General features: G+C 37.9%; 1 protein-coding gene across 1 annotated transcript in view; it reads left to right on the plus strand.

Moving 5' to 3' along the window:
* The window catches only part of LOC149160347 (2,3-bisphosphoglycerate-dependent phosphoglycerate mutase 1-like), a 7,498-nt gene extending 6,138 nt beyond the window's left edge, over nucleotides 1-1,360 (plus strand). The window contains exons 3-7 of the mRNA XM_089434593.1: nucleotides 19-140; nucleotides 267-423; nucleotides 794-895; nucleotides 1,031-1,150; nucleotides 1,319-1,360. Coding sequence (XP_089290719.1) covers nucleotides 19-140; nucleotides 267-423; nucleotides 794-895; nucleotides 1,031-1,150; nucleotides 1,319-1,360 — 543 coding nt within the window. The remainder of the gene's footprint in view (nucleotides 1-18; nucleotides 141-266; nucleotides 424-793; nucleotides 896-1,030; nucleotides 1,151-1,318) is intronic.
* Nucleotides 1,361-72,089: the final 70,729 nt, after the last annotated feature.

Genomic DNA, 72,089 nt, shown 5'->3' on the forward strand with positions numbered 1-72,089 from the left:
TCAATGTAATTGGTTTAGGTACTAGGGATAATACATAATGAGAGTGAGCACGCAAAGGCATGTAGTACAATATACAATGAATATACTAAGAAGAAACAATCTATTCTAGTAATAACAACTTGGCAACTCAATGAGCGCATGTAAAATACCTTTGGACTTTGGCCTTGGACTTTTTTCCCTTGTTTTTCTCTTATCATAGACTGTTGATTAGGTCTATTTCTAAATTATTAGAACTGTTTCGAGCTTAGATTTTCAATGAAATGTAGGTATCGTGAATTGCAAGGCATCTATAAACAAGAGACAACTGATAGATTTGGGAAGGAAAAGTTCCATCAATGGCGTCGTAATTATGATATCCCTTCTCCAAATGGTGAGAACCTTGAGATGTGTGTAGAACGAGTTGTTTCCTACTTCAAAGAACATGTATAGAAAATTGCTTGCACTTTCATTGTAGTTGTTTTATTTTCTTTTACTGGTATTTTACGGAGTGGTAATGGTAGCTAGATATGACTGTCAGTGTCTCTTGAATTTCTTTGCTTTATATTTTTGAATTGGTGGTCATAAGGAAAATTCAATTTTAATATTTGTGAAATCGTTATTGGCCATTTATCTCCTTTGGACTCACATCACTTCCACGCCACACTAAATATAACTGTATGGATGGATGTAGTTTTCTTAGAGGATTGGGGCCTCCATTATCTACAGAATGAAAACCACCATAATTCTTGTTTTGTTTGTTTGAATTCTTTTGAGCAAAGGAGACATTGTAACATCTAGGTATATGCCTTCACAGATTGTGCCTCAACTTCATTGTGGGAAAAACATGTTGATTGCTGCTCATGGAAATTCTCTGCGGTCTATAATAATGTATCTGGACAAGTTATCTTCTCAGGAGGTCTATTGATCATTTAACATGCCTCTAGATTATGGTCTCTTCATTACAGATTCTTTTAGGATTGTGATATTCTTCTTTTGATCTGTCCGACTTGTTCTAGCGATCAGAGTTGACTTGAAGCTTTCATTAACATAGGTTATAAGTCTAGAGCTATCCACCAGGATCCCCATGCTTTATATCTTCAAGGAAGGCAAATTTCTTAGAAGAGGAAGTCCTATTGGACCTTCAAAAGCTGGAGTTTATGTTGTTACGAAGGTATATTTTATCTTTCATTATATCATCTGATCTGCAGTGTTAGTTGTCCCGCAGAAATGTCATTGATTTATGCTAATGTTAACTTAATAAGAATATATTGAAACTGATGTTAATATATCTTTGTTACTGTGGATAGAAATTGAGTCATCATGAACTGGTGTGATGCAGAATTTGGCTCTTTACAGGAAAAAGTTGGATGACTTGTTTTAGGTCTCTACTGTAAGCCTGAGACTGAGCCAGAGCAAAACGTTGTGTGATATTCCTTGCAATCAGTTTGATCTACGTGGTGAAACAAATTACGAGAAAATGGTTACCTCGGGACTATCTCGATGGCTTGTCTGCCACTTAGCCCTGTCATTTGCACCAAAGATTCGTTGGATTCGAGCTCTGTAACGAGGATGGCGCAGGCGTGTTTCAGGTGGTTCTGGCAGTAGAAACTGCCGCTGAGGTGAGACTAAGTCTGAGGCCAATGCCAATCAACGTGAATGCATAAATTGATTTATGGTTTTTATTTTTTCAGGGTAATATTATATGTTCTGCGCTCAGCACATAATTCACACTGGTTACTATACCTTACTTTCATTTTTCTCTCTGTAGAATCTGGTGTAGCTGCAAGGTTTTTTTTTGTAAACGCTCCACATCGAAATTGGGACGTATGTACCCTCTATCCGTCGATAATGGACCCAGGTACATGGAATGTTACTCTAGTCAATTCCTTTTTTACACTCCCGCTGGTTCTCATGTAATTTTAGGATTTTCATTCACACACATATTACAAACTTCGGCAGGTTATAGAAAAAAAGATATGACAGTTGTTGTTTCTTTTGAGGAATTTGCTGGTGAGGGTTTTAACATTGGTCTTCCCGGGAACAAGGTCAACCACCTGACATTCCGCAACCTACCTCTTCTCAAACCCTAGAGTTTTATGAGGCTTCTCGAAAGAATTGTTGTTGAGCCCTTTTTATGTTCGCATGCAGTTGGAGCACGACGTACCGTTAAATGGCAAGATGGTCAAGTGAAGAACCTAGACCTATATCCTACTTGGCATGCCCATGTGCCAAAGTTCCATTTATGGTTTTTCTCTGTAGTTTCTTAGTTATAAATACAAATGCAATTTTTCTATCTCTCGACTTGGGAGGAACATCTATCTAGTAAATTCATCTCTATAATTATAATTATAATTTTATTTAAATAATAGATTGTTATACAAAAGGCAGGTATGATGACCTTCCATTATTACATTTCCAGCACTACGACTGTTCTTTCCATACCTAGGAATATATATAATATTACACGAGTAGTAAATGCCTTCCATGGTTGTTTTAGATCCTCTCTCCTATTGCGAAATTCAAGAGCTAGCTGAAAGCAAGCAACCAACTCATTAGTCATTATATTGTTCATGAATTGATATTATTTTATTTATCTTATCTGATGTCATCTACTATCTATATTTTTCAAAATCTATCAAATATTTGCTATTGGCACTTGAAAGACCATCTTTGAAAATTAAGAAGCAATGTATGTTGGAAAGTTTATACAATCTCTCAATTTAGCATAGAGTAAGTGTTATCTCTTTATCTTCTACTTTAGAAAGGCATTTTGTTTACTAATTTTTACTTTCAATGCTTTTTTATGTCATAATGATTATCTAATTCATGCCTTATGGTATTTCCTTTTCAACATCTGGTGCAATTGCTAGCATTTATGTTAAAAAAATAGGAAAATCATAATAAGAAAGTAAAAGCTACGCTGCAGAAACATGAGTTAGAATTAAATTTTTCCCATTTATAAATAAGAATTAAATTTAAAAGCCAAGTCTACAGTTTATTGAACCTATCTTTGGAACATACTTTTTTAAAATTTATTTAATAAAATTTAATAAAAAATTAAGCAATAATTTGAAATATTTTTTATATGTTTATACGTTTTTTGGTTTTTATTTAAATTTTTTTATTATATATTTATAGTGCAAAAGTTTGGAAGAAAAAAAATGTGAATTTAACTCAACAAAAGTATAATGATAATGATGATATATCTACATCCTTTGGAATTAGAAATACGAAAATATTCTAAGCGGTTGTTTTTATGGCCTCCATATAGCATTTATTATGAGTTTTTAAATGCACACCAACTAGCATTTGCACCAGATGTTGCAAAGGAAATGCCCTAAGGCATAAATTGAAGAAAGCAAATAGAGCAAAAAAATATTTTGATAAAGAATAAGAATATATTGAACACTCAAATCAATGCCCCATTAACTGGAACCACTTAGTAGACATTCCATACAAAATGGGCATATGATCCAAGAACATTGGTGCATAAGAGAGCCAATTAGTCAGGTAACATAAGTATAAATGGTTTCATAAATTAAAATCCACAAGTCTAACAAATCTTGCTTAGCCATTTAAGATATAGAAGCTATCTTCTTTAGCCATTTAAAATAGAGAAGCTTCGAAACCTTTGTATATGAGCTATTGTCAAAGGACTGCCCTTGTCCTCAGAAGCATTACCACTAGTACCAAGGAGATCAGGACCTTCAAGCTGCCGAACCCCATGTATTTCATTGCATCATATTAATGATTTCATTTGGTTATGTAAAAGCCCCATGTATTTCATTGCTTGATCATTATGTAAAAGGTTACACCTTCTCTGGAAATTTAGAGTTAAAAATTTAAAGGCTATCATCATATTTTGGTCTTCAAAGCTGATTGGCATGCCATGAATCTGTGGGGTTTTTTTGGGAGTTATCCAGGCGACCTTGCCCAATTTTTTGTTTGAAATCCCGTTAGTTTTTGTTGTTGGGGTTTATATTTTTTTTTTTGTTGGTGCGCCCTTTGGGGTTTCTTGGCCAGCCTGTGTATTCTGCTCACTTGTTGGCCTCTTAGCCATTTTTTTGATTCGTTGTGAGACATTAAATGTTCAGCCTAACTAATTTTTTTAACATAGCACGTTCCCATGAATAAATTTACGAGGTGGTTGTTTTTTTTTCTCAAGAAAAATAAATTAATTTAAAAAAAGAATAGTGCATTCATTTGAGATATATATATATATATATATATATATATATATTGATTTAGATATTATTATAATGTTTTGTAATTATAATAATCATAATTTAATTTTAAAATTATGATTAAGTTAGAAATCAAATTACTAACTTTTATATATATATATATATATAATAATGATGTTTTGTAGTTATAATAATTATAATTTAATTTTAAAATTATGGTTATGATATGTATAGACTTTTTGGTTTGTGAAATAAATAGATTCCTTTGTGTAAGATTTGGTTATAAAAGTTTATAAAAATATAAGAATATAAGTGTTTTTCATTTTAGATTGAAATATATAAGCTCTTAAAAGATACATATTCTTAAACTACTAGTGTTTTTTTGATAAATAATTAATTATTAATTTAATTTATAAAATTTAAATTAATTAATCATATAAATTTGATGGGTATTTGATGCCCGTCAAAGTATTTGATAATGTTCAAATCTTATCGAGAAAAACTGAGAATGCAAATTAATTGTTAAAAACATCCAAACTAGATTTAGTTTTCACAACCAATATAATCCCTGAGTCCTGGTATATTCGGCTGCCGACCGCCATTACGAGGTGCCAGAGACTTTTCAGATCCCATGATGGTAAGAGCAAGTCTAAAGAATATGTCATTCTGCTTCATCGGTGGCAGGGCCTGTTGTGTTGTCTTTCCCAATACTTTCCCATATAGTGCGATGGCAAGGCTTTCCATCATGGCACTGGTGCTACCTGAATTTGACAGAATGGAGAGGAGAAGAAGCAAGTGGCTCCTCCTTTAAAAATATTTGAACAGTGGATTTTAGTGAAAGCTATTTTTTCAATGGAACGAAATGTAGGTAGAATGTGCAGATGCCTTTTTGGTTCCTTGTTTGTTATGGGTTCACTTCTCTCTGCTGCTTAAATGAAGATAAACTTTACGATGGAAGATAAGTCAAATTTAGATATAAATTGGCTTTGAACCAAGCTTTTGTATGATGTGGATGGAACATTTATATTCTGGGAAAGGGAAATTTGTCATCATTTGTGTGTGCATCTTTTGAACAGGGACATTCTGTAGTCTCTATATCCTCAGGGGCCTCGGTAACCAAAACAGGTTGATTATGCTGGGGAGGATAAGAAGAAGATGCATCAATTGCCGAATCTGATGCGCTGGATTCTGAGTGGTCATATCTCTCAGAGGCATCTGCAGTTTCCATGTCTCCTGCTGTTTTGTATCTTCGGAGCAAATGCAATGGAGAAGATCCATGGATTGGAGTTGTTTTTCAGCTTTGAAATCCCGAAAACACAGTTGATCTGCGTGTAAAACCAGGGGAAGAATGCTTTGACTTTCTATCTCGTTTTGTTTTTTTTCTTAGCATTTTGTTGCCATCTGTTCAAAGCATTGGCCGTCTGTTCTTCAAATATTGCCTTCTTCATGTGAGATCCCATCTGCATAAAAATATCCCATCATATTTTAAGAGCATATTCCTTTATACATGATATTTAACCAGAACAGAGTGTTTTTTGAATGATCCAAAAGCTCACTAAAACATTTGTACATATTGGAAAAACAAAATTTGCCCCAAAAATGGATGTTCTCTATCTATCAACAAACAGGGTAAAATGAATGTTCTCTATCTATCAACAAACAGGGTTATATCAAGAAATAAAATTAAAATGATTTAAAGAAAAATCATCATTTCTATTTCTCTGCTTTTCTAGTACTTACTTCTTGGAATCATATAGACACATAATAGTAGATTGTGTAGAATGGAATAATTCTCCATAAACTTGAAGTTGTTGAAAGATGCAGTGTGTAGGTGGCTAAAACAGAAAAGGGAAGAGTTTATTGGACCCTTAGATTGTATTAAAAGGCATATTTCAAATATGGTCTTCAGAGGAGAGTGACTTTTGATTAGCCCAGAAAAAAAATTTGTCATAGAGCAAGAGATTCATGGGAAGCTAAAGGGTAGAGCTACATGGGTTGCATAAGGAGATAGTAAATCAAAATTTTTCCATAAGTATGCGAGCCATAAATGGACAATAAATGTGAAGTTTGTATGGAATTATGTGATTCCATCCTTTAATTTATATAGTTGGTGGATTGGTTCTTCTATGGAAGAGTGTTCGTGAGATTCAATTCATCTTTAAGGTTTCTTCCAGCATTTGCTTTTCCAGCAATTTGCTTTTCCAGCAATTTGCTTAGGCCTGAATGGAGCTCTCTTTCAAAATTCAGTTGTCTTTTCTAGTTTAATTACTCATCACATAAGGTTTTCTTACCTTGAACAAGTGAACCCTGTGAGAGGAAAAAAGAGAAGGTATGTGAGGGAGCTGGCAATTTCTAACGGAGCTGTGTGAGGTTTGTGGGCTTTTTTTAGGGAGTGAGTGAAAGGGAGGGTGCGGAGCAGGAGCTTTTTTATTCTTATCTTAGGATGTGATAATCTAGTGCAAACTTGGAATAGGTCAAAGAAGCAACTTCTTTGCAGAATTAATAGTAATGTGAATTAGAAACACTTGACGACATTCAAGTTTCTAGGTGATAGTAGATTGATTAAATGGAAAAATTGAACTCAAAATTCTCCATTTAGAATCATGGCAGAGGAACATTTGTTGTAGCTATAGGGAAAACAATGTTTTACCAAATATGCTCTCAAAACAAGCTTTGTTGCCAAATTATGGAGTCTGCTCATATGCAGAATTTCATAATCATTTTTTAGTTTCTGAATTTTCTCTTAATATGTTTTATTCTATGAATCCATTAAGAAGATAGAAAGTTTTATGAAGATAGAAAGTTTTATGTAAGGGTTAACAAATGTGCTGCTTAATATCCCTGACATTATATATTTTTTTTTATTTCTGTTCGAATAGCACAAGTATATTTTTTCTCCCAAAAAAAAGTCTGCAGCCAGCAGAACTTCTGTTTACGTCAATTACTCGGTTCTCACCCCATTTTCTCTACCGGGGTATAGATAAAGTGATATCTCTCTCCGCACATTCACACAAAACTAATTCTTTGACTTTGCAAGTAAGAATACTAAATACCCAAATCAAGGCACAGATACAAGGACAGAACGGGCGTAGAAATGTGAAAGGAGCTATATATAAATGGGAATAGAGCCATCTTTCTATATCCTAAAGAAGGAGGTCCTATCCCAGCTCGGTCAGGGGGTGACGGCATCAGTTCAATGATCAGGGTGGAAATCTGGGCAGAGTTATAGGCTCTTGGAATTGCCTGGAGGTACAGAGGAAGAAAGAGACACAAAAAGAATCCTATAATTTGGGTGCAGAGAAAAGAGAGAACCACACAATTGGGCTGTAGAGAAAGAAGTGAAGGAAATGGCAGTCATTGTGTGCATTTGTGTGTTGTTTTTATAAAATGAATGTTCTCTATCTATCAACAAACAGGGTAAAATAAATGTTCTTTATCTATCAACAAACAGGGTTATATCAAGAAATAAAATTAAAATGATTTAAAGAGAAATCATCATTTCTATTTCTCTGCTTTTCTAGAAGGCTCCAGACTGCAACAAAATTTAATTTAACAAACAAAAGGAAGCATATTTTAGAATGGTCATACTTTTCATTCAAAAATCCTCTGAGGCTTTACCTGAAGCTCTGAATAGAGAGATAACTGCTGTACAAAAGAAAAATTAAACTCCACTGTTTTCTATCTCCTGATAAATTTGTCTACTGAGTTTAACTATTTTTTAATGAGGCGATTTTTTAACCGTTTCACCGAAATTTGATGATATGATTTTTGGTGAGATCACAATGTTTCATTGTATTTTTGAGTACAAAAATGGATTCAATGTCCTGAAAAATCCCTTAAACATTTGGATTGTGCAAATTCAACAACTTAAAGCTAAAATTTCCCCTATTTCTAATCAGAAACTATGGTTTTAACAATTTCTACTCATATTTTGGGCAAAATCAACCAAAAAAAATCAGAAGTGGTGTCATTAAACAACTGTGTTAATGCATTATCAGGTGACACCTTATCTCTAATTTTATCAGTACAAGTAAGATATTTAATATCACAATGTAGGGTTTGATTAATCTATTTCTGTACAAAATAAACCAGATGAATATACTAAGTGAATACTTGGACGATGTAACTCTCCTTTTTTGTAATTATATAAGCCAACATTTTCTCAAGTTCAATCGATCCTGTCAAACACCTAAACTTATTGTATTTTCAATGAACATGGAGTAGACTGACCTGTGTCACAAGGGCATAAAGTGAAAGTGTGATGTAACTACATAGAAACTGCACAGCAACCCTAGACACAAACACAAGCAAACCAAGGTAATCCTTATCAGATGATAATGGTATTGTCACCTAATTTACCTAAAATTTATATACGGAAGAGTGACACATTTAAATATTCAAATTACAGAATGTGTCACCCTCAAGGTGGACAATGAAGGTTGGGTTTAATAAGGAAATTAAAGACTCAGTACAAACTGAGAGATAAGGTTCCATTTTTGCTGATGTCATTTGACATTGAAAGTTTTGGGCTGAAAAGAATTCTGAGTAGACTTAGAAAGCTTCAAAACCGCGTGAGTCTTCCAAAAAGACTTTTCCATAAATTCAGGGTTGCAAAACCTTTTTCATGCTGGTTCTTACATTCATTCTGATCTTGCATACTGTTTTTAAACATATCAATATTTATTGTATGCATACATTGCTTTTAGTCCATGAAAAAATAATTGCAGTCCTACTCTGCTTTCATTTGCAAAGCCATCATTCTAGGACTTGATGTAATGGCCATTTGATGATGTGGTAGAAAGTTAGAAGAGCAGTGTTGACACTATAGGTAGTGGTTATATGCGCTGGTTATAATGGACAAATCTCACAATAATGGTCTTGTATTTCTATAACTTTGTTCTTGACATATTTTAAGAACCTGCAGTTTCATGGCAATCTCCAAATTATTCTCTAGAATAGAGGTGAACTAAAGTCCATCTTTCTATATTCTAAAGAAGAAGGTCCTATCCCATCTCGGTCAGGGGGTGACGGCATCAGTTCAATGGCCAGGGTGGAAATCTGGGCAGAGTTATAGGCTCTTGGAATTGCCTGGAGGTGGCCCTGTTGATTTAGCCTGGTTTTCACATGGACCAGGTACGACTTGAGAGTCCAAATTATACCCAGCAAAGTACTGCTATTAAAAAGTTTTCAAATTATACAAAATAGAATAAGGATTCAAAAATCTCCTTAATTGCTAGCAATAATAATCAAACTAATATGATGATTGTCAGACCTGACTTTCATGACAATATGTAGCAGTGGTCAAACAGTAAAACTTATGTTACATGTAAGATCTCAATAGCAGGCCATATACAAGTACTTGAAGACTAAAATTACCGAACTGGTCAGGAGCACCAACATCTAGAGCAAAGTAGGTGACAAGAGATTGTCCAAAATGATTGGCAGAATGGGCAATAACCACCAAAGAACGAACACTTCAAGCATGGGTAGATAACCAGGGCATTGGTCCATTGATGAGATCAAGTGAGTGTTACACAGAATCCACCGGGGCTGCATTTTTGCCTGGATCTGCCCCACCAAACTGTATCAGTTTCAAAGGAGTAAAACCCAATGCAAGGCCCAGGCCATTTTGGTAGAATAGCAACCTCTTGGACTGGGCAGCCCCTTTTGGGGCATGTTTCTCAAATCACTTGTAGAAAACACATTCCAAGATGATGGTGAAAAATCAAGATCACTCAAAAACTCAGGGAATGGTACCTGATGGGATCAATATTTATTGTATGCATACATTGCTTTTAGTCCATGAAAAAATAATTGCAGTCCTACTCTGCTTTCATTTGCAAAGCCATCATTCTAGGACTTGATGTAATGGCCATTTGATGATGTGGTAGAAAGTTAGAAGAGCAGTGTTGACACTGTAGGTAGTGGTTATATGCGCTGGTTATAATGGACAAATCTCACAATAATGGTCTTGTATTTCTATAACTCTGTTCTTGACATATTTAAGAACCTGCAGTTTCATGGCAATCTCCAAATTATTCTCTAGAATAGAGGTGAACTGAAGTCCATCTTTCTATATTCTAAAGAAGGAGGTCCTCTCCCAGCTCGGTCAGGGGGTGACGGCATTAGTTCAATGGTCAGGGTGGAAATCTGGGCAGAGTTATAGGCTCTTGGAATTGCCTGGAGGTGGCCCTGTTGATTCATCCTGGTCTTCACATGGACTAGGTACGACTTGAGAGTCCAAATTATACCCAGCAAAGTACTGCTATTAAAAAGTGTTCAAATTATACAAAATAGAATAAGGATTCAAAAATCTCCTTAATTGCTAGCAATAATAATCAAACTAATGTGATGACTGTCAGACCTGACTTTCATGACAATATGTAGCAGTGGTCAAATAGTAAAACTTATGTTACATGTAAGATCTCAATAGCAGGCCATATACAAGTACTTGAAGACTAAAATTACCGAACTGGTCAGGAGCACCAACATCTAGAGCAAAGTAGGGGACAAGAGATTGTCCTAAATGATTGGCAGAATGGGCAATAACCACCAAAGAACGAACACTTCAAGCATGGGTAGATAACCAGGGCATTGGTCCATTGATGAGATCAAGTGAGTGTTAAGCAGAATCCACCGGGGCTGCATTTTTGCCTGGATCTGCCTCACCAAACTGTATCAATTCCAAAGGAGTAAAACCCAATGCAAGGCCCAGGCCATTTTGGTAGAATAGCAACCTCTTGGACTGGGCAGCCCCTTTTGGGGTATGTTTCTCAAATCACTTGTAGAAAACACATTCCAAGATGATGGTGAAAAATAAAGATCACTCAAAAACTCGGGGAATGGTACCTGATGGGATCAATATTTATTGTATGCATACATTGCTTTTAGTCCATGAAAAAATAATTGCAGTCCTAGAACACTAGAAAATATACTGAAAAATTCCAACTCCTTTACCATTTAAAACAATAGAAAATACACTGAAGAAATTCCAACTCCTTTACCATTAACATTTGGAAAAGTTTGTACATAAGCCGGAAGACACAGGATAAATTTTAAAAGGGGCTATACCTAAAGACAAAGGATAAAGCTTAAAATGCCTTGTGCCCGTGGATAGTATTGAATTCCTTGAAAAGGAATACAAATTAGAAGCTGTATACGAAGGATAGTTAAAGTTTAGAACAATAGAAATTACACTGAAAAAATTCTGACTTCTTTAATGTTACAAATTGCAGGGTCAATTTATATGAAATTGTGAGGCTTTTGCATGTGCTATTTGGTAATGTATTGGCCCCAAACAGAATCTGAAAAGAGCTCTTATTAAATTGCTAAGACTATATACAAGGACAATCAGAGAATGAATCCCTAATATCATACACAACAAGTGCCTCTCTGGCCCAAAAACGTTCGGATTATCTACCTACCTACTCGAATTCTATGATCTAGATACTTGCACTCACTTAAATAAGGTAACTGCACTTCAATAAAACCTTGCTTTGAAAAAAGGGATGCAGCGATGCAGCATCATTTGAGTTCTGGAAAGAGTTGAGTCTGGTTCAGTAGTGTGCACAGGAATGCCCTTATTGCCAGTGAACAGGTTTATGGGGCAAAAACTGTCTAACAAACTGAACTAAAAATTATCCATGGTCATTCAAACAACTTCAATTCTATGATCTGGATACTTGTACTATCTTAAACAAAGTGGCCATACTCCAATGAAACCCTGCTAAAACAAATTGATGTAATCTAAGAAAAAAAAGTCCTTTAGATAAACTTATAAACCTTTTATCCGAGGAATACAATGTTTCAATTACTGTTGTTCACCTCAGATTTTGTAGTTCTGTACACTCAGGGAAAATGCACTTTGCCCGGATGGGTTATGGCCATAGGGAACTTGACATCCCTCAACTCTGTTTCTCATAATGGAATAATTCTCCATAAACTTGAAGTTGTTGAAAGATGCAGTGTGTAGGTGGCTAAAACAGAAAAGGGAAGAGTTTATTGGACCCTTAGATTGTATTAAAAGGCATATTTCAAATATGGTCTTCAGAGGAGAGTCGCTTTTGATTAGCCCGGAAAAAAAATTTGTCATAGAGCAAGAGATTCATGGGAAGCTAAAGGGTAGAGCTACATGGGTTGCATAAGGAGATAGTAAATCAAAATTTTTCCATAAGTATGCGAGCCATAAATGGACAATAAATGTGAATTTTGTATGGAATAATGTGATTCCATCCTTTAATTTATATAGTTGGTGGATTGGTTCTTCTATGGAAGAGTGTTCATGAGATTCAATTCATCTGTAAGGTTTCTTCCAACATTTTCTTTTCCAGCAATTTGATTAGGCTTGAATGGAGCTCTCTTTCAGAATTCAGTTGTCTTTTCTAGTTTAATTACTCATCACATAAGGTTTTCTTACCTTGAACAAGTGAACCCTGTGAGAGAAAAAAAGAGAAGGTATGTGAGGGAGCTGGCAATTTCTAACGGAGCTGTGTGAGGTTTGTGGGTTTTTTTTTTGGGAGTGAGTGAAAGGGAGGGTGCGGAGCAGGAGCTGTTTTATTCTTGTGTTAGGATGTGATAATCTAGTGCAAACTTGGAATAGGTCAAAGAAGCAACTTATTTGCAGAATTAATAGTAATGTGAATTAGAAACACTTGACGACATTCAAGTTTCTAGGTGATAGTAGATTGATTAAATGGAAAAATTGAACTCAAAATTCTCCATTTAGAATCATGGCAGAGGAACATTTGTTGTAGCTATAGGGAAAACAATGTTTTACCAAATATGCTCTCAAAACAAGCTTTGTTGCCAAATTATGGAGTCTGCTCATATGCAGAATTTCATAATCATTTTTTAGTTTCTGAATTTTCTCTTAATATGTTTTATTCTATGAATCCATTAAGAAGATAGAAAGTTTTATGAAGATAGAAAGTTTTATGTAAGGGTTAACAAATGTGCTGCTTAATATCCCTGACATTATATATATATTTTTTTATTTCTGTTCGAATAGCACAAGTATATTTTTTCTCCCAAAAAAAAGTCTACAGCCAACAGAACTTCTGTTTACGTCAATTACTCGGTTCTCACCCCATTTTCTCTACCGGGGTATAGATAAAGTGATATCTCTCTCCGCACATTCACACAAAACTAATTCTTTGACTTTGCAAGTAAGAATACTAAATACCCAAATCAAGGCACACATACAAGGACAGAACGGGCATAGAAATGTGAAAGGAGCTATATATAAATGGGAATGGAGCCATCTTTCTATATCCTAAAGAAGGAGGTCCTATCCCAACTCGGTCAGGGGGTGACAGCATCAGTTCAATGGTCAGGGTGGAAATCTGGGCAGAGTTATAGGCTCTTGGCATTGCCTCGAGGTGTAAAGAAAGAAAGAGACACAGAGAATCATATAATTTGGATGTAGAGAAAAGAGAGAAGCACAATTGGATTTTAGAGAAAGAAGTGAAGGAAATGACACTCATTGTGTGCATTTGTGTGTTGTTTTTATAAAATGAATGTTCTCTATCTATCAACAAACAGGGTAAAATAAATATTCTCTATCTATCAACAAACAGGGTTATATCAAGAAATAAAATTAAAATGATTTAAAGAGAAATCATCATTTCTATTTCTCTGCTTTTCTAGAAGGCTCCAGACTGCAACAAAATTTAATTTAACAAACAAAAGGAAGCATATTTTAGAGTGGTCATACTTTTCATTCGAAAATCCTCTGAGGCTTTACCTGAAGCTCTGAATAGAGAGATAACTGCTATACAAAAGAAAAATTAAACTCCATTGTTTTCTATGTCCTGATAAATTTGTCTACTGAGTTTAACTATTTTTTAATGAGGCGATTTTTTAATCGTTTCACCGAAATCTGATGATACGATTTTTGGTGAGATCACAATGTTTCATTGTATTTTTGAGTACAAAAATGGATTCAATGTCCTGAAAAATCCCTTAAACATTTGGATTGTGCAAATTCAACAACTTAAAGCTAAAATTTCCCCTATTTCTAATCAGAAACTATGGTTTTAACAATTTCTACTCATATTTTGGGAAAAATCAACCAAAAAAAATCAAAAGTGGTGTCATTAAACAACTGTGTTAATGCATTGTCAGGTGACACCTTATCTCTAATTTTATCAGTACAAGTAAGATATTTAATATCACAATTTAGGGTTTGATTAATCTATTTATGTACAAAATAAACCAAATGAATATACTAAGTGAATACTTGGACGATGTAACTCTCCTTTCTTGTAATTATATAAGCCAGCATTTTCTCAAGTTCAATCGATCTTGTCAAACACCTAAACTGATTGTATTTTCAATGAACATGGAGTAGACTGACCTGTGTCACAAGGGCATAAAGTGGAAGTGTGATGTAACTACATAGAAACTGCACAACAACCCTAGACACAAACACAAGCAACCCAAGGTAATCCTTATCAGATGATAATGGTATTGTCACATAATTTACCTGAAATTTATATACGGAAGAGTGACACATTTAAATATTCAAATTACAGAACGTGTCACCCTCAAGGTGGAAAATGAAGGCTGGGTTTAATAAGGAAATTAAAGACTCAGTACAAACTGAGAGAAAAGGTTCCATTTTTGCTGATGTCGTTTGACATTGAAAGTTTTGGGACGAAAAGAATTCTGAGTAGACTTAGAAAGCTTCAAAACTGCGTGAGTATTCCAAAAAGACTTTTCCATAAATTCAGGGCTGCAAAACCTTTTTCATGCTGGTTCTTACATTCATTCTGATCTTGCATATTGTTTTTAAACATATCAATATTTATTGTATGCCTACATTGCTTTTAGTCCATGAAAAAATAATTGCAGTCCTACTCTGCTTTCATTTACAAAGCCATCATTCCAGGACTTGATGTAATGGCCATTTGATGATGTGGTAGAAAGTTAGAAGAGCAGTGTTGACACTGTAGGTAGTGGTTATATGCGTTGGTTATAATGGACAGATCTCACAATAATGGTCTTGTATTTCTATAACTCTATTCTTGACATATTTAAGAACCTGCAGTTTCATGGCAATCTCCAAATTATTCTCTAGAATAGAGGTGAACTGAAGTCCATCTTTATATATTCTAAAGAAGGAGGTCCTATCCCAGCTCGGTCAGGGGGTGACGACATCAGTTCAATGGTCAGGGTGGAAATCTGGGCAGAGTTATAGGCTCTTGGAATTTCCTGGAGGTGGCCCTATTGATTCAGCCTGGTCTTCACATGGACCAGGTACGACTTGAGAGTCCAAATTATACCCAGCAAAGTACTGCTATTAAAAAGTGTTCAAATTATACAAAATAGAATAAGGATTCAAAAATCTCCTTAATTGCTAGCAATAATAATCAAACTAATATGATGACTGTCAGACCTGACTTTCATGACAATATGTAGCAGTGGTCAAACAGTAAAACTTATGTTACATGTAAGATCTCAATAGCAGGCCATATACAAGTACTTGAAGACTAAAATTACCGAACTGGTCAGGAGCACCAACATCTAGAGCAAAGTAGGTGACAAGAGATTGTCCAAAATGATTGGCAGAATGGGCAATAACCACCAAAGAACGAACACTTCAAGCATGGGTAGATAACCAGGGCATTGGTCCATTGATGAGATCAAGTGAGTGTTACGCAGAATCCACCGGGGCTGTATTTTTGCCTGGATCTGCCCCACCAAACTGTATCAGTTTCAAAGGAGTAAAACCCAATGCAAGGCCCAGGCCATTTTGGTAGAATAGCAACCTCTTGGACTGGGTAGCCCCTTTTGGGGTATGTTTCTCAAATCACTTGTAGAAAACACATTCCAAGATGATGGTGAAAAATCAAGATCACTCAAAAACTCGGGGAATGGTACCTGATGGGATCAATATTTATTGTATGCATACATTGCTTTTAGTCCACGAAAAAATAATTGCAGTCCTACTCTGCTTTCATTTGCAAAGCCATCATTCCAGGACTTGATGTAATGGCCATTTGATGATGTGGTAGAAAGTTAGAAGAGCAGTGTTGACACTGTAGGTAGTGGTTATATGCGCTGGTTATAATGGACAAATCTCACAATAATGGTCTTGTATTTCTATAACTCTGTTCTTGACATATTTAAGAACCTGCAGTTTCATGGCAATCTCCAAATTATTCTCTAGAATAGAGGTGAACTGAAGTCCATCTTTCTATATTCTAAAGAAGGAGGTCCTATCCCAGCTCGGTCAGGGGGTGACGGCATCAGTTCAATGGTCAGGGTGGAAATCTGGGCAGAGTTATAGGCTCTTGGAATTGCCTGGAGGTGGCCCTGTTGATTCAGCTTGGTCTTCACATGGACCAGGTACGACTTGAGAGTCCAAATTATACCCAGCAAAGTACTGCTATTAGAAAGTGTTCAAATTATACAAAATAGAATAAGGATTCAAAAATCTCCTTAATTGCTAGCAATAATAATCAAACTAATATGATGACTGTCAGACCTGACTTTCATGACAATATGTAGCAGTGGTCAGACAGTAAAACTTATGTTATAAGGAAATTAAAGACTCAGTACAAACTGAGAGATAAGGTTCCATTTTTGTTGATGTCGTTTGACATTGAAAGTTTTGGGCCGAAAAGAATTCTCAGTAGACTTAGAAAGCTTCAAAACTGCGTGAGTCTTCCAAAAAGACTTTTCCATAAATTCAGGGCTGCAAAACCTTTTTCATGCTGGTTCTTACATTCATTCTGGTCTTGCATACTGTTTTTAAACATATCAATATTTATTTTATGCATACATTGCTTTTAGTCCATGAAAAAATAATTGCAGTCCTACTCTGCTTTCATTTGCAAAGCCATCATTCCAGGACTTGATGTAATGGCCATTTGATGATGTGGTAGAAAGTTAGAAGAGCAGTGTTGACACTGTAGGTAGTGGTTATATGCGCTGGTTATAATGGACAAATCTCACAATAATGGTCTTGTATTTCTATAACTCTGTTCTTGACATATTTAAGAACCTGCAGTTTCATGGCAATCTCCAAATTATTCTCTAGAATAGAGGTGAACTGAAGTCCATCTTTCTATATTCTAAAGAAGGAGGTCCTATCCCAGCTTGGTCAGGGGGTGACGGCATCAGTTCAATGGTCAGGGTGGAAATCTGGGCAGAGTTATAGGCTCTTGGAATTGCCTGGAGGTGGCCCTCTTGATTCAGCCTGGTCTTCACATGGACCAGGTACGACTTGAGAGTCCAAATTATACTTAGCAAAGTACTGCTATTAAAAAGTGTTCAAATTATACAAAATAGAATAAGGATTCAAAAATCTCCTTAATTGCTAGCAATAATAATCAAACTAATATGATGACTGCCAGACCTGACTTTCATGACAATATGTAGCAGTGGTCAAATAGTAAAACTTATGTTACATGTAAGATCTCAATAGCAGGCCATATACAAGTACTTGAAGACTAAAATTACCGAACTGGTCAGGAGCACCAACATCTAGAGCAAAGTAGGTGACAAGAGATTGTCCAAAATGATTGGCAGAATGGGCAATAACCACCAAGGAACGAACACTTCAAGAATGGGTATATAACCAGGGCATTGGTCCATTGATGAGATCAAGTGAGTGTTAAGCAGAATCCACCGGGGCTGCATTTTTGCCTGGATCGGCCCCACCAAACTGTATCAATTTCAAAGGAGTAAAACCCAATGCAAGGCCCAGGCCATTTTTGTAGAATAGCAACCTCTTGGACTGGGCAGCCCCTTTTGGGGTATGTTTCTCAAATCACTTGTAGAAAACACATTCCAAGATGATGGTGAAAAATCAAGATCACTCAAAAACACGGGGAATGATACCTGATGGGATCAATATTTATTGTATCCATACATTGCTTTTAGTCCAGGAAAAAATAATTGCAGTCCTACTCTGCTTTCATTTGCAAAGCCATCATTCCAGGACTTGATGTAATGGCCATTTGATGATGTGGTAGAAAGTTAGAAGAGCAGTGTTGACACTGTAGGTAGTGGTTATATGCGCTAGTTATAATGGACAAATCTCACAATAATGGTCTTGTATTTCTATAACTCTGTTCTTGACATATTTAAGAACCTGTAGTTTCATGGCAATCTCCAAATTATTCTCTAGAATAGAGGTGAATTGAAGTCCATCTTTCTATATTCTAAAGAAGGAGGTCCTATCCCAGCTTAGTCAGGGGGTGACGGCATCAGTTCAATGGTCAGGGTGGAAATCTGGGCAGATTTATAGGCTCTTGGAATTGCCTGGAGGTGGCCCTGTTGATTTAGCCTGGTCTACACATGGACCAGGTACGACTTGAGAGTCCAAATTATACCCAGCAAAGTATTGCTATTAAAAAGTGTTCAAATTATACAAAATAGAATAAGGATTCAAAAATCTCCTTAATTGCTAGCAATAATAATCAAACTAATATGATGACTGTCAAACCTGACTTTCATGAAAATATGTAGCAGTGGTCAAACAGTAAAACTTATGTTACATGTAAGATCTCAATAGCAGGCCATATACAAGTACTTGAAGACTAAAATTATCGAACTGGTCAGGAGCACCAACATCTAGAGCAAAGTAGGTGACAAGAGATTGTCCAAAATGATTGGCAGAATGGGCAATAACCACCAAAGAACGAACCCTTCAAGCATGGGTAGATAACCAGGGCATTGGTCCATTGATGAGATCAAGTGAGTGTTAAGCAGAATCCACCGGGGCTGCATTTTTGCCTGGATCTGCCCCACCAAACTGTATCAGTTTCAAAGGAGTAAAACCCAATGCAAGGCCCAGGCCATTTTGGTAGAATAGCAACCTCTTGGACTGGGCAGCCCCTTTTGGGGTATGTTTCTCAAATCACTTGTAGAAAACACATTCCAAGATGATGGTGAAAAATCAAGATCACTCAAAAACTCGGGGAATGGTACCTGATGGGATCAAGGGAGTGTTACGCTGTCAACCAGCGTTATATTTTCAACCAGATCTGCAACACCCAAATAGTATTAGTTTCAAAGAGATGAAGCCAACTGCAAGCCCTGCACAATTTTGGCAGAATAGCTACCTCACGGACCTGGCCCGTAGCACCTTGGCAGAAGGAAGTCTGCTCTAAACAGGGCAGCAACCTTTGGGAATTGTTTCTTAAAGCACTTCCAAAAAATAAATCCTGGATGAGGGTGTAAAATCAAAGTACTAAGAGACTAGAGGAATAATAGTCACATCAAATAGCAGTACAAAGGGCCTATTAAAACGAAGTGGTCAACCAGCAACTGCGATCTATCATGACGCCAGAAGTATATAAACAAATTCCTAAAACCTTGAACTGTATTGGGAAGATATGTAAATCACCAGATAATGCAAACATATTTTTACAATCTAAACACTGAAATGGGCAGATGGATAAATCCCTAACTCTGCAGCTCGAGGTGTGTGATCAATGAGGCAGCAGCTAGGATGAACAACGCACTCAAAAAATGACCTTCAGTGAACCAGGACTTACAGCTCTGCCGCATTGACAGAGAACCAGAGTTTATGATATTAACACGATTTCTCACACTTCGGGAAGACTTGGTTGATAGCAGGACGCACGCCACCTCTCAATTCGTGCGGAACCAGTGCTTAGAAGATTTATATGGGCGTTCTCCCTAGCAGTGGCCAAGAAATCGCAGTAGCAGTGGCCAAGAAATCGCAGTGAAATGAATAAAGAAAGTGTTCAGGTAGGGAATGACAGGGTTAGTGGGACGCATGTAGCACTGGAGCCCGATTCAGCTGCGCGGATGAAACTATTCGACCCAATGCCAAATGAAATGCCCAAATCGTTTGGGCAACCCTTTTGAATCAACGATCAATGGCTGAAATTGTTGCAATCATCTAACATATAATCATGTGGCTTACAGGATGACAGGTAAGCAGAGAGGGTAATTGATCTCAGAGGGAAATGCCTTACGACGTAAATATAATATTTAAATGTTGTAATTGTTGGCATTGATGTATTGTGTCTTAAGATTAATGTTGGTGTTTTATGTTTTCTTAGATTTATGTAGGTTTGTTATTATCACATTTGGCGGTATTTTAGTAAAAGATAGATGTTACATGAGATAAATGTTATTATGTAACGTTGTCATATATATTAAAGTAGGTTGATTATATTGGCTTTTTTGGGTGGGTGGGTGTGCAATTTAAGTGGGTTTAAGGTTAAGGGTATCTTTTTTTTCAAAGAGGTTGTATGTTTTAATAGAGTGTTAAGGTATCTATATTTTATAGATTTAAGTAATTAAGTCGTTGTATAGAGAAAGATGATTTTAATATATATTTTTTTGTTGTTGTAATGATACTAGTTTTTAAGTTTATGGTTTCAAATTAGTTGTAATTAATGTTAAAAAGAAAAAAATAATGCTATTAGTGGAAACACTTTTTTCAAGTAATTTTAAAGATTTTGTTAAAAACATTACAAATCATGTGTGCAAAATGTTATAATTTGAACTCCCATGAAAAAATATCACTAGAATTTTCACCAAATGTTGCAAAGAAAATGCAAGGCATAAATGTAAATGGTCATTGAAAATAAGAATTAATAAAGAAAATTGTAGGCAAAGGTGGAAGATAAAGCTAAATGATTTACATTATTTGAAATTTATAGATAGTATAATGCTTCTAAAAAAGATTGGTTATTGATCTTCTAAGATGTTTTTTAAGTTTCAATAAAAAATTACAAATAGTAGATTATAATGGATGAGGTAAATAAAGAAAAATAACATCATGAAAAATATGATGGTTGTATTTCCACATTTAAAATTGCAACACAACTTTATAAAAGATGCTTTACACATAGATTGGACACTTGCATCTATATCCCATATCATAGAGGTTTGTCTCTATATTCTTACAATCCACCATCAAATAATGTCCACTAATAAAGATAGAATCCTTTGTGATAGTAAACAATGATGCCTGAGCCACATCGAGAGTGTTTAAAGAACAGTCTGAGGGAGGTGAAAACTCCAACAATTTTCTCCCAAATCCGAGGATATTGGTTCACACCTACAGATATGAATGGCCCAAGTTGTGGTGGAAGAAATCCACTAACCTTGTCCATTGTGGTTGCCACATGCTCTTCATTCCTCACATTGCAATGGATGAACTCAAATGTATTTCTAAGCTATGTGATTTTCACATCTGCTCTCAGGTGTTGGGCACCATGTGCTGCAAAGAGATGACCTGTTATCTTTCCAATGTCAATGGTTGCAGCAATGATGATTGCCATCTTTCCATCAAGCCTGATCATATTTAACTACATATAAACCATGGATTACTACAGTAGCAAAACCCATCTAAATTATCTAAAATCTCAAATCATGTGAATCCAAAAGCTTCCGTAACTAAAATTAAAACTAAATCTGTTTCATGTGTGGGGAGACTGAAACCAAAACAAGATTCAACTTTATATACACCCAAAAAGTTGTAATGTTGAAAAAAACATTAAGCCTAGTTTGAGATAAAATCAAAGCAGTGCTTCAAAGAGATGACCTGTAGTATCTCCAATGCCAATTATTCCAGCAATGATGATTTCCATCTTGCTCAAATTTACATTCTCCAATTTGATAGCTTCATAGGGAAAAAATTTATTGCAGCTTAAATTAATGGCCTCTGGTGTTATTTAGGTTCCCCTTATGTTTTTGTATGAGACATCAGTGATGTTGACATTCATATTAGATTCCTACACAACCAAAGCCAATATTTACAAGAAAGTAAGTTATAAAACTAAATCCGGTCTTAACAGTGAAACTAAACCTGGAAAATAAGCTGCAGAACTTCTATGGAGATATGATACTTCAATATTCAAGTGCCATACAGAAAAAAAGAAAAAAAAAAGAAAAAAGAAAAAAAAACAATCTAGCAATAAAATAAAATAAAGGGAAAATATTTAGATAGGAGGAGAATGATGATCACTTGGGCAGTACAACCTGGGCAATAGTATTGGTCAATGATGATTAGATTCCTTACATTCTTTGGATGAAAGTAGGTTGCTACTTGTTAGATATGATGCAACCACAACTTTATTACTTATATATGTTGAAGTAACAACTGCTTCCAGATACTTCCATGTTATTTCACGCCTTTATTGTGCTCCTTTTTCCTTTGCTTCCTCTTCACGAAACTCACTCTGGTAATCCTGAAAACGTTGTCTATCCATTTCCATAAAACATTTTTCTCGCGGACAACATGATTTCAATGCTTCTTTGTATTCCTTTCCAAAGTTGGAAAAATAAGTGGTGGAATGACATATTTGTGTTGGCCAAGTGAACTTACAGCTATCAAATCAAAAAATCAAACATCAAGCAGGTATGTCTCTTATGGTACTGGAATGCTATTTATAGTCAAGCAAGGATGTCTCTTACTAAGTTTGGTTCAACTTAATTATTCTGACGCAGTGTTCTACTAAATGCCCCTAATTACAAGAAATTACTACAGTGGCATATCATATCAGGATATCATTGTAGTTTCACATAATTCCATATTAATACTTACTCTGATATTAACAATGGTATCGGTAATCCATTAAAAAAATTATATCCATATACTCAACTACATATTCATCTTCATAAACAATCAAACAAAAACCTGTGAATGAAATTTAAGCTTACCACACAAAATATTCATGCTTTCAACGACTTTTGTGTTTGGTATTTGATTGGTTTCCATGTATGGAATTTTCACTTAGTGTTGCTGATGTATGAATCACAGGTCCAAGCAGAATGTAAAGGCCTACCACTTGCTCTGATGGTGATCGGAAGCTCTTTTTATGGTCAACCTCATCCGGTGTGGGAGGGTTCCAAGAACAAGATCTTAAATGGGGAATCAATTTCAGATTATCAGAAAAAAGGGCTTCTTAGATGCTTGGAGACTAGTATTGATGCCTTGGACAAGGAAGCAGGGGAGTGCTTCTTAGACTTGGGGTCATTTACAAAGGATAGAAAAATATCAGTGGATGCATTATTGGAATTCTGGGTTTATGTGCGAAAGATGGAGTGGTAAGATGATTTTTTCATATTGTTAGAACTTGCAAGAAGAAATCCATTAAATTTAACAAGTTGCAATCTCAGGTAAGCTCCTTCATTTCTAATTGTTGTGTGCTCAAGATCATTTGATCTTGGCTTCCTCTATCTTATACATTGTGTTGTAATGGTAATTGGATGTAGTAGGAGCCAAGAAATCAATTATGGCAATGCCTCTAAGCTATATGTTTCTCAACATGATGTAGTTCGGGATTTGGCCTTATATTTGGCATCTCGAGGCAACATAGCTCATAGGAAGAGATTTCTTATGCTAAAAAAGGAGGACAGTTTTCTAACAAAATGGGAGCTACTCAAGGATCAAGCGTTTGATGCTCAAATTGTTTCCATTCACACAGGTGGGTGATTTTACCACCGTTGCTTGAAGCTTACATAATTTTTTCTAAACATTGGAGTCAAATGAATTGTCACATGCCAACCTTATCCTACATCACATATGTTGTCACTCTGTGATCTTCATGAAAATATATGTAATGATATATTGGTGTTGATCATTGATTCAAAAGTTCTTAGAAAATATATGTAATGATTTTATAGGGTCTGCAATAACCTATAATGTTATAATATAACTTTGCATCTTTGGTTCACCTATGTAGGTGCAATGGAAGACGATCAATGGTGTGAGATGAATTTTTCTCAAGCAGAGGCTTTGGTTTTACTCTTTTCTGCAAGAAAATACTTTCTTCCATCATTTTTGAGTTTTATGAGGAAACTGAAAGCCCTCATAGTGTTTAATTATGGTTACAAGAAAGCCAGAGTCAATGGTCTACTAGCCTTATCTTCACTTATTCGGCTTAAGGCTATTCATTTGGAGAAGTTGAATGTGTCCCCACTTCAAGAGCATATTAAAGTCTTGCAGAACTTGGAGAATCTATCTTTGAGATTATGTGAAGGGCTTGGAAATATGTCCAGGTTCAACAACTCCTAGTCAAGCCTAAAGCTTCCCACAATGCAATATTTTAACTTGGACCACTGTTGTGATTTAGAGGAGTTACCCCATGGCATATGTGACACGTCTTCAGTTCAGAAGTTGTTTATCACTAGATGTCACCTTCTACAAAAGTTGCTTGATGACTTGGGGAAGATCGACTCTTTAAGAATGTTAAGCATATATGCGTGCCTAGGTTTGAAAGAGCTTCTAACATCTATTAGAAAAATTGGGAAGCTAGAATATCTAGACATTTCACTATGTGAGTGCCTCAAAAAACTTCCCGAAGAGATATGACAAATAAAGAAACTCGAGGAACTTGAAATAAGAGAGTGCTCCCAATTAAGGAAGTTGCCTAAATCAGTTCGAAGGTTGAGATATCTAAAGCATGTTATCCGTGATGAGAATATTGGATAACAATGGATGCGTTTCAAGAGCTATTCCATTCCAAAGCTCTGAGTTGAAGTGGTAGATGCACACTTCAGCTTGGATTGGCTAGATGCTTGATATCCTACTTAGACAAGAAGGAGTTAAATAAGGGGTTTATTTTTTCACATTGATCTCAATGGAAATCATTACCTATGATAATGAATAAAGCACCAAGAATACTAACTATAGTATTTATCTATGATATTGAATAATGTAACTCAATAAGTCACCAAGAATACTATAAATAATGGGCTTCACTTTCCAAAAAGATGGGCCTTCCATAATGTAGTTGTAAAAATGTCTTCTTCTCAATTAATAAAATTATCTTTTTTTATTTAGTGTGAGTATTTTTCTCTTTTCAATGTTTCTAGGATTCATTTCTAGGCAAAGGTGATGTTTCTTTAAAGTTATTCATATATTTTTTTTTAAATCAATGTTGTAAATTGCATAAACATACATTTTTCAATAATTTTTGTAGCTAACTATGTCTTGTTAGCAAACTTTCCACACTACAAGAAAAATGGTCATTGGTGAGGGTCATGCCTATGATGGACCTTTAAGGTCCATCACCAATGTCACATATGGTGACGGTCTTTAAAAAAGCATTGTTGTAAGTGTATATAGTGATGGTCCTTTAAGGTTTGTCACCAAATCCATTTTCAATGACACTTTTGGTGAGGGTCGTTAAAGGCCCGTCACTAATTCTCTCTTTGGTGACACTTTTGGTGAGGGTCGTTAAAAGCCCATCAATAATTCTCTCTTTGGTGACACTTCTAGTGATGATCTTTTATTGACTGTCACCAATGATCTTTCTAGTTACTTTTGGTGACGGTCAATAAATGTTCGTCATCATTGATCATTCCAATGAGTTTTTGATGATGCTTCATGCTTGTGACGAACCTTTAAGGTCTATCACCAATGTCGCATATGGTGACGGTCTTTAAAAAATCATTGTTGTAAGTTTATATAGTGATGGTCCTTTAAATTTTGTCACCAAAGCCATTTTCAATGACACTTTTGGTGAGGGTCATTAAAGGCCCATCACTAATTCTCTCTTTGGTGACACTTTTGGTGAAGGTCATTAAAGGCCCATCATAAATTCTCTTTTTGGTGACACTTCTAGTGATGATCATTTATTGACTCTCACCAATGCTCTTTTTGGTTACTTTTGGTGATGGTCAAAAAACATTTGTCATCATTAATCATTCCAATGAGTTTTTGATGACACTATGTACCTGTTACTATATTTTTTGTCAAAAGATAATGACTTAAGACCATTTTTTTGGAGTATTTTTCATTATGTGTCCAAGGTCATAGTGATCATAATAGTCATTCAATTTGTTAAGAAGTAATTTGTGTGTATCATTTCCATCAATTCATAAGAATATAGTTTTCATATGAGTTAACACATGATTAATCTCTGTTAGGTTTATTATCTAACAAATTTCCTTTAAGTAAAGTTCCACTAGTGTTTGTAGGAACTATATTATTTAATACATAATCAAGCTCTATCAATTCTATTAACGAGAGAGACGTAGCACTCATTAACACTCATGGCACACCTTAACATGCTTTGGAATAGTACACTGACATTCCTTAGCACCTCACATGTCATGGAACATCTTTGTACTTGGAACATCTTTATACCTAGAACATCTTGCCATGAGTAGGATGCCCAAGCACATGTTGGCATGCCCTAGCATAGCATAGAACTCCCCTATCATGTGTTGGCATGCCCTGTAGTCCCTAGCATGCCCTGGAACACCATGGCATAATATTGCATTGACAAACATTAGCACTTGGCACACATTGTCCCTTGGCATGTATTGGAACATATTATTAGTGTGCCTAGCATGCCCCTTTTGAAAAGATAAAGTCTCGACTTATTAACCATCTTATGTGTTCATTTCCTTGCATTTTAGCTTGGTTAATCTAGAAAATTCAATTTAGATAAAGTTCCACTAGTGTGTAGGAACTATATTATTTAATACATAATCAAGCTCTGTCAATTCTATTAATGAGAGAGACCTAGCACTCCTCAACTCTCATGGCACACCTTAACATGCTTTGGAACACACTAACATTGTTTGGCACCTCGCATGCCTTGGAACATCTTTGTACCAAGAACATCTTTCATGAGTAGGACATCCAAGCACATTTTGGCATGCCCTAGCATATCATATCACTCACTTAGCATGTGTTGGCATGCCCTGTAGTCCCTAGCATGCCTTAGAACACCTTGGAATAATATTCCATTGGCATACATTAGCACTTCGCACACATTGGCACTTGGCATGTATTGGAACATATTATTAGTTTGCCTAGCATTCCCCTTTTGAAAAGGATAAAGTCTTGACTTATTAGCCATCTTATGTGTTCATTTCCTTGCATTTTAGCTTGTATATTCCTTTTGTTGCCTTGAAACTCCTTGACGCATATGGGCATACTCTAGTACCTTGCACATGGACCTAGCATGTCTTAGCACCTGGCATGTCTTCACATGCCTTGGCACTATTTAGCACATGTTAGCACACCCCATAACTACCTAGCACACTCTAGCACTTCTTGACATGCCTTGATATTCCCTAGCATGCCTTACCCGTGCTTAGCATACCTTGTCATTCCCTCCTTGGCATGACAGCTAGCACTCATTGACACTCCCTAACACACCCTCATATTCATTCACTTCCATGCATTTTGACCTAGTGCTCCCTTGTGTTGTCCTAGTACTCCCTCACACTCCTCGGCATGCATTGGTACTCTCTAGAACACCCTAGCACTCTTTGACATGCTCTGCCACTTCACAGCATGCATCACACTCCTTGACACACATTGAAACTTGGAACGTGTTGGCACTTGGCAAGTCTTAGCATGTTTGGCATGCGTTGAGATGACTTGGTATGCTTTGGCATGGTTTAATATTAAATTTATTTGAGATCAATTATTGGAAAGTAGATGAGAAGAAAAGGAGGAAGATTTGGCACTTAGAATGCACTGACACTTGGCACTTGGCACCTATTGGCACCTAGTGTTGGTGTGCCTAGCATGCCCCTCATGGAAAAGGTAAATTGATGACTTATTAACCCTATTATGTGTTCATTTCCTTGTAGTTTAACTTTTTCCTCCCTTTTGTTGCCTTGATAGTCCCTGGCATGCATTTTCACACCCTTGCACATCTTGGCATGCCTTAACACTTGGCACATCTTAGCTTGTTTGACATGCCTTTATACTATCTGGCACATGTTAGCATGCCCTAGCATTCCCTAACACACCTTGGTAGTCATGCCCTCATAACTAGCATTACATTTTTCCATGACTTGGGAACCGTACATTCCCTAGAACACCTTGGCACTCCCTAGTTGTCATGTCGGCCTCAAATATAGCCTTACTTTTTTTGTGACTTGGGAACCCAACCAATTCATTAGAAAAACAATATTGTACCCAACCCAAAGTCTCCCTTTCTTTGAAATTGCTTTGTCCACACCTTACCACAACCATAGGCTTTCCTCCTACAAGTCCTATTTTTAAATTCTCCTAAAACAATTCATCCTTGGGACACCTGGAATTCATTGACACTCCTTGGCACACACTCTTATTCGTTCATTTCCAACCATTTTGACATAGTTCTCCCTTATGTTCCCCTGACACTCCCTAACACTCCTCAACATCCATTGACATTGTCTACCATGTGTTAGCACACCTTTTCATTCCTTGGCATGCCCTATCACTCCTTAACTATCATTCCCTCACAACTACCCTTACTTTTTTTAGACTTGGGAACCCAACCAAGTCATGCCTCGACCAAAGCAACTTAACCAAGTTATAGTTCCTACAACTAGACTATGCCTTGTTCACCTAAGAACTGCCTATAACACATCTTAGGCTACTCATGTCCAATCTCAACTCATCCCACTTAAAAAGTTACCAAGTCAAGGCTCATGTCCAACCATGACCATAAAACAATTAAGCAACATCGTTTACATCTTGACATGTCATATCACCTCGCACGTCTAATAATCCCTTAGCCATATGTGGTGTGTGTTAGCATCCCCTACATTTCTTGGCATGCTTTTCACTCCCGAACACACCCTAGCACTCCCTAACATGCCCTGGAACTTTAGCATTCCTTGGCACTGTTTAGCATATAACCTTGTCACTCCCTCCTTAGAACACTTGGAACTCATTGACACTCCCTATCACACACTCTTATCTATTCATTTCCATGAATTTTGAACTAGTTCTCCCTTGTGTTTATGTGGCACTCCATAAAATTTATTGGCACGCATTGGCACAGACTGGCACCTAACACATCTTAGCATGTTGCCTTGGCACTACCTAACATATCTTGTCACTCCCTCCTTACCACACCTAGAACTCACTAACACTCTGTGTCACACACTCTTATTCATTCATTTCCACGTATTTGAAACTAGTGATCCCTTTTGTTTCCTTGGCACTCCATAACACTCCCTGGCATGCATTGGCACACCCTAGCACCTGGCACTTCTTGGCATGTTTCCCTGGACTCTAGCATGCCTTAACACTGCCTACCATACCTTGTTACTCCCTTAGCACACCTGTATCTCACTAACACTTCCTGTCATGAACTCTTATTTGTTCATTTGCATGCAATAATTTGACCTAGTGCTCCCTAGTGTTTCCCTAGCATTCCCTAACACTTCCTAGCACATGTTGATACACCCTGGCACCTCACACATCTTCACTGCATGTCGCCCTAGAAATCTAGCATGACTTAGTGCAACCTAGTATACCATGTCACTCTCTCCTTAGCACACTTGGAACTCGCTGACACTCCCTATCACACACTCTTATTCATTCATTTCCATGCATTTTGACCTTGGTCTCCCTTATGTTTCCCTGGCACTCCCTAACACTCCTTAGCATGTATTGGCACACCTTGGTGCTTGTAGGCACATCTTGGTATGCTTCCATAGCACTCTAGCATGGCTTGGCATTACATAGCATACCTTGCCACTCCCTCCTTAGCACACCTAGAACTCGCCACCACTTCATTTCCATGCATTTGAAACTAGTGTTCCCTTGTTTTTCCTTGGCACTTGGCCCTAACACTCCCCAGCATGCATTCACGCAACACCTTGGCATTTCGTACATCTTGGCATGCCTAACATGCCTTGGAATTTTCTAGCATGTGTTAGTACTTCCTAGCAATCCCTAGCACACCTTGACACTCCCTAATTATCATGCCGTCATAGATAGATTTACTATTTTTGTGATTTGGGAACCCAACCAAGTCATTGGAAAAACAGTGTTGTGCCCAACCCAAAGTCTCCCTTTGTCTGAAACTACTTTGACCAACCCCTTATAATTGTAACCATAGGCTTTCCTCCTACAATTCCTATTCTGACCTTCTCCTAACACACTTTGTCGTTAAGGCACCTGGAATTCATTGACACTCCTTGGCATGCACACTTATTTGTTCATTTCCATGTATTTTGACCTAGTTCTCCATTGTGGTTCCCTAACACTCCCTAACATTCTTCAACATGCATTGCAAATGCTTGACATGTGTTAGCATGCCTTTTCATTCCTTGGCATGCCCTAGCACTCCTTAGCTATAATGCCCTCACAACTACCGTTACTTTTTTGGGGTCTTGGGAACTCAACCAAGTCTTGCCTCAACTACAACAACTTGACCAAGTTATAGTTACTACAACTAGACTATGCCTTGTTCACTTAAGAACTAACTATAACTCATCTTAGGCTACTCGTATATAATTTCAACTTACCCAACATAACAAGTTACACGTTACCATGTCAAGGCTCACGTCCAACTATGGCCATAAGACAACTGAGAAACATAGTTTACATCTTGACATGTTGTAGCACTTGGCACATCTAGCAATCCCTTGGAGCTATGTGGCACATTTTAGCACCCCCTACATTCCTTGCCATGCTTTAGCACTCCCTAGCACTCCCTGACATACCCCGGAAATCTATCATGTCTTGGCACTGCCTAGCATATAACCTTGTCACTCCCTCCTTAACACACCTAAAACTCACTGACACTCCTTATAACACACTCTTATTCATTCATTTCCATGCATTTTGTGTTTCCATGGCACTCCCTAACACTCCCTGACACCTGGCAGAAATGTTAATTTTTTTTTTCTTGGCTATGGTGTTCTTGTTTTATACATGTGACCCTTGACTATGACATGAAATCCTCCAAAATCTTCTTAAAGGATGGGAGCTCCTCTTCATGCATGAAGCTAGTGGAATGTGACAAGTTATCCAAAATTCATGCAAATATGTAATTTGTGCCTTGGGAAATGTGAAAGGTACCCTCAGTGGAAAAACATGCATAAATATTTATGACCAAGTCCCCTAAATGTGAGATGTTTTCCACTTGTCAATTGTTCCTCTTGCTGATAATGAAACCGACACCCTAGTTGTGCAAGGCTCACAAAGTTTCACTGTGTATCAACTCAAGGTTGTTTCCATTGTCACCTCAGCAATGAATCCTCTCAGTTTGGATTAATTATTGAATCCTATGGGTATCCCAAAGCACAAATTTATGGGGTATTTTATGTGACTAGATCACTAGCATTGAAAACCATCTTTACATTGGATGGTTTAACATCTTGATGATCCCTATCCTATTGACCACAACTTTTGTATTCATTATTGCTTTCATCACAACACCTCCAGTAGATATTGATGGTGTTCATGAGCCTATTTCTAGTTGTGATAAGGGGATTAGGGGCTCCCTTATCACAACCCATAACCCCTAATGTGTTTAATCCCTTAGCCAATGGGGCCTAAGGGTGTAGTTGTAGGGGCATTGGGACGAAATTTGGGGGTTCATAACATTAGGAAAATTGGAATGGCATGACAAAAAAGGTTGTGGGGGGGGGTATGTTATGGTGTATTGAACGAGGCAAGGGGACACAAGGGTAGCATGGATGCTAGAAATTAGAGGTAAAATCATGGTTTACTAAGATCTATAATCCTAGCATTAGAGAATGAGAAGGGAGCTTAGGACTTAATTTCATAGGGTCTAGGGGACCTAGAGGGAAGGTAGAAAGAGAAATTGATAGGGGAACCCCAAATATTGGTGATAAGGGGATTAGGAGTCCAATTATCACAAACCATAAGCCCTTAAACCATAACTACCAAATTCCCTATCTCGTTAACCCCCAATCCATAATCCCTTAACCCCTACACTCAAAACTCATAACCCATAAACCCCTTGACTTATTAAAGCTTAAGACACTAACCCCTAACCTATAATCCATGAACCAACTCCTAAGCCATAACTCCTTATCCTCTTAACCTGTGACCCTTTTAACCCCTAACCCTTCACCGCCTAAACACCTTAACTGCTAACCCCTTAACCACAAACACCTAAATCCCGTAAATCTTAAGTCCTTAACCTCTAAACTCAATTGTGTCAATATAGAATAATATACATAAGATAAAATAAAATGGTATTATCCACATCAATGCTTGAGATAACCTTAAATTAGCCATGAGTGGTGAGCCAAGGGGTGAATGTGAGGCACTATTAAAGTTACATCATGTTTAAATTCATTTTACATTGTGAGTTTGTTGTCCAATAGGGTTGAAGAATCATCACAAGGAAGCATGACATGTTTTTTTGGGGGAGCGATTAAAGTTGTAACACAATTCAAGTGATTTACACCTCCAATGTAAATGACATCATTGTATGTTTGTGTCAGGTTGTCAGAGAGCTTATTTATAGGCAATACATTCAATGTACTTATACTTCATCTTTTTAGGGCCTTGACTCTATCATGGATTTGTACCAGGAACACTTCATGCAAATGAAAGGGGACCTGTTTGTTTAACCACATATGCACAAGAGCACCAGATTCTGCCCTTCAAATCCCCCTTGGTGCGTTCAAAATGGGTTTACATTTGTGTTGAGTTGAAACTAATCATAATGACCCTCCTCTTCTTAAATATAACATCTGCTAGCTTTTCCATATACACGAGATACTAGAATTAAAGGATAGGCAAATGCACCAAGAAACAATGAATGGTGGTCTCCTAAAGGGATTTAACTCTTTAATATCATACAAAGAATTTATAAAATCTTCAATACTTTCTCCTTGCTAGATATTTTTACAACATGTTAATGTTCCCAACCGTGACAATGAAATCCTCATATATGGGTAGTTTATAAGCAAATGTATAATATTTTTCTTGGATTATCGACATAAAACACATTGTCCCAACCCTTGCCAACTCTTTCTTTAAAAAGCCTCTTGTGTCAAAATCTTGTTTTCTAGTACCAACCATACAAATATCCAAGTCTTCAAAGGGGTTATGGTATTCCATAGAGATTTCCACCCTGATTTGACTCACCTTAAATTTCATTTGAAAACATTTCTTTGTATCCTACTCATGTTGTTTAGTTCTCAAATGTAGGATTTTTGAAGCAAAAAAAGTCATCATATTCTTTTCCTACTCCAACATGACTCTTGATAAGCCTCCTAATGTAATAATTACATTTTCCAATATGAAGCCTTTCTAGTCCCAACACATTAGAAGTCATTTGGTCGTGGTACAATAAGGATGTATTTATTGGATCAACAATCCAAGTTGAAGGAAAAAAATATACACCTTGCAAATCAATAATGAGCCCATTTAGAAGTCTATAGAAATTACCACTTAGAACCCAAAAGTCAACTCCCATCATAAGCATCTACCCCATTACATGTCTTCCACATAGTCCAATTTTCAAATAGAAGAAAATATGGTACAATGTTTTCCATGTAGTTTAGTTTCGTACTAGAGAGTAGCTAGTATCTTATATGCTTTCCATTTAATTGATCCATTTTGAAAAGTTTTATTTTGCCTCCTTATCCATTCTATCAAAGACAAAGGTCTATGTACTTTTGAATCATTCTGAAATTTCCACAATCTTTCTAAAGTTGCCTTCATGAATTTCTTATTGCAAGTGCCTTGCCAAAGTGATTTTTATAGAACTAGGTATTGGTCTTGAGGGTATGTGTTTGTGGGTAATGCCATTATTACCATGTATACCAAATGTAGAACAATCAGATAATTTGCAAAACCTTGATCTGAATTTCTCACAATATCTACACTTCATATTGAGATGGAGCTTGTAGTGCTCTCTCACATAAGGAGTTGGAAATGAATATATCACTCATAAAGACAAGGCTTGTCTAGCCCTAATGCACAAAGAGTGAACCCTCTACAAATATTTTGTCTGCTAAACAAACTCAATTGTGTCAATGTAAAATAATATACATAGGAGAAAATAAAATTATATTATCTGCATCAATGCTTGAAATAGCCTCACATTATCCATGAGTGGTGAGCTAAGGGGTGAATGTGGGGCACTATTAAAGTTACATCATGTTTAAATTCCTTTTACATCGTGAGGTTTCTCCCCAACAAGGTTGATGTATCATCACAAGAAGACATGACACATTTTTGTGGGGGAGCGATTAAAGTTGTAAGACAATTCAAGTGATTTACACCTCCAATGTAAATGACATCATTGTATGTTTGTGCAATGGTGTTAGAGAGGTTACTTATAAGAAATACATTCAATGTACTTGGACTTCATCTTTTCAGGGCCTCGACTCTAACATGGATTTGTATTAGGAACACTTCATGCAAATGAGAGGGGGCCTTTTTTTTTTTTAACCACATACGCACAAAGAGAATCAAATGATGCCCTTCAGTTTCCCTTGGTGCATTCAAAGTAGGTTTACATTGGCATCGAGTTGAAACTAATCATCATGATCTTCCTATTCTCAGTAACATCTACTAGATTTTCCACATACACAATATTGAATTAGAGGATCACCTCATCTATAGATGCCCCATTTATTATGATATTCAAGGGATGTTCTATTGTCTTTATTAAAATTTAGATGGGTCACTGTCTACATTCTTTAAATACACGTATAACTCTTTTTATGAGGGAGGTCCTTGGATTTAGATTTTTATATAAGGCCTTATGTGGCCTTCCCCTTTAGAAATCTTCCAAGGGCGTCACCCCTTTCCATGTTGCCTTTCCTACTTAGGGCCAAATTGACTAAGCAAGATTCAAAATTCTTCAACTATGAAATTAGTGAGGCTTCATACCTATTCTTGACCCCATCAACGAGACATCTTTCTTCGTAGATACTTTTTCTGCAATGTGGAGTAGAAAACATACCGTCTGCATATGGAGATAAAATGACAACCTTCAAGGATCCAAGAAGAGAGTGTGCATGGATACGTTCGAAAGGTATTTTTTTGATATCATTTCTATGATTTTTATTGTTAAAACTTAAAAGGGGTTAAACTTGTATACCGAATTATGGAGACGAAGGCAGAGTTAGGATTGACAAGAGTTTACAAATTCAATCATATTCGTTTCATGATTAGCAAGACTAGGCACTCTTGTGGAATTGTGATCTTAAATTTTTGAATGAGCATTTTGGGAAATTTAATAGTGATGTGGATTGATCAAGTCTTTGGAGCTGAAGATGAAACTCTAATGAGTGTATTTGGTGTTATTAGTTTGGGACAATTTATGTGTTAATATTCCTTTCTAATGCAAACTAGGTCACCTAACATTGGGACCAGATTTGAGTGTTTGACATAGACATGAAAGCCCCCAAACATGACTAGAGGGATACGTGTGTATACAAAATTAGAAATGATTATTGATGTGCTCTCCTTCAATGTCATTTATATCCATTCCAATATTGGCATCTGTTTGTTGATTTTCCACAACACTTAAGAATCTAGTCTATGTCTAAAATCATGATCATAAACACACTCAAATGCCTCAACACTTCTGCTTTTCACAACAAAATAACAACCATCAATGAATCAACTAGTGCACATGACAATTTTTAACTTTTTAAACCCACTACTTGTAATATTACAAACTATAATACAACAGTCTTAGCACTCTTATACCAGGGATCATGACCCTTACATACAACCCTGATACAAGGACACAACTAGGGATTGGTGTCAACAACTATGACCACCAATCTCCCATGAACAAGATACACTTGACCTACTTGTTGATGTGGTGCCCCACAACCCTTTTAGTTCATGTACCTTGAACACATCTGGTGGGTTCTCTTGCATCCCAATCCATTGATCACTGCAATTGTGTCTTCAACTATCCAACCTGCCACTATCAATGAACACAACATTTTTTGTGTCACTAAACTTTGGCTCACTGATCTGCCCACTAGTAGCCCTCTTGCTTCATTAAGAAGTCTGCTCATTGGGTCTTCTGAAAATGCCCTCTTATCAACTGTATGGCTCCTTTCATTAGCTGAACTAGGGATCCCATGAACTTGCCTCCTGACAATCCATTGGTTCCTTTCATGAACACTGCACTTAAGGTTTTCAAGCTAGCCACTAGCTTCTCTTTCATCCTTCAAAGGTACCAACATGTAGGGCTTGAAAAACTACCCTCTTATCACTGGAATGACATTTGCATTTGTTGATCTAGGGCACAACATTAATCAACTTTCTTGACTGCTATATTGGATGATTCAAATATCAGTCCTTAGGGCTTCCAAAACTGCCCACTTGCACTCCTCTTTTGACTAATCTAGGGCATCCATGACGCTGTTGTTCATTACCCATGAACATACCTCCAAACTTCTCCACTAATCTTCCTTCTCTAGCATTCCTTCCTCCATGCCAGCAAATAACCTCACGTCTATCCACTCACTTATACTTCTGTGCGCAAGGTAGAGTACTCACAACCCTCTTTAGGTTCTATTGACACCTAGAAACCCCTGTACAAATACACTTAGGTATGCAGCCTTCATTACTGGGATAACCCAACTGTGTCATCACCATCTTAGGGTCATGACCCTCCCATCCATTGGTAGATCTTGAGCGAGCAATTTAGACTCTTCAATAGAGCAAAATAGTGGCAGTGTATACTTAGGAGGAAGCCCTAAAAAGGGCTCAAACCGCTATCCTAAATAGTTTAGGAACAACCCTTACCAATTTCACCAAACCTATACTCTTTCTTCTTGAAAGCATTCTACTAGGCCTCCAAACAACTTTGGATTTGAACACATTATAATATGAGGATTTCGACCCTCTTCTAGTGCTTATGTTATAACTATAGAGAAGCCCTAAATTTAGCCTCTAACCATACCTCTTCAACCAGGCATAATCCTCCTTTTCTACCACCAAAACACTACGCTGGCCCTCCAATGTATGTCACCTTGTTCCAACTTGGTGAAATGCCTTTCAGCCTTCCAAAATAGTTGCCCTTTGGGACTCGAACTACCTCTCAAGAACCAAATATTGTGCACCCTGTGACACTATGGTATTCTGCCCAAACTTATACCCAAAACATGCCTTTCAAACTTGGCCAATCGCCCTCCTTGTACTTGAATCAGAACTTGAGACACAAAGACAAATCACTCACCTTCTTTTTGCTCCTTATCCAACTCAGCTACTTGAGGAATTCAGCCTCCTAAGCTTTGTTTTCACTTGAGAAGAGATGCCATGTTGGTTGATCAATTGAGTATCACAACTTCCCTTATAGTAATCTCATGAGGGTAGACATTGCCCCCAAAAGTGTCTTTTCAAGCCTAGGTCGACTTGAAGTTTCTAGACAAACCCCTACTAACTCAAAGAGAATTAATTTCTTCATTTGATTAAGACCTTTCATCATAGCCTTAGGTCACCCTTGCTCCTTTAAGGGTTCTCCACTTGCAACAATGAATAAATAATAATTTTTCCTCTTGATTTTGTGCCCAGTCCCACACCTTGGGTGAAAAACCCCATTGCTTGGGTTCTTTGCCCACAAAACCCTTTTGTGGTCAAACCTCTCACAAACCCAACACCTAGGGTTGTGGAGTGTCTCCCAAGCCACACAAATCAACACTCCCTCTTAGCAAGGGAGGTACTTCCATTGCACAAAAGTAACCATCATCGTCGCCGATGACACTAGCCCATCTGGCATCCATCACTGGAGCATACCCTATAGAATGGACCATGCTATCTTGATAGTGTCTCTACCTCATCTCATATGAACTTGAAGATCTCAAACTTCCATAGGGTTACTTCCTCTGAAGCTAGGCTCTCTCTGAGTCTACATGATCTCCACTAGTTAACACTGCTTCCACTGCACACACTCTAATCCATTGGTCATTCAAGGTAGCTCTAATACCATGTTGATTTTACATGACACTGAAGAATTTGGTATATGTCTAAAATCATGATCATAAATACACTCAAACGTCTCAACACTTCTACATTGCATAACGGAATAACAACCATCGGTTGATCAACTAGTGCACATGACAATTTTAAACTTTTTAAATTCACTACTTGTTTTATTACAGACTATAATACAACAGTCTTAGGGCTTCCGTACTAGGGATCATGGCCCTTACATACATCCCTGATACAATGACACAACAGGCTTGGTTTCAACCACTATGACCACTAATTTACCCTAAATAAGATACACTTTCCCTACTTGTTGATGTGGCGCCCCACAACCCTTTTAGTCCACATACCTTGAACATATATGGCGAGTCCTCTTGCCTCCCAATCTCCTGATCACTGCAACTACATCTTTAGTTGTCCAACCTGCCACTATGAATGATCATATCTTCTTTTGTGTCACTAAACTTTGGCTCACTAATCTTCCCACTAGCAGCCCTCTTGCTCCATTAAGAAGTCTACTCCTTGGCTCTTCTGGAACTGGCCTCTTATCAACCATATGGCTTATTTCATCAACTGAACTAGGGATCCCATCAATCTGCCTCCTAAAATTCCATTGGTTCCTTTCATGAACACTTTACCTGAGGTCTTCAAGCTACCCACTGGCTGCTCTTTCGTCCTTCATAGATACCAACACCTAGCACTTAACAACCTACCCTCTGATCACTACAATGCCATTTGCATTTGCTAATCTAGGGTGCAACATTAATCAACTCTCTTCATTGTTATTTTGGCTTCTCCAAATATTAGTCCTTAGGGCTTCCAAAACAACCCACTTACAGTCATTTCTTGACTGATCTATGGAATCCATGACTATGTTGTTCATTACCCATGAACAAACCTCCAAAATTCTGCACTAATCTACCTTCTCTAGCCTTCCTTCCTCCATGCCAACCACTGCCCTCACTTCTCTCCACTCACTCATACTTCTGTGCACAAGGTAGAGTACTCACAACCCTCTTTACGTTCTGTTGACACCTAGAAACCCCTGTACAATAATAATTTAAGTGCACAACAATAACTTTAGGGAGCTACACTAACAATAACAATAAGGGGGATACACTAGTATTATAGGGACATAACATGGACATAAAAATAACACTTGAGTACTTATGGATGCTTCTGTATAAAATTCTCATCCTCCCATGTGTAATCTTCAACAGGTAAGTTCTTCCACTTAATGGTTAGGTATATCACGATCTAGACAATTTTCCTTGTTATTGCTCAAACAAGCCATGTCGAGAGAAATAAATGGGAAACAATTGGGCTATGCCCACAATCCATGTGGATCCATATGTTTACACTAACAATAACAATAAGGGGGATAAACTAGTATTATAGGGACATAACATGCCCTTCTCCTTCAAAAAAGTATTGTCCTCAATGCTTGAGTAGTTATGGATGCTTCTGTATAAAATTCTCATCTTCCCATGTGGAATCTTCAATGGGTAAGTTATTCCACTTAATGGTTAGGTATATCACGATCCAAACAATTTTCCTCATTACTGGTCAAACAAGACATGTCAGGAGAAATAAATGGGAAACAATTGGGGCATGCCCACAATCCACATGGATCCATATGTTTATCGAGCAAGTTCGCTTTAACATATTGATGTCAGTTTTAGAGATGGTGTACCAATTACCCTTTATGGAATAGAGATTAAAAATTTAATGACCCACAGGTATTTTAATGTTTTATCTCAATGGGAAAGGAGCAAAATGTCACGCATGAAAAATATTTTGTAGGTCTCTCCACCATGAAGGCAACATGTGTGAATGAAAAATAGCAGGAGGAAAGACAAGTGCAGGTGATATATAGTTGTTGCTAATAGTGCAAAGGCCAATAGTAGAGGTGATATATGAATTATTTTCACCTACAACATCTCCTCCATCTACTCGTATCAACTTTCCTTTGTACCTTTTCATAAAATTTCTAGTTTTAATAATTTAAAAGATTAGAAAACACTTAGTGATCCGAAACGCGTCTACTCAAGAATATGTAATGTGATTTATCGAAAGAGTTATCTTGAAAAATCACTATGAATCACATAAGTTTGCATTCTCAACAAAAAATAAGTATTATAACAAAAATTTTGAAATTAAATCTCATTGGGAAGAATTTTTTTTATATTCCATTAGGAGGGAAAGACATCTCTTTATCTTTCCTTTTTAATGAACTATCTCACTTTTTGAAACCTTCACATCTTTGCTCTAATTCATAATTCATGGAGGTCGACATTTTTCCCTCCTATTACCCACTTTCAAACCCTTTGTTTATGTAGGTATAGTTATGCTCTACCCCACTTTTATAAGGTAAACTCCAAGTCGTGCATTTCTTTTTATCTAAACTGAGCGACTGAAAATCGTCTCTCTATATTCATCATACTCAACCAGTCTGGCATTCAATGGTAGAGGAGCCTAGCAGCGCACAGGTGCCTTCTCCATGTCTGAAATAGCAAAGATGCACAAATATGATCCATATGTTGGGGTTCTGAACACCCACAATGGTTGGTAAGAAGAAGGAATATGATCTCTCTCCTGCAAGTACTTGGACTCCTACAGTTGCAAGTTCAACTGGCCCGACTAGGTAGCTGAGGTCAGTGCTCTGCGATGAGAAGGGAAACTTTAGAATGAACCCGAGGCCTCACTACTCTTCAGCTAGTCAAAGGTCCCACCAACGTCATTTCTGTTCTGGCCAAGGGCACATTTATTAGGAGGTCAAGTTCATTTGGATTGGAGGCAGAAACTGTTCAAAATTTCTAGAATTATCTTGAGGACAAACTCAATTACTGGAAAGCCAAGCCCATCAATTATTGTGACCATATTTCTGAAGAGGCTGAATCTATATGGAGGTGGATCTATTATTAGAGGGGTTGAATTATTCAGTCAAGGCAAGATCATCATTTTCTAAGGCCGTGTCCTTAAGCAAAGAGTAGCAAAAGTTGTTGAAGGTTCCAGTGCTTTGGAAGTCCAAGATCAACTTATTCTGAAGGCCAAGTTGTTTCATTGTTGCCAGATCTATAAGCCAGGTACAACAATGCACTATAAATCTTTAGATCAAGCTAATATGAATCATCATTTTGTCCCTTTTATATCTCTGTTCCATGTGTTCATTACTTTGTCTTCCCAACATTTGACGAAATGTTTGTCTTTGAAATGTTTGAAGAAATGCATTAAAGAGAGATTTAAATTTTGTGAATTAAAACCAACATATTTTAGCTTGGGAACATTACATGACAGTATCTCCCTTTATCTTTTGGAATTGCTTCATGCACTCATCATCCCATTTAAGATCTTAGTCCTTCAACAAATTTGATATGGGTTTGGTAATCTCTACAAAATTTAGTATGTACCTCTTGATGAAATTTATTTTATCGAATGAAGATTGCCCTAATTTCTTGCTTCTAGGTAATGGGATTTGTTGAATTTCTTATATGATGGTTGGATCGATTTTGATGCCTTCCTTTGACACTATGTTCCTAGGGAGATTTTTTTCATAAAATCTGACAACTGACTTCTTTGGATTCAAGGACATCCCATACTTTCGACATCTAGAGAAAACTTATTAAAGGAAATCTATCTAAGAAGATGAACATGGACACTTTTTTTGGACATAGATTACCTTAGGGATACCTCCCTTATATTGGAGAAGAGTTAACCTAATATGAGGTAAGGTACCGCTAAGGTGACAATGCTAGTCTTTATAAGTTTCCCTCGGGGTTTCACATTTATAGTTAGGGCTTTTTATCATAAGTGAGAAATTGGGTGGTAACAGTTTGGCACTATTTCCAAGGATGCCCATTTCCTCATGTATTGAATTTTTACATTCATATATTGATGATCCTATAGTTAAAAGTTATAAAAGTCCATCTGGTGACTCCGCATAAGGAGGTTGTGTTGAAGAGATATTCTACAATAACATGCTCATAGGGAATTTTTCACTAGATTGCAAAACTAGAAAGCTATTATAGAAGAAAGGTATACAAACTAGCACGTTAGTCACAAAAGTCATGTAGCTCAAGTATTTAGTTTGTTGATGATATAAGTTCCCTATTTTTAATAGATATGGCTACACCATGGTTAGATGACATCTACAAACCACTTGAATTCTCTCAAATTAATGAAGCTCCACATGAAATTCTAGAAAATGCCATTGATAACATTCCTACATTCAAAGCAAATAATGTTCATTTTGCCTTGGATCATTGGCCAAAATTAGGAGTGTGATATTTAAAATGGGATGAGTGAGACACTTAGATGTCACCACAAAGTTGTTTACATTGTCTCCTATGGATGGTGTTATGGAATGGTGGAAAGGAATTTGTGATAATTAATTCAATGCATGGCCCCCTTCAAAATGCTTTCCTTGAGAAATGGGGAGAATGAAAAGATAATAGATACTTATTGGTTGCTCTTAGTAGTTATAAAGGAAATCAGACTGAAACTATAGAAGAGTTTAATAAGTGGTTTGACCAGATTGTGTAAAAATCACCACGCAAATATTAAAAGTCTAGAGGAAACCATGCTTATATATTACCTTGATTCAATTGATGGAGAGCTTGGTTTCTAGATCAAAGAAAATGATCCCCAGAACATTAAGGCAATCCAAATTTGTTGAGTTTAGGAATAGCTGCATTATCCTCCTTTACTAGATAACAATGACCAATGAATTAAATTACCTAGTCCATGATATCCAGGCATCCATATTCATAAGTCTGTCTTTCATAATATCTTAGCTTAATGCATCAAGGAGCTCAATAACATAATCAGGATGTTAAGATCAGGGTCCTCACAATTCCATCTACTTATCGTGCTTTTCAAGACATAAGTTTTGATATGTTTTCATGCTGATAAGGGTTGTTAGATTCAATTGATCGAGAACTTTGTTTCCAGATCAAAGAAAATGATCCCCATAACCTTAAGGCAATCCAAATTTATTGAGTTTAGGAATAATTGAATTATCCTCCTTTCCTAGATGACGATGACAAACGAATTAAATTACCCAGTCCATCATATCCAGGCATCCATATTTATAATTATGTATTTCATAAGATCTTGGCTTAATGTATCAAGGAGCTCAATAACATAATCAGGATGTCAAGATCATAGTCCTCACAGTTCCATCTGCTTATCATGCTTGTCAAGACATAGGACTTGAAATGTTTTCATGTTGATAAGGGCTATTATAAAGAATATCTCCAAAAGTGCCATTCGATTTTTCTCCTAGCTGCCAAACTTCCAAGGATACTCGAGGGTACCAATATAAAGGTGCTGCATAAACTTTCATTGCTCCAGCTACTAGATAAAGATATAAATGTTTGCTTCCATACACCATCATTGCTCCTTCAATTATTTCTACAATTCACCACATCAAATACCACCATCATTGCTTTAAATGACTATTGTCATTTCTCCTCCATTCTTCCTGCACTTCTCTGTTTAAAAACATTTTTCTGATCGCTTAACTCATCAAGTACTTGTAGAAATTAAAGTCCAAGATACTGTCTTATTGATTATTTTCATGAACACTTTAAGAGGAGCCTCTAGTGTCTCCAAACTTAAAGGCTCTGGTCTAGAATCATATATTAATCAGAAGCATCTGAAACAACTTGCCTACTATACTCTGTTTTGTATGCGTTAATGATAACTACACCTCAAGTGTAATGATCCCTTTTGTACTTGAAGCATGTTCCTATCAATAGTACATCACAAGGATTAGGCTGGTTGATGCTTTTAGGATCCCTTCAGGTTGATGGCCTTGATCTACAAACCACTCATTCAATACCATGCCAACAAACTCTAGAATATCTCTGTGCTAGTGAAATAGTGTGATCTTCAGAACTTCCTTACCGCTGGTATTCTTCAGTTAGGCCCACAGGTGGACTATCATGAAAAATTTAGGATTACTATCATACAAACGGTTACTATCACAATGGTGATGTGTCAAATTGATAGTCTTAAGCAATTGCCGTAGGTCAATGATGAATTTTCTCTTCCCTTACTACTATGAAAGGATGCTTGACCTATTGTAGTAACACTGCAAATCTTGATGAATTCCTGTCAACTATAGTATTGCAACTATCGTTTAAGTCTCTTTACCATAAAGGCTGTATCAGGGATACATATACAGTCGTTGAGATGAGCCTTCAATTTTTATTTCTACCAAAAGTGCACTATGGCTTTCTTTAGGAATTGTTTATTCAAGTTTCAAGAGAATGCTTCAACATGTCTCTTACTTTTCTGTAGGAAGATAATCACTTTCCACGCTGCTTCTCAATCAAAGATTTTGCAATGAAGGCTGATCTTGGAGAATTCCTTTCAGTGGTTTGAACCTTCAAGCTCTTTTCTGAATCGGTGCCCTAAACTCTTTGCTACCCAGACAGTACAGAAGAATTGTCACAGATCCTTCACAACTACACAAGAATGATGTCACATATAATTTTGCATTGAACCTATAGAAGATGAGAATTATCTTAAGAGACTTGTAACGATCCTTCAAGACCTGTAGAATATTCTCATATCAAAACCCACAGAGATTAGACACAAACTTTGTTATTCTCCTTGCATAATAGTTGTCCATAAACAAGAGAGTTATGCTATGTCTTAGGTCTTTAGGTCTGAAAATAAAAAATCCCTTCCATGATTCAAATCAATCCCCAAGATTTAATTAGAATATCCTTTATTACATGTTCACATCCTACATGTTTAGCGAAATAGTGAAGTTTGTATTTGTATAGTCTTTCTTTACTAAACATATATTTCAGTCAGCATGGCTAACATGCACACCATGTACTCGATTACATCCTGAAATTCAACGGCATTAAATCTGCACAAATAAAACAAATTGAAAGACCTTGAGCTTCTAACAACCACAATTTTGTAATATGGTCTACCTTCAAGATCCACAACCACTCATTTCATTATGACTGGAAAGTCCCATATAATGGGAAAGCAAGTAGAAGTTGAAACTTTTATTTAATTAATCCATATAGGGAAACTAATGGAGGGTCACTAATAATGAGAGCCAAGGTATATATTCTCTCTTGTATATCTTAGCAAGGGTTCATAACTTTATAACTCTTTGTGAAGATTAATTATTGTAACCAACACTATTACAAACTTAACTACCACTACTTTTATGAGAGTTCTTAGTTGGGATTGTGAGGATGTTTTAATCTAACTTGTTTCAAGTTAGCATTTAACTCATCATCAAAGAAGTGAACTCTTCAAGCAAAATGTGTCATATTAAATCTTTTTACACAGTTCATACCAAAACTCAATAGCGTTAACCTGAGAAAGCCTCCACTTGACTTCTACTTGATTATTAGCAAGGTACATCAACTAAAACATGGAAGATCAAAACCATTTCTAGAGAATCTCTCATAATATTTTGCATTATTCTAGCACTTAACATCTACTTGTTGAATGATTTGTTTGTGTGGATGCGTTTTAGGATCTTTTGTAGGATGTTATTGTTATCACTATTGAAGTTCTTCAAAAATGAAATGCTTTTATAATTCAAATTCCTTTGGTACTTCCAATTCTGGAATGGTAGCATTCGACACTTATACATCTTCTTTAAAATATCTTGGGCATGGAGCTTCAAATAGCTTATTGTCAAATCTCTACTTGACCTCAAGGAATAAATTTTAGTACCATATAACTTGTTTTTTTCATGATAACAAGCATCCTAACAAACTTTGCTTTCTCTAGAACTTATAAACTGTCTAGACACAAGCACCTTTTTAGGTTTGGAAATGAAGTAGGTGTGATGCCCCATAGTTTCAATTTAAAAATGTTAGAATGATACCCACAGACAATAAAAAAATACATTTATATCATAAGGAATAACCAATTTTGTACCAATACCCTATCCATTCCCATCGTGAAAGGCAGGTTCCACTTCCAAATCGAAGAAAAGCATTCCATCCTCAATCCCCACTGGCAATAAAATCATCTTTTATAACATATAGGTCCATTGTATTCAATGACCAGATACATTCTCACACTAAAAAATAAAAACTTGAATAAAAATGAGAATCTGAAATCAAAAATTCAGTAAGTTAGATGCTTTATTACATTTTATGAGAAATAATTCCTTGTAGTTAACCATTTTGTTTGGGATACAAATTCATTAAATGGTGTTTCACGTAATTTATTTGAATCTTGTTGGATTGTGATCAAACAAATTTATAATTTGTACCATGGTTTTATAGTTTTTGGGATTCCTCTATAGAGATTTACAACAAAGCTTGGTGGATCTAGATGCTCTTTTCAACATCTTAAGGTAATTTTCTTTGATAAACCCTAGGATACATGTTGATTTTTAGTTTTGCAAGGCTTCAGAAATGCTATTAGCTTTAAGTGTGACCTAATTAGTTATATTTTTTGGATGTGCATGTTAGAGTGTACATCTAAACCAATTTAATCATTTTACTTAAAAATTTGTTCAGAATATTAAAAAACATAGTCTAGAGTACGAGGGTGCATGCATTTGGGGTGCATTTATTTCTCTAACATGATTTTCCATGTAGGTTCGGAACTAGGACAGATTTAGTCCAAACTTGACTATAACTCATGACCCTTTGCTACAGTTATAAAAGTAGAGTAGAATGAGGTATTCTAGTTTTGGGACTTTCATTGTGTATTTAGTTTTTTTCTTATTTAATGTGATGATAGTTTCAGGTTTGATACTTCAAGTCTTTAAGTTTGAGAGTTTGAGAGTTGTATTTGTTGTTCATGAATCATATGTATTTCTAGATCAATGTGTTGTAGCTCTGCTTACCATGGTTTGCAAATTTAACATGGTATGAGAGCACGTTCTGAAATCTTCTAGGATTCCATGAATATGGATAGTTGGGCTAATACCTAGGATAGGGAAGTTTCATTAGAATTTTTTAAGCATGGGATGTCCAAGATCCATTCTAGACCTATGATAATTTACTAAAGGTTGCTGATTTGTTTTTTCTAGCTCTGTGTTGTAGGAGTGACATTGTAACTACCGTTAATCTCAAATATGAAGACTAATTGGAAGGCCCCTCCAATTTTGTTGCTTGTATATGTCAGTTGTAGTTGCTTTTGAAGGATCATGGGCCTTAGCATCCTGTCAAAGGTTGCAACATTAGATTTCTAAAATCCGATTTGCATGTCTCTATACTTTTGCAAATTAGAAAGTCTGAGTCAAATGGAAAAGGAGGACAAATTTCAAATGTATATGAAACCATTACCTCAATATCATTATTGGGTAATATGAATTGATGATTCATTTATTTCTCTTAGAAGCTCTATTTTTATATCATGAACACCAGGGATGAGGTCGCTGGGAAGTTTTGAGAGTTTAAATATTTTGTAGAAAAATCAAAGAGGTGAGAATATTAAAGCGTTGACATAATATAATGGAGGAGTATATACCTCCAAAGAGTTTGACACTTTTTGCAGGGAAATAGAGGTCAAGAGCCAGTTGAAAGTGCCTTACCAAACACATCAAAATGTGACTATAGAGAGGGAGAATAGGCCCATCATGGAGAATTCCAAGGCAATGATCCATGACTAGATCTGGCCATTTGTCTTTGGGTATAAGCTTGTTGTACAAAAATCTACATTTCAAATATGTGACCTTACTAGATATTGAAGGATAAGACACCAGAAACATATTTCATTGGTGAGAAACAAGTATCACATTTTGGTGTTTTTAGTTGTCTTGTATACATTCATATCATTGTAGAGAAAATAACCAAGTTGGAACCCTCTAGCTTGAATGGTACTTTGGTGGGATACAATGAGACATATAAGGCTTACAAAGTCTACATTTTGTCTAAATGGAAGATGTTTTCCAGTTGAGATGTCCATTTTCATGAGGATGCATGGTCCTTTAAACCTTATTGTCATCCAACAAATATGGGGAGGACGAGAAGCTTGCTTCCTCAAAGGTTGTTCCACAAATTGCAATGAAATCAAATTGAAATCAGTTAGATACCGGTACAGTGGAGGTACAAATACCATTTTTCCTTCTAGTTTAGTTAGGAGGTTCGAATGGTTTACCTAGACAGTGTAGGGGGCACAAGAGAAACTAGGAGGACATAAATCTTTGTTTTGAGTGTGTCATTGTCTTGAGAAGCTTCCTAATTATGGTGCATTGGTTTCTTCCTATTTCTTAATAAGCAAATGGTAAGTCATTTGTTCATAAACAATAATTGTCAAAGTGTTTAAATGCTATTTGAAAATTCAATTGAGAAATCCTCACATTGAAACTACTATATACTCTATCAAGTCAGTTGGCTTGAATAATGTCATATATGAAGTTTGGAAATTTTGTGTATGTGTTGGTCAATGTTTGAAAAATCAGACTTGGACTAATATTATTTCAATGACTCGATTTACCAAAAAATATATACGACTCCAAACCATTGAAACAGAATGTGCAAAACTCTGCTCATGGCACGTACATATACCATGTAAGGCTGAATATATCAAAAAAAATTGGCACTGAGTCCAATATATATCAGCAATAATGAGACTCTAAATGGCCTCCATAAACTTTAGAGTTTGAAAAACATGCTACAACCATCTCCTTTTGGCCTAGCCTTGTCTTCTTCAAATTTTGCAAGCTGGTTTTGTAATTCAAATATAATATGTCCAATCTCCTCTAATGGGGCCATGCATGGGAAACTTGGCCTCTTATACTATTGATCCAGGTGGCTCTAGAGACACACACAGGACAAAGAGGGCTTATGGAAGATAAAAAATCAAAGTGATAAAAATTATTTCGAACTACGACCCGAGCGTAGATCTTGTCATCCTGATCGTAGCGGTGCAAATAGTTCATCAATCCGAGCTCGTATGAGGGAGAACGAGCTAGTCAAAGTTTTGGTTGACTTTTGTTGACTCGGGAGGTTTCGAGACACAATTTGGAAGTTTTCCGGTGAACAGAATCTAGCCAAATCTAGCCAAATTCTAGGTGAAATTGTTGCCTCGTTAAAACATCTCCTTCGGTCTAAATTCCAAATTTTTAGAAATGGCATTTTTAATTAAAAAAATATATGAATGAGGTGGCAGGACACAACCCTTACCATGCCCAAAATACATAACAAAAATTAATATTAAAAAAAAGTTGGTCAACTGGGCATGACCCCCGCTTACCCTCCAACCTCCAACCCTCATATATATTGCACCATATATTTGGGCGGTGGGCAGGCCGCCTCTGGTGGACCCGGCACATGCCCAACCCATTAAACACATGCCATATCTTAATGGGCTGGCAGGAATCGAACCCACCCGGCCACGTGGCCAACGCACACCATGGGCGGCCCAACCAACAAACATTAAATGCACCATATTAAAATAATGTCCCTCTTACTATTAATGTGCCCCAACACTAATCCAAACATCATGCAAACTCAAACAGTTGCGGAGGTTATGGGGCAGGCTATCCAATGCGAACCCAACACCCATCAAAAAATATTTTGCGGTTTAAAAAAATAAACGGTGTATTAATATGGAGGGGTCGAGGTTTGACCACCCAACCTCCTCCTTATTACTCAAAATTTCTAACCAATACACCAACGACCCTTTCATTGACAAATCCGCCCATGAAAATTTATATAAACCCTCATTTCGTCAGTGCACCCAAGCATGGAGGAGCCAAGAGCACACACGAAATTTGAGGCATTAATTTTTTAATTAATTTATTTGCAGGTGGAACCATGAGCCCAGAGAAGAGGCAAGTGGAACCATGATTGGGCAAAATTCTCACGAGGGTGAAATTTTTGTAGTGTCCAAATTAGAGAAAATTTATGTTGATCCTACACCTCTCAGCGACACAAACTTGATGGCACAATTAATTTCTTGATCTAAGTAGAATATTTTGATAGGACCCAGAGGAGGGTATCTTTGAGGAATCTAAAAGATTCCTTAAGCCCCAGATTTTCACTTTCCCAAAATTAAGAAATTTGATAGTTGATTTTGCACTATTCGACGCCAAAAATCTGATGTGCATTCAGATTTCCCATTTGATCATTTCATTTTTTGGCCACTCTTCTAAGTGGAGTGTAGGTGTTAGCATTCAACATGCGAGTCGTCATTCCATGAGATTCGACGCCACAAGATTGATGGTACGAACAACTTCAACAGTTCGACATCCTCTTCTTCAGATGGCCCCAGGATGTGAGGTATATCTAGTGCATTCATGTACTTATTTTTGTTATGTGATGCATTGTGTTGCATAGATCCCTGTTTGATGTTTGATGTGGGATCTTGTCTTCTTACTTGTTTCATGATTCCTGCTTGATGTGATGCAAAATCATATGTGGGATGTACTTTTTTTCATGATTCGTCATGTTTTGTTTGATATCCCTTTGTCGTTATCTTGATGGAATACTGATGTGTTGCCATGTATGATTGCATTGAGATCCATTTTATGCCATGTTGGTGGGATGTTCATTATCCTCATGCATGAGTTTATGTCATACTGATAGGAGTCCTTTTTTGACTGAGAGTTTCTATAGTGGAACATCTCTTGGAGCCACTCCTACGTGAGGTCATTTTCCCTGTATGATAATGGCATCACCTCTTATGTACATCATCACAATTGACGACACTTAATGCAATGACCTACACCATCTTGACACCGAGGCCTAGGGACGTAGTCCCTCCTAGACAAACTCCATTATCAACATCTTATGTATTATGTTGCTGATTATTGTCATGTTCCTTTTTCACAACATGCATTTCTATTCCATTATGCTATTTTAATTGCAATTCCAATCACATCACAAAAGTAAAAGATCTTGTTTAAATCCGGGAGTTGAGTCAACTCGGATCAAGTTTGGTATCAGAGCGGTATTTGCATGGATGTGAATTGCAAGTGTAAACAATGGAACATGCAGCGACAGAGGATGAAAAAGTGATGTATGAGACCATGCTCAAAATTTCCAAAAGGGTGGAAATAATGTATGAAACTCTACAGAAAGAGACAAAGGAAAAGGAGTGATTGCAGCTTCAGTTGCAAGCCACGGAAGAGGCCCTAGAAGAATTGAAGCACAACAACCAAAATATTCAAACAAATAAAGTCAAATTGAAGATGTGTCTACAAGAAGAGAAATCGGAAAAACAAAGTTTTCTACGACAACTGCAAGCTAAGGACAAGGCCTTGGAAAACCTGTAGTGTGACCCATGTGAGGTAAAAAGTAGTTCTCCATCTTCATGTATGTTTCTTGATGATGATTTTGCTATTTTTGAAAATCATACCACAGGAATTAACTCCAAACTATTGAAGAAAATGAGGTATGAAGGAAAAGGCTTATGCGTAAATGGCCAAGGCATTGTCAACCCCATCAAAGTAGAAGAATTACCCCATCAGGTAGGACTTGGGTATGTCAGAAAGGAAGTTAGGGAATGCGCCGAGACAACTGGCAAACCACCACAACAAATGATGAGAGGCCATCATCAGTTCTTTCCAAATCGACAGAGGAGGTAAAAGGTGTTGATTTCCTTTCGGTTTCATCTTCACATAGTATGATTTTTGTTGGAGATTTGGAGATCCCAATTATAGGCACAAACATGAGGCTCCTTACCAAGATGAGGCACAAGGAGGAAGAAGAACTTGGTATTAATAACCAAGGCATAACTCAACCATTAGAGGTTGTGCAGAGACCTCAATTTGCAGGCTTGGGATACACCGAAGAAGAATGATCCAAGGTGTCAGATTCTTCCGATATGTCATCAAAATCATCGAGGAAAGAGAATGATGGGAACACATCCCCATCATCCCATGGTAGTGCCCATTGCAGGGACAGAGCTGAGGCAAGCTCTCATCGCAATACTTACACTAGAGACGACAAGGAAAGGCATAACTAGTTTCAATATTTGAACGGTCATTTCGATTATAATCATGTTGTTAAAGATGAACGTAAAACATGGCATCGAAAAACATGTACCTTTTTTGGATTACATAACCATAAATTTTCTAAGTGTTAGAAAAGAATAGCAGCACAAACAAGGAAGAGGCATGAATGATCCTCTCAACAGCAGGTAAAGAAACATGTTAAGCAGACCTGGACGAAGAAAATGTATTTCAGTCATTGCAACAAAGGTGGCCATCAAAGAGCCACTTGTTGGAGGCTCCATCCAGAGCAGCGCCTGAAAGACAAACTGTCAATGCATGAATTAGGTGAAACGATTGTTCAACAAGTAAAACCACCACAAGAGGATGACCCATTCATAGCGATAAGTAAAAAATGGTTTCTAGATATGTTAGCTTGTCATGGTCGTGCTTTTGTAAATAATTTGTTGCATTTTAAAATGTAAAAGTGATGATGTGTTTTCCATCACTTGTTAAGCAACAATGATGTCTGGTCTTATTTTGAGTTGCATTTTAAACTCTGAAAGTGATGTTGTGTTTCCATCACTTGTCAAAGAAAAAATAGTGTTTGGCCTTATCTTTGTAAATCATGTGTTGCAGCGATGATGTGTTTTCCATCACTTATTGGAGCAACAATGATATGTTGGCCTTGTTTCATAGCTGGGGTATTGTTTCCATTTCGACATAAACTTGACCACCGAGTATGTGTTATAAACTCGTGGCAAGTGTGGGATGCTTGGGTCATTAGTTGGTCATGAAAGTCAAGCATGTAATTTTCAAAAGAATGTACTACAGGTTGCAGAGGTTGCAGGTGTCGCCTCATCGCTTAAGGCTCCAAAGAACAAAGGTGAAGGAGATGGAAGTGAGACCTTTTTCAAGATGCTTGTGATGCAAACAAGTTACAGAGAAGTTGTAGAGTATTTTTCATTCTTTTGGAGGACAAAATGCTCCTCAGTAGGGAGGATTGATCTAGGTGGCTCTAGAGACACACACAAGACAAAGAGGGCTTATGGAAGCTCAAAAATGAAAGTGATCAGAATCCTTTCAAACCAAGACCAGAGTGTAGATCTTGTCGTCCTGATCATAGTGGTGTGAATGGTTAGTCAATTTGAGGTCATATGAGGGAGAACGAGCCAATTTACTGACTCAATAGGCTTAATGGAGACACAATTTGTAAGTTTTCTGGAGGACAGAATCCGGCCAACTCTGGCCAAAATTCTGGGCAAAATTGTCGCCTCATTAAAATGTCTCCTTCGGTCCAAATTCCAAATTTTAAAAATGGCCTTTTTAATAATAAAAAATTAAAAAAATAACATGAATGAGGTGGCGGGCCACCACCCCCGCCACCCCCAAACTACATAACAAAAATTAATATTAAAAAAAAGTGGGTCGACAAGCCATGACCCCCGCCGACCCTCTAACCTCCAACCCTTATATATATTGCACCATATATTTGGGTGGTGGGTGGGCCACCTCTGGTGGACCCAACCCACGCCCCACCCATTAAATACATGACATATATTAATGGGCTGGTGGAATCTAACCTGCCCAGCCATGTGGCCGGCCCACACCACAGGCAACCTAACCAACAAACATTAAATGTACCATATTAAAACAACACCCCTCATACCATTAATGTGCCCCAACACCAATCCAAACAACATGCAAACTCAAACAGTTGTGGAGGTTATGGGACGAGCTGTCCAATTCGGACCCGACCCCAAACAAGAAATATTTTGTGGTTAAAAAAAAATGGTGTATTAACATGGAGGGGTCGGGGTTTGACCACCCGACCTCCTCCTTATTACTCGAAATTTCTAACCAATACACCAACAACCCTTTTGTTGACAGATCCGCCCATGAAAATTTATATAAACCCTCATTTTGTCAGTGTTCCAAAACATGGAGGAGCAAAGAGTGTGCACAGAAATCAAGGCATTAATTTTTTAATTAATTTATTCGCAGGTGGAACCATGATTAGGCAAAATTCTCAGGAGGGTGAAATTTTTGCAGTGTCCAAATTGGACAAAGTTTATGTCGATCCTACACCTCTCAGCGACACGAACCTAATGGCATAGTCAGTTTCCTAATCTGAGCAGAAGATTTTCATAGGACTCGGAGGAGGGAATCTTTGAGGAATCTACAAGGAATCTAAAAGATTCCTTAAGCCCCAGATTTTCACGTTCCTAGAATTCAGAAATTTGACAGTCAATTTGTCACTATTCGATGCCACAAATCTGATGGTGCATTCAGATTTCTCATTTGATAATTTCGTTTTTCAGCCACTTTTCTAAGTGGAGTGTCGGTGTTAGCGTTCAACGTGCGAGCAGTCATTCCATGAGATTCGACGCCATAAGATTGATGGCACGACCAACTTCAGTAGTTTGACATCTTCTTCTTCAGATGGCCCCAAGATGTGAGGTATATGCAGTGTGTTCATGTACTTCCTTTTGCTATGAGATGCATTGTGCTGCATGAATCCATGTCTAATGTTTGATGTGGGATCTTGTCTTCTTACTTGTTTCATGATTCCTGCTAGATGTGATGCAGAATCATCTGTGGGATGTACTTTTTGTCATAATTTGTCATGTTTTGTTTGAGATCCTTTTGTCGTTATATTGATGGGATACTCATGTGTCACCATGTATGATTGTATTGAGATCCCTTTTATGCCATGTTGGCAGGATGTTCATTATCATCATGCATGATTTTATGTCATACTGATAGGAGTCCTTCTTTTACTGAGAGTTCTTGTAGCAGAACATCTCTTGGATCCACTCCTATGTGAGGGCATTTTTCTTGTATGATAGCGACACCACCTCTTATGTACATCATCACAATTGACAACACTTAACGTAGCAGCCTACACCATCTTGACACTGGGGCCAAGAGACGTAGTCCCTCTTGGACGAACTCCATTATCAACATATTGCGTATTATGTTGCTGATGATTGTCATGTTCCTTATTCATAGCATGCATTTTTGCTCCATTATTCTATTTTAATTGCAATTCTAATCACATCATGAAAGTAAAAGATCTTGGTTAAATCCAGGAGTTGAGTCAACTCGGATCAACTATCCAATTGTTCGTTAAATCTATGAATTCCCACTCCCCCTGCCCTTCTTAAGACATTTCTTGTAGTATTCTCAATACATTTTCACATAATCTAGATTAGAAAGGATCCATGTAGGATCTTTGACTCTAACGTTGTAAACCATGGTAAAATTCCAATCTACAGTTTGAAAGAGAACATTAGATTTTTGAAATCCAAGTAGCATAATTCTAGACCTGTGCAAATTAAAAAGTCTGAGCCAAATTCAAAATAGGGATAGATTTCAGATGATTTGCATTTTTAATTTAAAGAGGCACGTATTTTAATTTTGAAGAGAAGAAGATTAAAAAACAGGGACATATTTCAAAGCATATACATTTTCAATTTAAAGAGAGGGAAAACATGTCTGGAAACAAAAATAATGGGCAGTGGGCACAAGAATTAGGTCCAAAAATCCTCCAAGCTTCAAGATACATTATAGCCTCTTGATTAAACTGCCTAAATCCATTGCAAACAACCTCAAACAAATGCCAAACTAGCACCAAGATCAAGCGTCACATTGCTCTTCAAGATTTCAGCTCTGCTCCAAAACTGGAAATGCTCACAAATGCTCTGTGAGAAAGGTGTGAGACAATCAGAGGTGTGGGATATCTCTTTATTGAAATTTGATTAGTTTAATGCTTTTTTTTTAGTTTTTTAATTGAATAGTGATTTTTTTTCTTAGATTTTGTATTGGGTCATCATGCATCTACTTGGCTAAGTAGGTCTTATTTAGTACCAAACTGGCCCATCGAGCCAAGTCGGACAAAGTTTTAGAACAATAGTGTTGGTACCTTGTCCATTGTCTCGTAATATACTCAAAAGAAAATAATACTAAGTATAGTTGGGTTGTTTTACACTAAATATAATAGGAACAGGACATGCCAATGTTATATATAGCTTTGGCTACTAGCCACTAAATCCTATGCTATTAGAACAATAGAAATAAAATATATAAACTAAACCCTCATCGAGAGGGGGACCTAATATTCTTCATGTTATTCATTCACTTCAAGGAAATGGGATGGTGGATGTCTTCTCCAGCCTCGTGGTCTTCCCTTTGTCTCTCATCCCTGGCTTTTGGAACAAGCTCTAAACCTTGGAGGGCTTTCAACAAGTAGTATTCATCATTGAATTGTTGTAGCTATCATTTGATACCATTCAATAGGGGTTCTTATTTCAGGTTGATTCCATGTGAGAGGTTATCATTTCTTTGGCATGCTATTATAGATCTATGGTCAAAGAGGGATTTTTATTCTTGTTTCTTGAAAACTCTGCATTGGGGATGATGTGAGACAAGTCCTTTTCTATATGCTTGTTGTTGGTAGCAACTTTTTTTTTCCATTAACCTGCTCCACTAGTTTTCCAAGATTATGAACTGCGTTGTATTTGTGCCACTTATTGAAACCTTGTGCTATACATTGAGACTCACCTTTTTGCATTTGGTTCCACTTCTTTCAACATAATCTCCTTGAATTCTTATCTTTAGTGATTTATATATGTAAATTCTTTGGCCTAAACATGTCTTTGAATCTATAATAAATAAAGCTTGCCAATATTTTCTTTTCAATTATTAGGTTATATGTATCATTTTTTATAAATGTTAAATTTGATATATTTATTATTTGATATATGTTATATTGAAAAAATTATATGTAAGTTTTTTATATAGATATATTTGAATTTAATGGTGAATTTTGTTGAATTTTTGTATGGGGTTATTTTTTTTCGAATTTGATGTTCAAACATGAACACAAACTAGGTAACTATGATTCTGGGGAGATGTAGAAGGTGAAGTGTGCTACTAATGATAGTGTTGACTACCCTTCCACATCTCTTCTCTGCTAGAGCTTTATGAGCCAAGCTTGTGGTATCATGGGTTTAGTTCAATAGCATTAAGCCTTACTCGAAAGAAGTTTCAATCTACCTAGCCACTTTGACATTACCAAAAGATCGTTTTGGATCGCTCAACCTGAGTAATTAGTGATATTTTCATTCTATACATGCAAACCTTGAAGATGGGGTGTAACTCTTACAACAACCTTGGGATTTCACCATTGTCTAATGCATGCTAATTTATGGAATCTATCTGATCAAACATCATTTATATGAAAATCTTGGTTGAGTATCATCCTTGGGATTTCACCATTTTCTGATGCATGGTATTGGGTGGAATCCCTCTGATCAAACATCATTTATATGCAGGTCCTGGTTGAGTTTTATTCCTATGTCTCCAATGGATTCTAGAAAGGAAAGCAGGAGCCTAATGGCATGAATTCCATTGTCTTTCTATGGCATAAGGTTTGGAGTGTGGTTTACAACATTCTCTTGTGTGGATATATTCACATGACTATTCTTGAATGTTTCAACAATATGAGAAATAAACCAATATCCAAATTTAAAGACAAAAAATATCATTCAGCCAACAATGAAGCTTTCAAGACCTTGCCAAAATTTTAAAATACAACACCCTAGAGTCAAGGTAACGATAATGTGGATTCCTTTCAAAGATTGTTCGTTCAAAATGCCTATCTATATACGAATCTATGCATTTATGTTAGTTTAATACTAACAAAAAAGATATAATGCTTATAAGATCCATGAGATTTAAGAAGATATGCACTATGAAATATTTGATTGGATTGAAGGAACTGCACAACAAATGTATTAATCAAGACAAACAAACAATTGTTTAGAAGTTGGAATTGGTATTGAAACTAGTCAAGGGTCAAACTGGACTAAAACCATCTAATAAACTGGTGAGTCTAATAATTTATGAAGGATTTGGGTTGTGTGATTCTCTTCGAGCCCATCAATAGTCATTTACTGGAGTTTGAGCCCATACACATCAACAAGGGCATTATGTTCTATGCAATACATAGTAATCTTCTACCCTTTCATTGTTCAATTTGATAAATTCTTGTAGGCAACAAACCATGTGTACCAAGTTCAAATTTATAAGGATTATCTGGTAGCCAACCGTTGGGATAAACCCCCACAAGTGGTTTTCGAAAACAGCTTTAGCATACCTTCAGAATTCATGGTAAGCTGACAAGTGGCATACTGGTTTGATAACTAAAATACGTGGATGACATGATAAGCAAAATAGTGCAGCTTCGAGGTTATGCATCGCTATTCATACTAATTGGTATGGTTTCCCAAAGTGTCTGTAGAAAAATTTGCAACAACTTCACAAATTATTGGATCTCTTTTGACTTTGAGATCCATTAATCACAAAGAATTCAATCCGTTTGCTAGAGTCATTTCTTATATGGAGGAACAACAAGTTATTTGTCTTTCTAGTCTAGTACTTCTAACATTGATGTCCAAGGTGGAATTTTACACATTTATTACATACATGGCTACTTATTTTGGAGAAAGCACACTTTTAGCGCACTAGGTCATGGTTTGGATCTAGTCCATGTGCACCATTTATGGAGAACCTTTGGCAAAAACAATTCAATTATTCATGCCTAACTTGACTTCTAATGTTAAAAACAACATAAGAAAGGCACAATAATTGCTTCACTCACTAATCCTCATTGGAATAACATTTCGCTTTTCATTTGTTTGAAGGCTCACAGGTCCTGATCAAAGGCTCAATTAATTCCTAATGTTGCAAAATACTCAACTTGGACAAGCATAACAATGCAATTCCTCACCCCACAATCTTTCCATCCCTGACATATCAAGTAGAAATGTTTGGCATGTGAAGGATTAATTATTGTAGGTGGAGTTGTGATTGAAACAAGACTGCAAGCTAAGGAATATTGGAGCAATAATATCAAATTATATGTTTCTAAATATGAACTCTCTCACCTCTCAAAGAGTATGACATGATGATATTGGTCAATTTCATAGTTCTCCTAAATAGAATCTTGAATTTTGGATCATTGATTTTGGGTTATAATGCATTACACCAAAGGCAGTTAAGTTCCCTTTTGTGCAATTGATTTTCTTTGGAAAATGCTTAGTGTGCAAAGTTGACAATGGTTAGTTCCAGTGGTGTCATGGAAGTAAGCATAGAAGGTTCTACTAAGATTGCAGTGTGTTGGCTTATTGGGCCCTAACCCAAGTTCGGAAGAGTTTTTAGCCAAACAAATCTCATACTACCGGCCCTTTCGGCAACAATCTGCGGAGCACGGACTGAAGTCTCACCCGAGGCAGTATGGGAGGATGCTAGAACTAGGTTTCCACACCCTAGGGATGTCTTGATGAGGTCTGGAGAATTCACAACCCGATCTACGCACTTCTGCTATTCCATGTAGCAGTCTGGCCTTCGCAAAGATCCGCGAAGGGGTGTTTCTTAGATCCTTAGTCTTGTTGCAATTATTATACATCTGATTTATTCTTTATGGTCTTTAATTGAGCAAAACCTAGTACGCGCAGTCATATACTTCATAAAAACATAAAATAAGCATAAACATTCAGATCTGCAATGAGATACACAATAATTTAGAAACACTTGCCTTTATTAATCTTCTATTCAGTACAATCCACTTTCCACCCTGTGCACACAGCTGCAGGGGTCTACACACACAGTTGCAGACTCTACCAGGCCTCTGCACACACAGCTGTAGAGCCTACTCTAACCTCTACCCATGACTCGAACTTATAGACTCAGATCACCCTTGATTCACAAACCCATACGCTTTAGATCTCCATTATCATTATCATCCAAAAACTGCCTTCTAAACCTAGATCCTTGCTCTATTTATACATTCCCATGGTCCGCAAACCATGGGCAAGCCGACACATTCTAGATTAACCTATAACATTTTAGGGTGGACTACCCTTGGACTTAACCCATTAAAATTCATTCTTCCTGGAACCTTTAACATAATTTTACCCAAAATTATGGGCTTTGAGCCCCAAAACCATTATGTGGGGGTCCGCTGCCCAACAAGCCCCCAACATAATCATCATGACTCATCCTGAGTCACTCGGTTGGTGCGGTGATTGTTGTGTGGAGGTTATTCGACAACTTTTGTGCTTCGCTTGCTTCTGCAACACATTCTTTTGTCGTCTGCTATACTCGTTGCATGTGAGCCTCTGATACATCATTATCAGCTTCACCTGGTTCTCAGAGTTCGTATACTGCCTGTAGGTGGGCTAGCTTTCCCTCGATATTGGCAGTGACCTCAAATGCCTCATCAAGCCATGGCTAGATGCATTCTTTAAGTATTGCTTCTTTCTGATGAGCAACGTCAACTTGTGCCTTGAGAGCCTGGGCCTCCCTCATCTTGGCCCATCGCTAAGTGAGGGAAACCATCTACGCGGTACCCCAGACACTATCATAAGCTTGCTGCAACTCCCGTGCTTCGGTCTCTAACCACTACAATCTTGGATCTTCCTATAGTGAAGTGACCATGCTAAATGACTGATCTAGCAAGCCAGTGCACTCCAGTATGGCACGTGCTATTTCTGCCCTCCCAGATTGGATGGTGCGTTGTCGCTGCTCTCTAACTTTTGGTGGTGTAGAAGGTTGCAATTTGAGTCTCAGTTCGGCGATCTGTAAGCTGAGGTCTAACTGTACTTTTGATGCTTCTTCCTTTTCTTTGCGTAACCTGTTAGTGCCTAAATCTACCTCAGGCTGAAGGAAGGAAGGTCTAGGGTAACATCAAACCACGCTTAACCTGGTAGCTAGCCCTACCAGGTCGGGAGAGGGCTCTCTCCTTGTCAATCACAATTAGAATATGGCAACGAGGGCTTGAGATGACTGAGATGAATGCTAATTTTAGGCTAGGTATATTAGGTCAGAGGATTTTTTTTTATTTTGATGGTTAATTGCTGGATCAATTGGTGAAGGCAACTTGGATCTGGGAAATCAACTCAGGAATACAGTCATGTCCTGTGGCGCAGGGTAGAAAAGAGCTTATGTACTAGAAAAGGAGTGAGATGGTAGAATAATACTGCTTAGGAGTTGAGGAGGGCATAAGAAGTTATGAATCCTCTTCAAACAATGAAAACATTGAAAACTAAATGCAATCCCAAGACAAAGCACTATAAATCTAGTGTATTTTGTCTATTCACCTTGATTCATTTAGTTTAGGATAGAGAGAGAGATGTGGATACATGTAAAACATAAAAAAAAAAACTCATTACAAAGAAAGAACAATACATAAAAATCATTGTCACAAGAATCCCACAAAAATAGTTGTGAAACCTGGTTTTATTCCTTGCCAACTGCTGATACAAAATGTTCACTGAGTCCAATACTTCTGCCAAAGTCCAACATTTACAAATGAATCAAAAAGTACATGACATAGGCAAGGAAACTACTCAAGCTAGCTATTAGGGTCGAATCCATGAGAAGAGGGGTGGTTTCAACCATATCTAAACTAGGAACAGGAATATAGGCAGTGGAATAGCTTGCCTCTAAAACCATGGAAACTTATTCATTCACCCCCAAACCACTTCAAAATGATGAATCTACCCTCTAAGGTCATTTTTCAATTACTTTTACATAGCATAGCATAATTTACAATCATAAATCCATCCAAGATGAGAGGAAAAGTCAACTTGTAGAAAAACTAGGCAAAATTTGGATTTTTGAACAAAACTGGCAAAATTGATGCTATGTGTAGCGCCACTGATCCTATGTGTAGCGCTTTTTCTAGGCCAATTTTGGAAGGCTTCCCGAAGTGCAAATCAGGTGTAGGATAGCTCCTGGGAAATCTCAGCGAGTGTACTTTCTGGAACAACTTGAATATTTGAATTTTGAGTCCATTTTCCCCTCCAGAAATTGATTCTCCCAAGACTGCTTCCTGTGTGGAAAAAAAGTGGCAGAGAGGGCACTTTTTGGGTGTTTTTTGCCCTTTTGGAGACCTAGAACTTGTCAAAAATTCTCAACCATTTCTGAGCTTCCATATTTTTCCATGTTTATTCCAAAAATATAAACTTTTTTGCAAATGGATGCCCACAACAAAAGCGCAGCGCCGGTGGCGTTGTGCACCTATTGAAAAAGCCTGTTTTTTATATTAAAAATTTCAAAATTGACAAAAATTTCTCCAAATGTCTTGAAATTTGGCATGATTGATCCTCGTTAAGTGCTTTGATGAGCCAATGATGTTTCAGCCAAAATATTGAGTTTATCTTGCTCTTTCTTGTTCCTCAAAGCTCTTTTTAGCTTAGCCTTTAGCCTTTTTGTCCTTGCATTACAAATCTTTTTCCTTGATGATCAAATCTTTGACACTCCTTGGATTTTGAGCATCCAAGTCCATGACACTCACCTTTTATGCCACTTCATGGTCCACAAGGACAAAATCTCCATAATCACTGTCCATTGGCTTGATTGACTGTAAATGCTAGTAAGGAAAGAAAGGTAGTGTGGGTGAATGATGAGTATGAAGAGATTTTCAATAGAAATGGAATGAGTGGGATGGGACAGGGATATGCGTGAGATTTGATGTGATGTAGGGTTTGAGGGAATAGGGTATGAAGGGGATGACTAGGGTTTTGGGAATTTAGGGAATAGGATTTCAGGGATAGTGTAAAGTTTGTGTATGTGAAGTAGGGTTTGGGAGTTTTATGTGTGGGAATGGGATGTATATAGGATAGGGTTTTATATGGAGGATATGATGTTTTGGGATAGTGTATGGTTAGGGTATAGGGTTATGTATGTAAGTAGAGTTTTAGGGAAGTGTATATGAGGGAATGGGAATGGGAAGTAGGTTTTTAGAGAAGTGTCATGTGAGGGAATGGGAAAGGGAATGGGAATGTGTGTAGGGGTATATATGGAGGGTAGGGTTTTTATGTAGGGTTTGAGAATTGGGAAAATCGATGAAGGGAATGAGGTTTTAGGGAGTAGTGAATGAAGGAAATAAAACAACAATAAATAAGTGAACTTTCAAAATCTATGAGACAGTTTTGAGGAAAACTAGGGTTTAGTTTTTTGAGAGAAGAAAATCACAAAAAATAATGAAAAAAAAAACCTTTTTTAATCAGATGGAGGGAATTACTTACTTGACAAGAGGCCAATTTAGCAATTTGAGGTAAATTAGAATGATTTGGATTAGTTTGGAGGTCACTAGCCAAGTGCGCAGCGCCCTTACACAAGTGTGCAGTGCCTTTTCTATGTGTAGTGCTAGTGTAAATTTACACTGGAAACCTGCCACAGGTGCACAGAGCCTTTTCTATATGTAGTGCCAGCTGCCAAGTGCACAGCGCCGGCTGCCAGGTGCACAGTGCCAGCTACCAGGTGCGCAGTGCCTTTTTGTAGACCACTTTTGGAGGCCTTCCCTATGTCCAAATTGGGGTGTGATAGCTCATTAGAAAGATTATCGAGTCTACTTTCCAAAACATCTTGAATTTTCTAATTTGGATGTCATTTTCCCTATCAAAAGTCAAATCTCCCAAAACTGGTCAAAATGTGCAAAATGAGGCTGCTTAAATGTAGAGTGTTGTTGTAGTCAACTTGTGAAGATCTTCCTCAACTCCAAAGCGAACTCATGATAGCTCATTGGAAAGATAATGGTGTCTAGTTATCATTTGACTCATTAGGCAAGTCATTTGGACAACTAGGCTAGGAGAAATCTTGATTTTCCTAAGGCCACACTAGAGGTGTAGCCATCCTCCCGAGGCAACTGTATTTTTGACATTTCTCTAAAACCATGACACCTGTGTAAAACGTGAAGGAGGTTTTTATTCCTTGGCCTATTTTGGACAAAAACCTCTCTCACGCTTTCCAAATTCATTTTTCCTTGCTCAGAAACATCATTTGAGTAAAACTTATCCCGATGTGTGGAACGGGGGATTTGTCGAAATGAAGTGAAATGAAGGGGATAAGGGGCTTCTAAATTCTTAAGAAAATTTTGGGAAGTAGGGAGGGATGTTAGGAAATAGGGGAAAGAGGAATTTCAAATATTGAGTGAGGGGAAGGGGTCCAAAAGGGAAAAACACATGCTTAGCCTAGAAAATTGTCAAATTGTAGCAAGAAACTAGGGTTTCTGGGAAAATGAGAAATTTGAGGGATATCAGTGATGGGAAGTGTTTAATAAGGTACATTAAGGATAGGGGAAGGTGTATGAGCATTAGGATACAATATTTGTTGATGATTTGACTATACAAGATAAATTACCTTCAAAACCCTAGGAGAGGGAAATGAGCCTTACCCAAGCACAACTGAAACACGAACAAGGTGTAAAATGACCCATTGGAACCTGAAATGATGATGAAAAATCTTTGAATGATGGTACACTCATCTGAATGGTGACATGAACTGACACTTGGAAAGCTTTGGAAGGAGTGAAAACAAACCCTAGACTTAATACATAGTGACCAAATTTTACTTGAAGATTCTTTGAAATGACAAAATTTGACCTTGACACCTTAAAATAACTTTGTAAGAGCATGTTTGATCACTGGAGGAAGGCTTCAAAGATTGACACTAATAGAACCCACTGACCAACTTGTGGATCCATATGCCTATAGGTAAATCTGTCATAATCTCGAGCTCAAGGGCGCGGCAACACACTTCTTGCACAATTTGCTCCAACTGCTGATTCTGTGCTACTGCTTCATCTTGTTGGAGGCTCAAAAACTTGATGTTAATTCGTTGCTCACTGAGGAGCTGTACCGTGCATCCTTCCCTAGCATGGAGTTTTGTCATTGCACCATCCTGTAGCGGGTATAAGACTTCTTACGGGAGGGCATCCAAGTTTAATCCAAGTCCCAAGAGTCGGCCTGCCACGGCTCTGTCCTCTGCATTGTCTGTTGTCAATGATCCAACTGGAAGCACGATGGTATTAGCCATTTGGGCCTGCAACAGCTGCTTAGTTGCTGTGTACCCGTAGCTCCACGGGCAACTATCACGCCCAGCTATGGGGGCCATGCTTGAAGATCCTGCTGTTGCATCCTGAGTGCCCCCAACACAGTCTGCTGCTCTGTCATGGCCTCGTCGATCACCTCCCTAGTAACTTTGCGCACTGTATCCCTGATGTCACATAGGTCACCCTCAGTCAATGTGATAGGTTCCGTGTCCAACTTGGATGCCTTGGTCTTCTTCCTTGACCTTGACCACTCTGTCGCGTGCGGTCGTTTTAAGGGTGAACAGGTGGTACTTGGCTCCTCACCTTCTGTCACAGTATCCATTTCTGGCTTTGTAGTTACGTTCGAGCCTCTTTCATCTTCTATTATAGCAGCCCCTCCGATTTTCATCTTGTCGGTGGCAGCCTAAGCTGCCTCCTGAAACGCCCGTACTTCCTCAGCAAGCTGCTCATTTCGCTTCTGTTGTGCTAGGGATTTGGTGGCAGCCTTCTGCTTTTTGATTGCAGCCTCATCACGCCCTACCACATCTAGTCCACGCCACTCTGGTGGCCAGGTATCAAGCACCACGAAAACAGCATCATCAATGGTGATGAAAGGAAGCATGGTCCATGTCTGCTCTGGATCCTTGCGTGCCCTGATATACACATGGTGCATATCCGCCTTAAAATCAGCAACATTCTTCACACTATCATATACTTTGGTAGTTAAGCGGGGTTGCTGGTTGATCCACTTTTGTATGTTTGCGTCCATTAGTATCCAAAAAATCTTGACTTCGTGGATTCTTGCGACATCCTTTGTTTCCCATAGTGACGCATATCTGGCTGCCTCTGGCCAATCATGGTCCAGGGGGAGGGGGAACTGACTATCCTCGGGCAATTCACTTGTAACCAATAGTATGGATAAGAGTAACCATGCATAGTGGAATGTCTTACCCTCCTCCTAGGCTTCCCTGTAGTTTCTTAGGAATTCATCGCAGATGAATTGTGCCCAATTAAACCGTACCCCTTCTGTGCATTGCTCAGCTAATGCGATGACCATTGCTAGTACCTCACAGCCTCAGCATTTTCTCATTACCTTCCCTGCCAACAATTGGGTAGCAATGCAGACCCCTTTGTTCTGAATGCTAGTAATAACATACCCTCTCTGCTTTTTCTCCAAGTTGTATTTCTTTTTCATGGTTTTCGCAATCGTCAAGTCACCACCCATGCCTACTATTTCCATGGGGTTGCTTCCCTCGCACGGAAGCCGAGAGATCCTATGAATGAGTTCCACCATGATGGGGATGGGTTTTCCTAGCCATAAGTACCCATCGTGCGGTAGGCAGAGCAGTTGCCTGATGACCAATATTATGATTGGGGCCCGATGAAAATGTGGAATTGACAGGAGGTGGAGTAGCCTGGCCTTCTCCACCTTTTGTAGCCATTCCTTTGGCTGTAGTGTTGTAACGACCCCCTCCGTGCTTTGTTCCATCAGTTCGCTAGTTTCCAAATGAGGAAACTTCTTAGTATCTGCGAGGTCCCAGTCTTCAAATTTCATAGTAGGAATGCGGCCAAACTCCATTCCTTCGAGCGGAACCCCTTTGGGGAGGGACGGGGTTATAAGCTTTCTCTGAACAACATCCAAATCTTTAGGTACCTTGACCCTCCCTTTCCATGGAGGGACATACTTGGGTCATTTTGCAGGAGCCTGCACTGGTTGGATATCCTCTTCTATCTCTTCCTCTGGTTCCATCTCTTCGACATATGTCGGAGGATCCTCTTCCTCATCATCACTCTCAATAATAATGGTTTTGCCCTTTTCTTCCATCGACAACTTGCTGAATCGCGGATTCCTCGAAGACATCTGTACTGGCCCTGCTACCTGAGGGTCCTTCTTGGTCCACGACATCATGGGTGATTTAAGGATTTCGACTGTCCCTCCCACCTGTGGCTCAGGGTTCTGCTTAACATTCTTGGTTGTGGATATCGGCCTTAGTAGGGACTCTTGCAGTTCCTTCGGCAATTCTTGAAACCATGTGCTTTCTTTCATGATCGCCTCATTCATCTTGCTCCTGTCGTCTTGAACCCAGAACGACCTGATATGCAAAGGGCCAAACGTTGTTTAGTCACAAGCTACCTATGTTTTATATATCTTTTTGAATTCAAATTCAGCTGTGCCCTCTGTTCGTGGCTCATTAATGCGATTTTGGCAGTAGATCTATTCAACCCTGTGTCTTAATTTCCCACCGTCTACTCCTCGGTGTCTTAAATGGGACATCTTGTCATGAACAGTGTTTGCAATGGTCACCTTCCATCCTTCCCACGCAGCATCGCAGTCCCTCATATGCGGCCGCGTTCTATACTTCATACTGATCTTGCATGCTATGTCCAAGCTGCGTAACCTCCCTACAGACTTATTTATAGTCCTGTGCCCTCTTCCAACTGTGTGGAGCACTGAGAATGGGCCTCCTATGGATAGTGAGGTGGTCTCACCCCCCGTGTGAGGCTTCCACTTCCCTGCTAGCCTGGGCTATGGGCACCCTTCACGTACCTTTGAACCTAGTAGCGTGACACGTTCTATGCTCACCTGTTTAGTAGGGTGTGGTTGCAACCATGATAGCAAGGTTGTAGCTCATTATAGTATCATAGGAGGGCCAGCAAGGTCTAGTCCCCTTATTCTCACATTCACGCGGCCCATTTGTGTGACTCCAATTTTTATTTTGTTGATTTCCTCGTCGAACCTCGTGCTTTTTCTCCTTAGCCTTGCCCATTTTTCATCAAGTTCATGAAGTCTCAAGCTGCCATGCCGAATGACTTCTTGCAACCGCCGAATTCCTTTACCTAGGTCCTGGTGTCTAGTTTGAACTGTAGGGGTGGTGGTCGTGGAACTTCTCTCTGCCTTCCTGGTTTCATCTTGTCTAAGAACGAATAAGGCCATATTCCCACACCCTGTTCTGTTTGTGGTCCTATAGGTCCATTGAACACTTGGTATGCACAGACACAGCTGCATCCTTCGTCATAGGTGGTTGTTTAAATCGCTTCGTCCTGGCTGTCCAGGCCACATTTAATGTTGAGAGCCTCTAATCCGTACACACAACCGCTTTCAACGTTCATGCCTATTCCACCTAATATTCCTAGGTGTACTCCACCCTTGTGTAGTTGTTGCACGCAACACCTCTTCTTGCGCACCGGGCCGCTTTTGCTCCATAATTGTAGTTCCCTAGTGGTTTATGACTTCCTCCCCATTTGTTGCACCGTTACTTGCCGACAGTGTCCTTACTTCGATTGTCACGCGCCGTAGTGATCTGGTCATCATATTACAATTTAGCATCATTACCTCATGCAATCGGTTTTGCCAGTGCTCTACCTCTTCATCTGAATATGACATGCAGGAACTGTCGTGCTCCCATGAGAGTCTTTCATCCGCTATTCGATTCACTTGATCCTGGTCTTGCGCCGTTACCTGGTAAATGCAGTCTAGTTCATCATCACTATCCTCATTGCGCACATGTTCAGTGTAACGCACTCCTTCAGCCGGATCCGGTGGAACTATTACACGGTGTTATAGCTCCAAATCTCACTCTTATGGTTTGTGATGCTGCACTTATGGCCTAGGGCAACCCCTCCTTCCAGACCTGGTCCAAAAATTTAAAAAACAGTGTTTTATTCCCTGTACGCGACTTTGCCCTGTGTTAAACGCGTGTACACGCGGGTCTGTCATACCCAACCCGCGTGTATCTATTAAAACACTTAAAAAAAATATAATTTCCTCTTTTTCGGGCGGTGATCGCGGGTTTACCTGCTGGATCACCTGTTAGTGCCCGTGGCCCAACTGTTCCCAACCAACTCCTAACTAAAAAACTACTTTGGAGAGGGTATAAAAAGACATCAAAGGGAAGGCCAAGGGGAGAGAGAAAGGAGAGCAAGATTATTATGCTGAGATTTTTCCCTTAGACCAGGTCTGAAGTCCTTGGTGCATCCTGCACTTCCCCCATTTTGCATAGGAAACCCTTGTTTCCATGTGTATTGGTGATCATTCATTCTTGACATCATCATTGAGTAAGACTTGGAAGGAGCTCTTGTTGAAGGCTGGAGGCTGGAACGAATCCGGGAGGAAGCTTGCTTGGAGCCTGCTGAAGGTGTTCAGGTGATATCTTTCCGATATATGTACTTTATTTGCCTTTATATATAAAGAAACACGTCTTTGTTCCCGAATAATCTTTCTTTATGCTTATGAGATTCTTGTGGTGAATTCTTATGAAAGTAGTTACTTAAAGATTATTTATAACTAACTTTATAGCATAAAGATGATTTATACATAAACTTCTATACATGTACTGTTGTGTTCTTTGATTTGTTTGTCTTGCAGGTCAGAGAAAGAAGAAGGGAACTCCAAGAAGGGTTTGCACCCTAACGGTCTTCTCGAACGTAGGACCTTAGGTATGTACCCTAAACACTAGAATTTGCTTAAAAGTAAAAAAGATGGCTGTGTGTGTGTGTTTCTTTGTATAAGCAATTTTCAGTCTGGTAGAGTCTTAGCCCAAAGGACTCTAGGGGTATTTTCCCTTCAACCAGAATTGGCGACTCCGCTGGGGACAACATTCTTGTTGTTCCTAGTTTGGGTAGTCCTCAAGCCAATCTAGGCTCAGTCCCTCTGTTTGTTGGTTCTGACTGTTTGATATTTTCTTGAACTCCAAGCTGTTCCAGTTTTTCAGTTTGTGTTTTTTATTTTTCTTGAAACACTTCATATACGCACTTTTTCTGGATTACAGAAGCGTATATACGCAAGTTGCACTAAGTAAACCCGCGTATACGCAGGTTTCCTTAGTTACAGTCGCGTGTACACGCATTCTTCAAGTAATTGCAGGCGCGTATATTCCATAATTTTCAAGATTTATAATTTTTCTTTTGGCTGAATGTCTGTCTGGTGGTTTGGGTCAGTTTAAAGCAGTCAATTCCCAGTGACAGTTCTCTGTTTAACAGGGGGTATCTTGTTTCGAACTCTCTCTAGTTATAAGGAGTGCTAGTCTTGTTTTTCGTTGATTGCAAGCGTCATTGATTTTTGACACACAAGGTTTCTGTTTAAGAATCTTGATTGCTCTGTTTCGGCGGAGTGGGAAGATTGTCTTAAAATCTTTGTGTCCATTTTGTTTTCATGACATTTGTGTTTGCTTAACGAAATCATTTTTATGACCATTTACTCCTTTGTTTCGGGAAATTTGTTTGTTACCAGTTTCTTGAAACTTGTCTTTTGATATTTTGGACTTTCATTGCTGCTTTTGATTGTCAAAAGCGATTTCGAACACATTTTATTTTTGTTGAGTTCTCATCATTTGAAAGGTGTCAATTCACAAAAGTGTTTGGTTGCTTGTTTATCAATCATTGGTGTCAATTTTTTGAGAGCTTTCCTTTGAAAAAGACTTTTTTGATTTGATCGAAAGAAAATCTTTTGAAAGTTTTTGAGTTTCGCTTTCTTAAACTCGCTTCTCATTTGATTTCCTTTTTTGCGAAGTGAAAGTGCTTTGTTTTTATCTTAGAACTTGTTTTTATTGTTTGGACGAAATGATTGGTTACACATCATCTTCTATCTAAGCATTTTAGTGGCAAGACAAAATTTGGTAAAGCAACAACTTTCCTTCTTTGTTTGCAGAGTAGTCTTAAAATCTTGCATTCACATATAGTTCTTGCATTAGCATAGCTTTGCATCCTCTTTAAGGCATGCATAGTTTTGTTAGCTTTTGTGAGTGTGGAGTTTGAAAAGAAAGCAAAAAACTTTGTTTAATTTGAAGTACATCTGAACCTCATAGAAATTGGTCTTCATTGAAACGAAAAAGTGCATGTGCATGTAGTTAGGATAGTTTCTTTTTGCGTCCTAAAAACACCACAAGTTTCACTTCCGTTACCTTTGACTTAAAGAACAGCCTAATAAAATCAAGCGCTTAATTAAAATCCACTAGAACTTTTTGTTTTAGTTATTACACCAACAAGTTTAGGATTTTAGGGCCTTGGATTAGGCGAGTGGAGAGTTAACTCTCCAAGGCCACATAAAACGTCAAACATAAGAGTCTGATTAAAGAGAGTAAATCCAACAGCGTTAGGAAGACCAGGAAAGCTCCGGATCTGGGAGTTAAGCACGAGGGTCTGTGAAGACAGGGAAGAGAGATACCCCCTCTCCTACTTGTCCGAACTTACCTCACGACTGTTCCGCCTGGCTTCTGCGACGAGTTGGTACCCATAGTTGCCTCTCCTAGGGATCTGCATAGGTGGCTGCGGAGGGGAATCCCGTGGCACCTGAGGTCGACGTTGTATCACTCTCGACAGTACTTCTGGAGGGCACCCTTGCGAAGCTTGGGGGCTTGCACCGGCGCAGGCTGTTGTTAGGAGGTCAGCGTAACTTCCTCTGATACCTTCGCTGATAGGACTGGACCGTCATTATCCCAGACTATCTTCGGAAGGCCCCTGACTCCGCTTTCTTGTATTTTGGTGTCCGGTCCTCAACACCCGGAGCGGAAATACTTGAAAGTTGTTTGACTGGCTGTTTCTTTAGGGACTTTATAGTGAGTGCTCTTTGCTCCTTATATATAGTTGGCTTTAGGTATTTTTGTCTAGTCACATTTGGACTTTGTGTTCTGAGTGACTGGCTTGCCGCTCTACCGATCTTGAAAGGCTTTTGGTCGTTCTTTCGGAAGTTGTGGAGTTGCCTCCTCAAGGGCAAAGGTTTTGATTGCTTATCCATATTCTTTGAAGAGTTATTTCTATATTCCCGCAAGGGAAGGGTCTTTGGATCAGTTAGATATGGCCAATATTCCTGTGGAAACCAACCAAGGTGCCCTCCCAAAAGGGGATCCTTGTGCTTTTCCTTTCTTTGGAAACGTTGGTACTCCCTTGATGGCCACTTTGAATATTCCTGGGTTGAATGTTGGACTACCCGTTTGGCTGTGGTCCACTCTGAATATTCCAAATGCTCTTGAAGCTTCTCAGTTGAATGCTTTATTTCAGGGGCATCTTATGGGTGCTAATTGTTCATCTTCTCTCAAAGAGAAATCTGGGATTCCTTCTTCCCCTCCGTCTTGTAACAAGAAATCTAAAAAGAGGAGAAAAAGGAAGTCAAAGAAGAAGAATAATTCTATCCTTTCATCATCAACCTCTGCAAGTCATGTTGAAGATGAGTCTTCAGCCGCTGCAAGTCATGCTGGGGGCACGAGTCTAGTCACTGCAAGTCATACTAGCACTTCATCTTCAACCTCTGCGAGTCATGTTGAAGATGAGTCTTCAGCCGCTGCTAGTTATGCTGGGGGCACGAGTCTAGTCACTGCAAGTCATACTAGCACTTCATCTTCAACCTCTGCGAGTGATGTTGAAGATGAGTCTTCAGCCGCTGCTAGTTATGCTGGGGGCACGATTCTGGTCACTGCGAGTCATACTAGCAAAGGGTCACCGACCTCTGCAAGTCATGTTCAGGACTCTCCGCAAACCACTGCTAGTCATGTTGGCGGAATGGAGGTTGATAAGAAACCTGGACGTAGAAGTTTTAAACCTAAGTTCCCT

Source organism: Pinus tabuliformis, chromosome 5_2 (genome assembly GCF_031772625.1).
Source record: "Pinus tabuliformis cultivar Carrire ecotype Pingquan chromosome 5_2, CPIR1, whole genome shotgun sequence".
Taxonomy (NCBI): Eukaryota; Viridiplantae; Streptophyta; class Pinopsida; order Pinales; family Pinaceae; genus Pinus; species Pinus tabuliformis.